Genomic DNA, 72,089 nt, shown 5'->3' with positions numbered 1-72,089 from the left:
CTCAGCCGCAGACTTTAAACACTGGCTGGTCTGCTTCGAATCATACCTGAGAGAATCCAGCGTCCCTCAGGCATCCAAACTAAGTGTCCTGCAGGCACAACTGAGCCCGAGAGTATACACTCTCATCGAGGACATGACTACCTACGAGACCGCCATCAACCTGCTGAAACAGAAGTACCGGACCCCGGTAAACTACATGTACGCTAGGCACCTCCTAAGATCACGGCCGCAACAGCCAGGAGAATCAGTAGCCGAATTCTCACAGGCGCTATATGCACTCGCCAGGAACTGTGACTTTAAATCGGTGTCGGCAGCCGAAAATACTGAAGATAATATCCGCGACGCATTCCTGAAAGGCCTACGGTCCGAGTACTCACGGCAAAGACTGCTGGAAGCTAAAGACCTCAGCATGGAAAAAGCTGAAGCCCTCGCTATCTCCCTGGAAGTGGCCCACCAAGATCAGGAAGCATTCACCAGGTACTGCTCGCGACCCTGGGACTCGGGCCCGACCCCTACCACAGCACCCTTCCCAGCGCCGCCCCCGGGACCTACCTCTGCGTCGGCGTCCCGGACCCGACCGGCCCCGCCACCCCCGGCACCGGCCCCGACATCGGGCATCCGCGATCGGGCCGCCGGCTGTTTTTTTTGTGGCCAGGAGAAGCACCCGAGGTCGCGCTGCCCAGCCAAGAACTCCATATGTAAAACCTGCCTGAAGAAAGGCCACTTCTCCAAGGCCTGCAGGAGCGGATCCTCAGAGGCCAGCAGTGCCGCATGCGAACTATGGGGGCGGCCATCTTCGTTTAGGGCAACTGAGGCCAGCATCCCCACACATGAGTCATGGGGGCGGCCATCTTTGTTTAGGGCAACTGAGGCCAGCATCCCCACACATGAGTCATGGGGGCGGCCATCTTTGATTAAGGCAACCGACCCCAATAGTGCCTCATGGGGCCCTACCTCGTGGGAGACGCCATTTTACTCACCACGCCCGACCGCCTCGCCCGCAGATGACAACGACTCGCTCAGCTACACACTAGCTTCCGTCACCCTGGACCAAGCCCGCCCGCACCATCTGTCCAAGTCAATGATGGACATCAAAGTGAACGGCCACGCCACGACCTGCCTGTTCGACAGCGGAAGCACGGAGAGCTTCATCCACCCAGACACGGTGAGCCACTACTCCCTCTCTGTCCTACCAACGCGCAGCCGAATCTCGATGGCATCGAGGTCCCACGCCACGGACATCAGCGGCTACTGTGTCGTGACCCTGTCGGTTAAGGGCACGGAGTATAAAAACTTTAAACTCCTCGTCCTCCCCCATCTCTGCGCTGCCGTCCTACTAGGGCTGGACTTCCAATCCCACCTCCAAAGCGTAACCCTAGCATACGGTGGACCCCTCCCCCCACTCACAGTCAACAACCAGCAAACGTTAAACCGCCCACCGCGTAACACCTGCAGCCTCTCCACCCTCAAGGTCCCGCCACCCTCTCTGTTTGCTAACCTTACCCCTGACTGCAAACCCGTCGCTACCAAAAGCAGGCGGTATAGCGCCGGGGACAGAGCCTTCATTAGCTCTGAGGTGCGGCGCCTCCTGAAAGAGGGCATTATCGAGGGGAGCAGCAGCCCCTGGCGTGCCCAGGTCGTAGTCGTAAAGACCGGCGATAAAAACCGCCTGGTCATCGACTACAGCCAGACCATAAACAGATATACCCAGCTGGACGCATATCCCCTCCCCCGCATATCTGACATGGTCAATCAGATTGCACAGTATAAAGTATTCTCGACCATCGACCTGAAGTCGGCCTACCACCAACTCCCTATCCACCCTGAGGACCGCCAGTATACCGCCTTCGAGGCGAATGGGCGCCTATACCACTTCCTTAGGGTCCCCTTCGGTGTCACTAATGGGGTCTCGGTCTTCCAAAGGGAGATGGACCAGATGGTTGACCAGAACGAACTGCAGGCTACATTCCCCTACCTAGATAACGTCACTATCTGCGGCCGCGACCAGCAGGAACATGACGCGAATCTGGAGAAATTCCTCCGTACGGCCCAACGGCTGAACCTCACCTACAATAAGGAGAAATGCGTGTTTAACACCACGCGCCTTGCCATCCTCGGCTGCGTAGTGGAGAACGGAATCATCGGCCCCGACCCAGAAAGAATGCGCCCCCTCATGGAGCTACCCCTCCCCCACTGCCCTAAAGCACTTAGGAGAACCCTGGGGCTTTTCGCCTACTATGCCCAATGGGTACCCAATTACGCGGACAAAGCCAGACCCCTCCTGAAAGCCACTTCCTTCCCCCTCACGGAGGAGGCGTGCGCGGCCTTCTCCCTCATTAAGGGAGACATAGCCAAGGCCACGATGCACGCAGTGGACGAGTCCATCCCCTTTCAGGTGGAGAGCGACGCATCCGACTTCGCCTTAGCCGCCACCCTAAACCAGGAGGGGAGGCCAGTGGCCTTCTTCTCAAGGACCCTACAGGGCCCCGAGATCCGACATTCGTCGGTCGAGAAAGAGGCCCAGGCGATCGTGGAGGCAGTACGGCGCTGGAGGCACTACCTGGCAGGCAAACGATTTACCCTCCTCACCGACCAGCGTTCGGTGGCTTTCATGTTTAATAACAAGCTGAAGGGCAAAATCAAGAATGACAAGATTTTGAGATGGAGAATCGAGCTCTCCACCTACGATTATGAGATCTTGTACCGGCCAGGCAAGCTGAACGAATCCCCTGATGCCCTTTCACGAATGACATGCGCCAGCGCGCATATCGATAGGCTTCAGACCCTCCACGACCAGCTCTGCCACCCCGGAGTCACCAGACTCTACCATTTCATTAAGGCCCGCAACCTGACCTACTCCATCGAGGAGGTCAGGACCATGACCAGGAACTGCCAGACCTGTGCGGAGTGCAAACCGCACTTCTATAGGCCGGACCGAGCAAGCCTGATCAAGGCCACCCGCCCCTTCGAGCGCCTGAGCATCGACTTTAAGGGGCCCCTCCCGTCCTCTGACCGTAATGTGTACTTCCTCAACATCGTTGATGAGTACTCCCGTTTCCCCTTTGCCTTCCCCTGCCCCGACATGACCAGTAGCACGGTCATTAAGTGCCTGAATGCCCTCTTCGCCTTGTTCGGGTTCCCGAACTATATACACAGCGACCGGGGCTCCTCCTTCATGAGCGAGGAACTCCGGCAATTCCTCCTAGAGAGAGGTATTGCAGCAAGCAGGACCACCAGCTACAACCCCAGAGGTAACGGTCAGGTGGAAAGAGAGAACGCGACGGTATGGAAGGCCGTCCTCTTAGCCTTAAAGTCTAAGGGCCTCCCAACCTCCCGCTGGCAAGAAGTCCTCCCGACAGCGCTGCACTCCATCCGGTCATTACTTTGCACGGCCACTAACACCACCCCCCATGAACGAATGTTCGTTTTCCCCAGGAAGTCGACTACGGGAACCACTCTACCAACCTGGCTGACCGCCCCGGGGCCGGTCTGGCTGCGGAAACACGTGAGGACCCATAAAACGGACCCCCTGGTCGAGAGGGTGAACCTCCTGCACGCCAACCCCCAGTACGCCTACGTGGCGTACCCAGACGGGCGGGAGGACACTGTCTCCCTACGAGACCTCGCACCCTCAGCCGATCCGGAAACACCGCCACCACCCCCCCCAACCTCAGTCCAGGTAGACGGCATGCCGGAACCCCACGAGCCCTCGCCGACCACGCAAACACCAGCATCAACACCGGATAAGGCACCAGCACCGGATAAGGCAACACCACCGCTGCGGCGATCGGAGAGGCTTACGAAGCCTCCGGACAGACTGACCTACCAGAATTGGTAGTACACTTCACCCCGCCGGACTTAATTCTAAACAAGGGGTGAATGTGGTAAACCACGTTCACTATCGTATCACTGTTAGTAGTTAGCACTGTTCACCACTGTTCGTTATAACTGTATCACTGACCACTATTGTATCACGGTACGAGGTCGCCTCTTGCCACACTGCTATACCTGGGATGACCACTGCCGACTCCACCTTGGCTCCACCCACCAGGCCAGGTATAAAGGTGAGCGACTGGCTGGTATTCCTCCTGCTTGGATCGGATCACCCACGAGAGTGGGCTGTTATTTAGTCAATAAAAACCTTTAGTCACCTTCGTAACTCTTCGCCTTTTATTGGAGGAATTGATAGGTATATCAGCAATCAAATCGGACGAGGACAAGCTGGATGTCCTGACCTCCAAAGTGAACCACCGAGTGTACTCGGTCATCCAAGACGCGACCTCGTACGCGGACGCTATCAAGCTCCTCAAGGACCAGTACATGCGCCCAGTGAACGAAGTGTACGCCAGGCACCTTCTGGGGAGTCGTAAACAACAACCTGGGGAATCGACCATGGAATACCTTCAGGCACTGTCTGTGCTTGGCCGGGACTGTGGTTGTAAGGATGTAAAGGCCGCCGTGTACACAGAGGAACTTATCCGGGACGCTTTTGTAGCGGGCCACAGATCCAATTACACCCGACAGCGACTGTTGGAGCAGAGTAACCTCGACCTCAACAAGGCCTCTGAACTCGCACTATCGTTGGATGCAGCCTACCAGGGCATGGATGCCTACTCCTCTGCACCGTGGACGCTGCGGGGAATGACAGCCTGGGACACGGTAGGACCGCCTCATAGCGCCGTGCCACCCCAGCCACACCCCAACAACGGCCCAACTACCGCAGCAGTGTCCCAAGGCCAGACAGCAGTGCCCCAAGGCCAGAAATGCTACTTCTGTGGCCAGGCAAAACACCCCAGAGCGCGCTGCCCGGCGAAAAACGCGATCTGCTCGGGCTGCGGGAAGAAGGGACACTACGCTAGTGTCTGCAGGGCCAAAGCCACCCCGAACCCCAGCAGCGCCGCGTGTGGGCCATGCGGGCCACCATCTTGGACCTCCCCGGCCATGTGCGAATCACCGGTACAGCAGCCATTTTGGACGCCTCCAGCCACATGGGGATCATGGACGCCGCCATCTTGGATGACAGCCGGGACGCAGCAGGCCCCCGACACCGCCTCATCTGATACCCGCAGCGACACACCGACCCCTACGCTGGCATCCGTTACACTGGACCAAGCAAGACCGCACCAACTGGCCAGTTCCACAATGGACATTAAGGTAAATGGTCACGATACAATCTGCCTTTTTGACTCTGGGAGCACGGAGAGCTTCATCCACCCTGACACGGTGCGGCGTTGCTCTCTCCCAGTCCTGCCTGCGCAACAGCGGATTTCTATGGCCTCCGAGTCCCAGTCGGCGGACATCGGCGGCTACTGCGTGGTGACACTCGTAGTAGACGGGACCGTGTACGATCATTTTAAACTTCTGGTCCTGCCTGACCTCTGCGCTGCCGTCCTGCTGGGGTTAGATTTTCAGTGCCACCTTAAAAGTGTTACGATGGCGTACGGTGGACCCCTACCCCCACTCACAGTCCGCAGCCAGCAGCTTCCAAATTGCCCGCCGCGCACCAGGTGCAACCTCTCCACACTCAGAGTCACCCCCCCACCACTGTTTGCTAACCTCACCCCCGACTGTAAGCCCATCGCCACAAAGAGCAGGCGATACAGTGCCGGGGACAGGGTTTTCATTAAAACCGAAGTGGAGCGGCTCCTGAAAGAAGGGATTATTGAGGGCAGCACCAGCCCCTGGCGAGCCCAGGTTGTGGTCGTTAAGACCGGCGAGAAGCAGCGCCTGGTCATCGACTACAGCCAGACAATAAATCGCTACACCCTGCTGGACGCCTACCCACTCCCCCGTATAGCTGATATGGTCAACCAGATCGCGCAGTACCGCGTCTTCTCGACCATTGACCTGAAATCAGCGTACCACCAGCTCCCCATCCGCCCTGAGGACCGCCAGTACACTGCCTTTGAGGGAAACGGCCGCCTCTATCACTTCCTTAGGGTTCCCTTTGGCGTCACCAACGGGGTCTCCGTCTTCCAAAGGGAGATGGACCGGATGGTAGATCAAAATGCGTTGCAGGCCACTTTCCCATATCTGGACAATGTGACCATCTGCGGCCGTGACTTGCAGGACCATGACGCAAACCTCGAAAAATTCCTCCGCACCGCCCAACTCCTAAACCTGACATATAACAAGGAGAAGTGCATATTCCGCACAAACCGCCTCGCCATCCTTGGCTGTGTTGTGGAACACGGAGTCATCGGCCCCGACCCCGACCGGATGCATCCCCTTATGGAACTTCCACTGCCCCACTGCCTCAAGGCCCTGAAGAGGTGCCTAGGGTTTTTCTCCTATTACGCCCAGTGGGTCCCCTACTATGCGGACAAGGCCCGTCCGCTGATCAAGTCCACCTCTTTTCCCTTGACGGCAGAGGCCCGCTTAGCCTTCCACCGTATCAAGGAGGACATTGCCAAAGCCACCATGCACGCAGTGGACGAATCCATCCCCTTCCAGGTGGAAAGCGATGCGTCCGACTTTGCCCTGGCCGCTACCCTCAATCAGGCGGGGAGACCCGTGGCCTTCTTTTCATGAACCCTCCAAGGCCCGGAGACCAGACACTCCACTGTTGAGAAGGAGGCCCAGGCGATTGTGGAGGCTGTGCGTCATTGGAGGCACTACCTGGCCGGAAAACGATTTACCCTGCTCACTGACCAGCGTTCAGTTGCTTTTATGTTTAACAACAAGCAGAGGGGCAAAATCAAAAATGACAAGATCTTGAGGTGGAGAATCGAACTTTCCACCTACAACTACGAGATCTTGTACCGGCCCGGGAAGCTAAATGAACCCCCGGATGCGCTATCGCGTGGCACCTGTGCCAGCGCGCAGATCGATAGACTACGGGCCCTCCACAATGACCTCTGCCACCCGGGGGTCACCAGGTTCTTCCACCTCATCAAGGCCCGCAACCTGCCTTACTCTATTGAGGAGGTCAGGACCATGACCAGGAACTGCCAAGTCTGCGCTGAGTGCAAACCGCACTTTTATAGACCAGACAGGGCCCACCTGATAAAAGCCACTCGCCCCTTTGAGCGCCTGAGCGTTGATTTTAAAGGGCCTCTCCCCTCCTCCGACCGCAATGTGTACTTCCTCAACATTATTGATGAGTACTCCCGTTTCCCGTTCGCCTTCCCCTGCCCGGACATGACCAGTGCCACGGTCATTAAATGTCTGAACAACCTCTTCACCCTATTCGGCTTCCCCAGCTATATCCATAGCGACCGGGGCTCATCGTTTATGAGCGACGAACTCCGTCAGTACCTGCTAACTAGGGGTATTGCCACAAGCAGGACCACCAGTTACAACCCCCGGGGGAACGGACAGGTGGAAAGAGAAAATGCGACAGTTTGGAAGGCCGTCCTGCTAGCCTTAAAGTCTAGGGGCCTTCCAACCTCCCGCTGGCAGGATGTGCTCCCCGATGCGCTCCACTCTATTCGGTCACTGCTCTGCACTGCCACTAACGCCACCCCTCATGAGAAAATGTTTGTCTTCCCAAGGAAGTCCACATCGGGGACATCGCTACCGCCATGGCTGACGTCCCCAGGGCCGGTCCTACTGAGAAGACACGTGAGGACCCATAAAACGGACCCCCTGGTCGAGAGGGTCGACCTCCTCCACGCCAACCCCCAGTATGCTTACATCGCATACCCGGATGGGTGGGAGGACACAGTCTCCATAAGAGACCTTGCACCCTCGGGGGCCGCAGTAACCCACTACCCACCACCACCCCCCCCCACGATCCGATATCCAGCCCCAGCAGACGGCAGGCCTGGGCCCCGCGACCCGCTCGACATCTACGAGGACGACACGCCTGTGCCACAGCCTACGCTGGACTCGACGCCGGAAGCTTCACTACCCCTGCCGTCGCCACGCCGATCACAGCGGCAGACAAGAGCTCCGGAGAGACTCCAATACACTAACTTTTAATACACTTCACCCCGCCGGACTCAATTTTAAACAAGGGGTGAATGTGGTAAACCACTGTTTGTATTCCTGTTTGTCCTGTTTGTATTCCACTATGTACATGCCTGGACATGCCTCGGCTGACTCCTCCCACAGGTCCTAGTATAAAGGTGACTGCTCCCCAGCCCTTGTATCCTGGACCGGTCGACCACTCGAGGCAGACCTCCATTCTGTTGTTAATAAAAGCCTTTGGTTACTCTTCTAACTCTCAGTCTTTTATGAGTAATTGATAGCGCATCACTCTCTCCCCCCCAGTCTCTCTCTCTCTCTCTCTTTCTCTCTATTCCCCCCAGTCGCTCTCTCCCCCCCAGTCTCTCTCTCTCTCTCTTCCAACAACAACATGCCCTCAAAAAACCCTCGGCACTGCCGGGCACGCCAGCTAGTAAAAGATGTAATAGCAGAGCACTTTGAAAACAGTGACCGAATCGGACAAAGTCAACATGGATTTACAAAAGGTAAATCATGCTTGACTAATCTACTGGAATTTTTTGAGGATGTAACTGGTAAAATAGGTAAGGAAGAACCAGTGGATGTGGTGTATTTGGACTTCAAAAGGCTTTCGATAAGGTCCCGCATAAGAGATTAGCATGTAAAGTTAAGGCACATGGGATTGGGGACAAGGTATTGACTTGGAAGGAGAACTGGTTGGCAGACAGAAAGCAAAGAGTTGGAATTAACGGCTCTTTTTCCGAGTGGCAGGCAGTGACTAGTGGGGTACTGCAGGGATCGGTCCTAGGACCCCAGCTGTTCACAATATATATTAATGATCTGGACAAGGGAACTAGATGTAATATCTCCAAGTTTGCAGATGACACAAAGCTGGGTGGGCGTGTGTGCTGTGAGGAGGATGCCAAGAAACTCCAGTATGATTTGGACAGGTGGGGTGATTGGCCTGAAGCATGGCAGATGCAATATAATGTGGATAAATGTGAGGTTATCAACTTTGGTGTCAAAAACAAGGCGGCAGATTATTATCTGAATGGCAATAGATTGGGAGAAGGGGAAGTGCAACGAGACCCGAGTGTCCTTGTGCACCAGTCGCTGAAGGTAAGCATTCAGGTGCAGCAGGCGGTTAAGAAGGCAAATGGCATGTTGGCCTTCGTAGCGAGAGGGTTTGAGTACAGGAACAAGGATGTCTTGCTGCAGTTGTACAGGGCCTTGGTGAGACCACATCTTGAGTATTGTGTGCAGTTTTGGTCGTCTTATCTGAGGAAGGATTTTCTTGACATGGAAGGAGTGCAGCGAAGATTCACCAGGCTGATACCTGGGATGGCAGGAATGACGTATGAAGAGAGATTGGGTCGATTGGGCTTGTACTCGCTGGAGTTTAGAAGAATGAGAGGGGATCTCATTGAAACGTATAAAATTCTAACAGGACTGGACAGACTAGATGCTGGAAGGATGTTCCCGATGGTCAGGGAGTCCAGAACCAGGGGTCACAGTCCAAGGATAAGGGGTAAGCCATTTAGGACAGAGATGAGGAGGAATTTTTTCACCGAGAGAGTGGTGAACCTGTGGAATTCTCCACCACAGAAGGCAGTAGCGGCCAATTCCATAAATATATTCAAGAAGGAGTTAGATATATTTCTTAAAGCTAAAGGGATCAAGGGATATGGGGAGAAAGCAGGGACAGGGTACTGAATTTGGATGATCAGCCATGATCTCATTGAATGGCGGAGCAGGGTCGAATGGCCTACTCTGCTCCTATCTTCTATGTTTCTATGTTTATAATTGGGCTGGGGGTCACACTCAGTATAGTGGGGAAGGAAAATCTTCTTAGGCAGTCCCGCATTGGACTCATTAGTCACCTGCTTCCACATTAAAAATGAGTCCAATGCGGGAACTACAGTCTCTGTCACAGGTGGGGCAGACGATGGTTGAAGGGGCGGTTGGGTGGGGTGCTTGGGTTGACGTGCACTCCTTGCGCTGCCTGCGCTTGGCTTCCACTTGCTCCCGGCAAAGAGACTCGAGGTGTTCGGCACCTTCCCGGATGCTTCTCCTCCACTTTGTGCGGTCTTGGGCCAGGGATTCCCAGGTGTCGGTGGGGATGTTACACTTTTTCAAGGAGGCTTTGAGGGTGTCCTTGAAGCGTTTCCTCTGCCCACCTCGGGCTCTCTTGCTGTGCCGGGTACAGCGCTTGTTTTGGGAGTCTAGTATGGGGCATGCGGACAATGTGATCCGTCCATCGGAGCTGATTGAGCATGGTCAGAGCTTCGATGCTGGGGATGAAGGAAATGCAGTGGGTGTTGTGGAGATGGATTGTCAAAAGGTGTTTGATAAGGTGCGGGACAGGAGGCTTGTTGATCAAATTAAGGCTCAAGGTATGAAAGGGAATGGGGCAGCGTGGATAGGAAGTTGGGTAAAGGGCAGAGAACAGAGAGTAGTGGTTAATGGATGTTCTTCAGACAGGAGATGTCTGAGGTAATAGATTTAGGAGGAAGAAAAACATAGGAAATGTACATGAAATGGAAAACTTTGAAAGGAGTAGAGGAGCAGAGAGAGTTAGGGTGTAAGATTCTAGCTAATGCCTCATCTTATTAACTTGCAGGTTCAAGTGTCCAGTGTCACCAACTTTAATACTCTATTAAGAAGCTGATGGCTTTATATTCTATCATCTTTGGGATAAATGTTGTGATCAGAGGTCAGCACCAAGTGCCCCATCAAAACTCCCGGGGCAGGTACAGCACAGGTTAGATACAGAGTAAAGCTCCCTCTACACTGTCCCATCAAACACTCCCAGGGCAGGTACAGCACGGGTTAGATACAGAGTAAAGCTCCCTCTACACTGTCCCATCAAACACCCCCAGGGCAGGTACAGCACGGGTTAGATACAGAGTAAAGCTCCCTCTACACTGTCCCATCAAACACTCCCAGGGCAGGTACAGCACAGGTTAGATACAGAGTAAAGCTCCCTCTACACTGTCCCATCAAACACCCCCAGGGCAGGTACAGCACGGGTTAGATACAGAGTAAAGCTCCCTCTACACTGTCCCATCAAACACTCCCAGGGCAGGTACAGCACAGGTTAGATACAGAGTAAAGCTCCCTCTACACTGTCCCATCAAACACTCCCAGGGCAGGTGCAGCACAGTTTAGAGTGCGAGTAAAGATCCCTCTGTGATTCTGCAATTATTTACATAGGAGATCCCCAGTACCCACATTCCTGACTATTCAGCAGAATTTTCACAGGGATAAACCTTGCACAAGACTTCACTGCATTGACACTAATCTCCTGTGTGATATACTCGCTGGAGTTTAGAAGAATGAGAGGTGATCTCCTTGAAACATACAAGATTCTGAAGGGGATTGACAGGGTAGATGCTGAGAGGTTATTTCCCCTAGCTGGACTGTCCAGAACTCGGGAGCAGAGTCTCAGGATAAGAGGTCGACCATTCAAGACTGAGATGAGGAGGAATTTCTTCACTCACAGGGTTGTGAATCTTTTGGAATTCTCTGCCCCAGAGGGCTGTGAATGCTGAGTCTTTGAGTATATTCAATGCAGAGAGAGATAGATTATTGGACTCGAGGGGAATCAAGGGATATGGAGATCAGGCGGGAAAGTGGAGTTGAGGTCGATGATCAGTCATGATCTTATTGAATGGCGGAGCAGGCTTGAGGGGCCGTATGGCCCACTCCTGCTCCTATTTCATATGTTCTTAACCCGTCACTGACACCAATCTCCTCCTGTCTGATATAAACCAACCCCAATTACTGACACCAATCTCCTCCTGTCTGATATAAACCAGCCCCACAGTCACTGACACCAATCTCCTCCTGTCTGATATAAACCAGCCCCACAGTCACTGACACCAATCTCCTCCTGTCTGATATAAACCAGCCCCACAGTCACTGACACCAATCTCCTCCTGTCTGATATAAACCAACTGTAGTGTATGTACCTTTAAGAGGAACTATGTTTTTGAAGCCCCTGTATACTGTAGTACCAGTAGTGGCCACTCGGGTATATAAGCCTGTGTCACGTCTTGTGTAGTTAGTTCACCTCCAGAATTTGTTCAGTAAACACTTGTTAATCAACTCCTGCATTCCGTGTCTCCATTAACACACGGATCTAACAGTGGCGACGAGTTAGAAATGAACTTAGCTGCAATTCGGCAGCACCTCAAGGGGATCAATTCCTCAGACAAAGGTCGAAGACAGAAGCAAGAAAAAAAAAATAACTCGAAGAAACTCGAAAACGAGGGCCAGGCTTGATCTCCAGTCTGTGGTTTCCCCAGCTAAATGGGCTGGTGGCAGGTAGTGCACTGATCCTTCCTGGGCTGCGGCGGGCTGTGGCGGGCTACAGCTCGATCGGGTGGCTCTGCAACGGGGCTGGGCAGCGAGTCGGGAAGCAGAAGCAAAGAGAAAGGGTGGAGCACTCAGGGCGCGGCCGGCGTTGGGACCAAGCAGAGGGAGGGGAAAGTCCCAGAGGGTCCGCTCCATGAAGGGAACGGTTCTTCAATTACGGAGAGAATATTGAAGCGATATATAAAAAAAAAAATAGAAATACCGCGAAAAGCTGCAGGTCGCAATGGGAACTGCGGAGAACAGCGTTGGCAGCAGCGGCGGCGGCGGGAAAGCGCGGGAGGCGCCATCTTAACTCGGCGGGGAAGAAAGAAAAGCACGGAAGCGCCATTTTAGATTTTCAAGATGCCGAAGACTGGCAATATTACTGCTTTCGATAGTGATATAGAAGATTGGACCACATATGTGGAAAGATTGGGGGTATATTGCAAGGCGAATGAGGTAGCGGATGATAAAAAGGCATCGGTACTTCTAAATCTGATGGGCGCAAGGACATACAGGCTGTTACGAAACTTGATCACTCCAGCCAAACCGATGGACAAGAATTTTAATGAGATTGTTGATACCTTACAGGAGCACTTAAACCCAACACTGCTGCTGATAGCTGAACGATTTAAATTCTTCAGGAGGAATCAGCACAAGAATGAAAGTAACGCTGATTACCTCACCCAATTACGAAAGCTGTCAAAGCGCTGCCAATTCGGGGCAGGACTGGCAGATTCTCTACGAGACAAATTCGTCTGCGGTCTCCTAAGCGAAGGAACACAGAAAAGACTACTTTCTGAGAAAGATTTGACACTGGACAAGGCTTTCAGTGTGGCTGTATCATACGAAGCAGCAGCAAGAGGAGCTGCAGAGATACAGCAAAAGCCACAGGACTTCGGCACCCATGAAATGACACGGGGTTTCGAGAGATGTTATCGCTGTGGCAGATCCACCCATGACCAGAAGGACTGCTGGTTCAAGGACAAAGCATGCAGGCAATGCGGAAAGATGGGACACATTGCACGTGTATGCAGATCTGGAAAGAAATCCGCTGACAGTAAAAAGGTCAATAAGGAAAAGTACAGAAAGGTACAAATGATGACGGACAGTAGCTCCGAAGACCAGAAGAGCGATAGCGACTCCGGAAACAAGAGACTAAGCTGTCTCAAATTACATAATGTAATTGCCAAAGAAGATTACCAGACCATTTGGGTTACGCTCACGATAGTGGGGTCCCTAGTCAAAATGGAGCTAGATACAGGATCAGCTCTGATCGTCATGAGTCGACGGGATTACGAGCAGCTATTTCCGCATATACCTTTGAAAGACACATCCATTGCCTTGAAGACATATACGGGGCAGAAAGTATACCCCAGAGGGTAAATAAGGGTGCCTGTTGTATACAACGGCAAGGAAATACAGGAGTTGTATTTATACGTTCTGCAAGATGGTGGTCCACCGTTGTTGGGACATGAATGGATCAGAAAGATAAGTTTAGACTGGCACTCCATTCAGGCACTGACGGTGACCAGTAAGATAAAAAACGATGATGACGTCATACCTGGACGATTAAAAGAAATCTTGGCTAACGCCAAAGAAGTGTTTCAACAGGAACTAGGAACCCTGAAAGGCGCCACCGCCTCAATAAAAGTGGAAGATGCGGCAATTCCCCAGTTTTTTAAGGCAAGGCTGGTGCCATACGCAATTCGTCCAGCCGTCGAGGCAGAGCTGGAGAATTTGGAAAAAGCAGGCGTGTTATCCAAGGTAGATTGGAGCGAGTGGGCAACACCCATCATCCCGGTCATGAAGAAAACGTTGAATAATGATAAATATGAAGAACAGAGAAAAGTTCGCATCTGTGGGGACTTCAAGGTGACTGTAAACCCGGTCCTTGACACGGTACAGTATCCTCTTCCGAGGATAGAAGATATTTCGCCTTACTATCCGGAGGGAAACGTTTCACCAAAATTGACTTAGCACAGGCATATCTACAGATGGAGGTTGAGGAGGCCTCTAAAAGGTATCTCATGATAAACACACACAAAGGCCTGTACCAGTACAATCAACTGGTTTTCGGAGTGGCATCAGCTCCGTCTATCTGGCAAAGAGCTATGGAGCAAGTCCTGCAAGGGATTCCAGGGACTCAATGCTACCTAGACGACATCCTTGTAACAGGAGAAAATGACAACGAGCACCTTGCCAACTTGGAGCAGGTGCTCACGAGGCTGAGAGAACGGGGCCTACGAGCAAATCGCCCCAAGTGCAAATTTTTCCAGAAACAAATATCATATTGTGACCATGTCATTAACGAAGAAGGGTTGCATAAGTCACCTGAAAAAATTGAAGCGGTCGTAAAGGCCCCAGCGCCTGAAAATGTCTCACAATTAAGGTCGTTCCTGGGATTAGTAAATTACTATCATACATTTTTACCAAACTTGTCGACGGTTCTGCACCCGCTTAACGCACTGCTACAAACGGGAGTAGTTTGGAAATGGAGCGAAGACTATAAACGTGCCTTCCATAAATGCAAAGGCTTGATCACGTCCAGGGAAGTGTTGGCTCATTACAACCCATCACTGCCAATCAGACTGGCGTGCGATGCATCCCCTTACGGCGTGGGAGCGGTATTATCGCATAGTTTCCCTGATGGCTCGGAGCGGCCGATAGCTTTTGCGTCACGCTCATTAAACTCAGCTGAGCGTAACTATGCCCAGATCAACAGGGAGGCACTCAGCCTGGTGTGGGGGGGTGGGGGTGAAGAAATTCAACCATTACCTACACGGACAAAAATTTACCTTGTTGACTGACCATCAACCCCTCGTCTCCATATTCAACCCTAAAAAGGGCGTTCCCATTATGACAGCGCAAAGGCTACAGAGGTGGTCCCTTTTCCTAGGAGCACATCAATATGACATAGAGTACAAAGGAACAAAACAGCATGGGAATGCTGACGGGTTATCGTGCCTACCGTTGCCAACGGTGGAAGAGGCGCCTACAGTGGACCCAGTGGAGATATTCCACTCGACCATAGTGGAATGTCTACCGGTGACAAATTCTACCATTGAAAAGGAAATGCAAAATGACCCGACTCTCTCACGAGTCTACGATTTAACGGTGAAGGGATGGCCAGCACATGGCGAACCATTGTTGCCAGCATTCTTGCAAAGAAGAGAACAGCTGTCAGTGTGCCGAGGAACCTTGATGTGTGGATCCAGAGTGGTGATTCCACCCAAACTCAAGGATAGAGTGCTAAAGGAGCTTCACGAGGGGCATGTGGGTGGAGTGAAAATGAAGAACTTAGCCAGAGCGTTTGTGTGGTGGCCAGGTATCGATGGAGGCATCGAAGAAATGACCAAGAGCTGTCTAGGATGCCAGAAAGTCCAAAACGCCCCACCACAAGCCCCTCTACATCCATGGGAGTGGCCCTCATCTCCATGGCAAAGGGTACATATCGACTTTGCTGGTCCATTTATGGACTCAATGTTCTTAATCGCGGTGGATGCACACTCCAAGTGGCCGGAGGTAATAAAGATGTCCTCCACCACCACGGAAAAAACCATCACAGTATTAAGGACCATATTCGCCAGGAATGGGCTGCCTGAACAGATCTGTTCTGATAATGGACCGCAATTTGTATCTGAAGAATTCAGGAAGTTCATAAAAAACAATGGGGTTAAGCACTACACGTCCGCCCCATACCATCCCGCCACCAATGGATTGGCTGAAAGGTTTGTCCAGACCTTCAAGAAGGCCATAAAGGCCATGGGTAATGAAGACATAAATCTACAACATAAGGTAGATAACTTCTTGTTTGTGTACAGGAATGCAACACATGTGGTTACAAACCAAACCCCCGCCATGATGTTTTTCAATAGAAGACTAAGATGCCGGCTGGATTTGGTCAAGCCAAACGTCAGAAGGGACGTAGAGAACCGGCAATTTCAAAGCATGAATGAAAGGCCAACTAGAACCTTCCAGATAGGTCAACCAGTTTTGGCCCGGGACTACCGTACCGAGAAATGGCAGCCTGGAACTTTTTGCACACGACTAGGACCGCTGATGTATACCGTGGACATTGGAGAAAGCATAATAAGGCGCCATGCTGACCAGATCAGAGTCATCCGAAAAAGGACAACCTACACCACAACTCTATACGCCTGGTGATGAAGCAGAGATACCCATAGTATCTACCTCCGATCCGGTGATACTGGAACCAGATGAACCCGACACTGGCATTGAAGCCGAATCGACCTTGCCAAAAGAACCTACTACACCACCAAAACCTACTACACCACCGACGCGTTATCCGGACCGAGTCAGGAAGCCTCGAGAGAGTCTGAATTTGTAATTGATTAACTTCAGCAAATGTGTATATTATTGTTCTTGTAAAAATGTTATTTAATGATTACTTAAAATGTTATGTACTATTTATCTAAAAGGGGAGGAATTGTAGTGTATGTACCTTTAAGAGGAACTATGTTTTTGAAGCCACTGTATACTGTAGTACCAGTAGTGACCACTCGGGTATATAAGCCTGTGTAGCGTCTTGTGTTGTTAGTTCACCTCCAGACTTTGTTCAGTAAACACTTGTTAAATCAACTCCTGCATTCTGTGTCTCCATTAACACATGGATCTAACACCAACCCCAATCACTGACACCAATCTCCTCCTGTCTGATATAAACCAGCCCCACAGTCACTGACACCAATCTCCTCCTGTCTGATGTAAACCAACCCCATAGTCACTGACACCAATCTCCTCCTGTCTGATATAAACCAACCCCACAGTCACTGACACAATCTCCTCCTGTCTGATATAAACCAACCCCATAGTCACTGACACCAATCTCCTCCTGATATAAACCAACCCCACAGTCACTGACACCAATCTCCGGTGTATGTCAGACTGAAGTTGCTTACAATCCTCATGAGCTTTTATGCTATTCCTAGTTGAGTTCAAGATCTCCAATGAAACACTCCACACCTTAATCCCCATGAGCACAGGATTTATTTTTAATATGTAGATTCCACAATAATACAACTCCTATACTAAATGAGTGCAAAATATTCATATGGGAGATTCTACAAAGGAATGCATTTGTAATATTCTTACAATATTATAGTTATATAGTGTGGTAAACCACTGTTATACCTGTCTGTACGTGTATGTGTATTCCACTAGGTACAGGTCTGGACATGCCTTGGCTGACTCCTCCCACTATTCCAGGTATATAAGTGACTACCTCCCAGTCCCTTAGTATTCTGGACGGGTCGACCACTCGAGACTAGACCTTCATTCTTTAGTTAATAAAAGCCTGGTTGTTACTCGCTTAACCTCAGTCTTTTGAGTAATTGATGGCGCATCATATAGCAAGACTCATAATCTAACAAACTGTATCCATGATTTCTGACTTTGATAATTGCCAAGCCTGAGAGGCACGAAAGGATGTTCGACTCTTTAAAATGCCAATTAGAATGACATTGTCATCAATCGACGTCACATTACCGAGAGGGCCCCCTTTTTAAAGGGGCACAATCAACTCCAAATTAAAATTAAATCAGATCCGAATACTGTTGCTGATGTTGACAACTGACTCCAGTCCCTCCGATGCCCACCGGTCACGGAAGGCCTCCAGCGTCCTGGCGGACACCGCGTGCTCCCTCTCCAGGGACAGCCCGAAGAATGTTCCACCTCGGCTGTAACAGTCAGCTTTCTTCTTCCCGGGGTGCTCTCTGACCTGAGCTGCAAACTGTTCCTGTATTTAAAGCGCAATCAGGTACAGCCCATGTGACCCTGGTTCCCTCGGCCAATCAAACCATTGAGCTGAAAGACATTTATCAAACAAAGCATTCCATTGGATGGCTGTTTAGGGTTCATCGAGTAACCGCTTCCTGTTCATTGGAGCTACGAGGAATCTGCGAGTCAGAACAATGTCAGAGTTTGCTTTTACTGGGACATTTCAAGAAACAAATGGCCTTCACGGTTCCGCTCAGTCCACACAGGCAGAGTTCTCAGCTCTGCTGGTTCTGTTCACATGAGGTCTGTTTCAGCTTAAAAGGGATAATTGGAGCCTGTTCTGTCTGAGGTGATTACAAGCTAATAGTTCACTAGACATGGGTCTTTAATAAAAGTCCACAAATATTAAACATACATGTACATAAAACAAGGCAAGACTTTACTTTTATGACTCTATTTCATATTAAATCTGATCTTCTAATAAAGCCCATCTTTCTTACCGTCCACTCCTGGAGGCCCCACTCCCTGAGCCTACAACCTTCAGCAGGGTCAGTGGTGGAGTTCTACAGCGGGAGTGATCCCAGAGTAACTGTCGGGATCGCATCTCCGTGGATGTTCCGGGTCGTGTATTTTTAGTTATCCTGGTGTCTAACACACACATCAATAAAACAGGGAATTCCTGGAAACACGCTACAGGTCCTTCTTTATCTGGAGATCAAATGTCTGTTGTATAATTGTACCAGCAGTTAACAGGCTCCTGTGAACTCCTCCATCTGCTATTTTAATGTAGGCTTTAACTAATTTATTTTAAACGGGTTTATATTAAATGGGTTAATGCCTGCCTTAAAATGGTAGACTCAGGACTGTCACACAATCAGGTTAAATTTTCGTGGAATAATTACCTGTGATTTTTAGACTAGAAACTTAAACCTGCCGTTTCACTTTCAGTCAGGAGCAGATTGCAGTTTTACACCAATCTCTGATTTGACAGCACGTTTCCAGCATTCACCATTGTTCTTCCTGACTCTAAACACAGTTGTAAAGGAGCCTTCTGTTCCGTGTCTAGGAGCTCTGAACCATGGAAGAGAGTGGCTGGGACACATTTCTTACAGGCCTCAAGATTACCCACATGGGGACTTTGCTGTCAGTGAAGAGAGACAAGAAAGGCCAAAGTGCCGTTTGCCCCTCTCAGTGTGGCCCTGAAGGACTATGTCCAGGCTGGAGTTCGGTTCCCCCGTACGATCCTCCCCCAGATTGTCCTTTCTGAGCTCCAGCCAGGTGATGCTAAACACACAGGCGGGAAAGAAGAAAATCTACAAAAATGTGTTTTAAACAAAGCTGATTATTTGACATACATAAAAGAAAGACTTGCATTTATATAGTGCCTTTCACGACCTCAGGACATCCAAAAGCGCTTTACAGGCAATGAAGTACTTTTGAAGTGGAGCCACTGTTGTAATCTGGCAGCCAATTTGCATACAACAAGCTCCCACAAACAGCAACATGATAATGACCAGGTAATCTTATTTTTTTTGTTATTTTGATTGAAGGATAAATATTGACCAGGACACTGGGGATAACTCCCCTGCTCTTCTTCGAAATAGCGCCATGGGATATTTTACGTCCACCTGAGAGGGCAGATGGGGCCTCGGTTTAACGTCGCCAGAATATTAAATTCCAGCCCAGTTATAGGGGTTATTAACATCAGCAGAAACAAACCCCACCTGTCAGAATGAACACGATTCAGTCCTGGATGTGATTAACAGCAACAATAACAGCAGAATCCAACCCCTGCAGGCACATGTGAACTCGCTGGTGTCTCAGCAGGTTGGATGAATCAATGAATTTCTTCCCACACACAGAGCAGGTGAACGGCCTCTCCCCAGTGTGAACATGCTGGTGCTTCAGTAGTTGGGTTGAATGAGCGAATCCCTTCCCACACATGGAGCAGGTGAATGGCCTCTCCCCAGTGTGAACTCGCTGGTGTGTCAGCAGATCCTTTTTGCTTTTAAAGCTCTTCTCACAGTCAGAACATTTAAAAGGTCTCTCATCAGTGTGAACAAGCTGGTGTTTAGTGAGCTGGGATGACTGAGTGAATCCCTTCCCACACACGGAGCAGGTGAACGGCCTCTCCCCAGTGTGAGTGCGCTGGTGTACAGTGAGGTCAGATGATCGCCTGAACCCAGTCCCGCAGTGAGAGCACCTGAACGGTCTCTCATCAGTGTGAACACGTTGATGGCATGTCAGTTCCCCGGAACTTTTATAGCACTTCCCGCAGTCCGGGCATTTAAAAGGTCTCTTGTCTGTGTGAACTCGCCGGTGCTTCAGCAGGGCAGAGGAATGAGTGCATCCCTTCCCACACTCGGGGCAGGTGAACAGTGTCTCCCCGGTGTGACTGCGTCGATGAATTTCCAGCTCAAACGGGTAACTGAATCCCTTCCCACAGTCTCCACATTTACACGGTTTCTCCCCGGTGTGACTGCGCTTGTGTCTCGACAGGCCAGATGATCGGCTGAATCCTCGTCCACATTGAGAACACTTGTACGGTTTCTCCCCGCTGTGAACAGTGCTTTTTGCTTCCATGTTCAAAGGCTGATGATATTCAGGTCCCAATGAATCAAGTGACTCTGTCAGATCTTGATGTGAGGTTTTGTTTGAGTCTCCCGTCTTCAAATCCTCCCTTTCTAATACCCTGTAAAATGAATTTAAAACAGGAAAAAGGGAGCGTGAGAGAGAACCCACAAAAACAACAAAGGCAAGTTGTGAAATTGAGCTCAATGAATCAGGTCATTTGTGGGGTCGGCATCAGAAAAAAGTGACCATGAAAGCTGCCGGATTGTCGTAAAAACCCATCTGGTTCACTGATGTCCTTCAGGGCAGGGAACCTGCCACCGGTCTGGGCCGACACACGACTCTGGCCTCTATGGGAGGAGAGAGAGATGTGGGAGGGCGAGGGCGCGAAGGAGAGAGACTTTATACAACTTTGACAAAACCTCCCAAACCTGCGACCTACAGTTTGTAGAAGGACAAGGGAAGCAGGTACATGGGAACACAATCACCACCAAGTTCCCCTCCCAGTCACTCATCATCCTGACTTGGACAAATATCACCGTTCGTTGCTGAGTCAAAATCTGGTAACTCCTGGCATTGTGGGAGTACCTTCACCACACGGACTGCACTGGATCAAGAAGAAGGCCCACCACCCCCTTCTCAACAGGACACTGGGGATTGGCAATATATGCTGGCCTTGTTAGCAATGCCCATATCCCAAGAATTAATTTTAAAAATCTGTAGATGTAAAACGGATTAAAAGCCTCTACAGAAATACTTGTTCCTAAAACAATACTCTTTTACATTGTCGGGACAGTGTCTGTTTAACAACCTAATCTCCCCCAGAATCCACCTTCCCTGACAGTCTCACATTGGAAATTGTTGGGTCCTCCTGGGCTCAGAAGTACTGGGTGTTAAACCCAGCAGCTTCTCCTCCATCTCCACTCCAGTTCAAACTGAAGCAACAAAAAGATCTACACAGGCGGCCAGGGACCGACTTCCGCATCCAGCGCCCGCCCTGATACAAGCCGGCTCTGGATTGGCGGCTCTGCTGTGTCGATCCAGTTGTGGTTTCTCCTGTCTGGGGGAGGCGCTGCACCCTGGGTTTCCTGGTGCCGGGGCCTGGCCGCACGTCCGCCGGGCCCGGCCGCTCTGATTCGGGGCCTGAGACGCGCACTCGGTGTTGCTGAGGCCGCGCACGCCCCCGCTCAGTGTCCTGGAGCCGCACCGCGCATGCTCCGCGCAGAAAGGCGCTCTCCGGGGACCAGCCCTTCCCGCGCCTGCGCACTGCGCCCCTGCTGATGGACATAGGCCGTATTCACCCTCGCGGGTCACTCTGGGTAACGGCTTCCGCCATGTTCAGTATTGTATTTCCCTAGAGTTCCAATTCTGAGTTTCAGACACTTCAGTGCCAAGTGGACCAGGTGTTTAAAGCTCATTCATTTCCCTTGCTCCATGTCGCTGTTAGTTAAAGGTACAGAGATTGATTTCCCTCCTTGTGCCTCTGTTTGTGATATTTAGAGAAAGAAAGACTTGCATTTATATAGCGCCTTTCACGACCAGCGGACGTCCCAAAGTGCTTTACAGCCAATTAAGTACTTTTAAAGTATAGTCACTGTTATAATGTAGGAAACGCAGCAGCCAATTTGCACAGCAAGCTCCCACAAACAGCAATGTGATAATGACCAGATAATCTGTTTCTGTGATGTTGATTGAGGGATAAATATTGGCCAGGACAACGGGGATAACTCCCCTGCTCTTCTTCGAAACAGTGCCGTGGGATCTTTTACGTCCATTCAAAAGAGCAGACGGGATCTCGGTTTAACATCTCATCTAAAAGGCAGCACCTCCAGCAGTGCAGCAGCTCACTACCGCACTGGAGAGTCAGCCTACATTTCTGAGCTCAAGTCCCTGGAGTGGAACTTGACCCCACAAGCCATTACTGACTCAGAGACGAGGGTGCTACCAACTGAGCCACAGCCTGACACAAGCACAATGGTTCACCTCTCTACACCTATAGTAGTTAAAGTAACATCCTTCCTGTTAGTAGTGAGCCACATTCTGTACTGGGGGAGACTGCTTTCTATTTTGGTGGCTTCAGCCTTTTACATAGAAACATAGAAGATAGGAGCAGGAGTAGGCCATTCGGCCCTTCGAGCCTGCTCCGCCATTCAATGAGATCATGGCTGATCATCCAAATTCAGTACCCTGTCCCTGCCTTCTCCCCATATCCAACTCTTTCTTGAATATATTTAATGAACTGGCCTCCACCGCCCTCTGTGGCAGAGAATTCAACAGCTTCACCACTCTCTGGGTGAAGAAATTCCTCCTCATTTCTGTCCTAAATGGCTTACCCCTTATCCTTAGACTATGACCCCTGGTTCTGGACTCCCCAGCCATCAGAAAACTCCTTTCTGCATCTAGTCTGTCCAGACCTGACAGAATTTTATAGGTTTCGATGAGATCCCCTCTCAATCTTCTAAACTCCAGTGAATATAAGCCCAATCGACAGAATCTCCCCTCGTACGTCATTCTTGCCATCCCAGGTATCAGCCTGGTGAATCTTCGCTGCACTCCCTCCATGGCAAGAACGTCCTTCCTCAGGTAAGGTGACCAAAACTGCACACAACACTCAAGGTGCGGTCTCACCAAGGCCCTGTACAACTGCAGCAAGACATCCTTGTTCTTGTACTCGAACCCTCTTGCTACGAAGGCCAACATACCATTTGCCTTCTTAACCGCCTGCTGCACCTGCATGCTTACCTTCAGCGACTGGTGCACAATAACACCCAGGTCTCTTTGCACTTCCCCTTCTCCCAATCTATTGCCATTCAAATAATAATCTGCCTTCCTGTTTTTGCCACCAAAGTGGAAAACCTCACATTTATCCACATTATAGTGCATTTGCCATGTTACTGCCCAATCACCCAACCTGTCCAAATCATACTGGAGTTTCACGACATCCTCCTCACAGCTTACCCTCCCACCCAGCTTTGTGTCATCTGCAAATTTGGAGATATTACATCCAATTCCCTCGTCCAGATCATTAATATACATTGTGAACAGCTGGGGTCCTAGGACCGATCCTTGCGGTACCCCACTAGTCACTGCCTGCCACTCGGAAAACGACCCGTTTATTCCAACTCTTTGCTTTCTGTCCGCCAACCAGTTCTGTATCCAAGTCAATACCTTGCCCCCAATCCCTTGTGCCTTAATTTTGCATGCCAATCTCTTATGTGGGACCTTATCGAAAGCCTTCTGAAAGTCCAAAATCCACTGGTTCTCCCTTATCTATTTATCAGTTACATCCTCAAAAAATTCCAGCAGATTAGTCAAGCATGATTTACCTTTTGTAAATCCATGTTGACTTTGTCCGATCCTGTCACTGCTTTCCAAGTGCTCTGCTATTACATCATTTATAATAGACTCTAGCATTTTCCCCACTACTGCTTTTTCTCTACCACCTTTTTTGAATAGTGGGGTAACATTAGCTACCCTCCAATCCATGGGTACTGTTCCAGAGTCTATCGAGTTCTGGAAGATGACCAGCAGTGCATCTACTATCTCTAGGGACACTTCCTTAAGTACCCTGGGATGTAGACCATCAGGCCCTGGGGATTTATCGGCCTGCAGTCCCATCAATTTTCCTAACACCATTTCCCTACAGATACTGATTTCTTTCAGTTCCTCCCTCTCATTAGATGCTATGTTCCCCGGCATCTCTGGGAGGTTATTTGTGTCCTCCTTTGTGAAGACAGAACCAAAGTATGTATTTAGTTGGTCTGCCATTTCCTTGTTTCCCATTATAAATTCCCCTGATTCTGACTGTAAGGGACCTGTGCTTGACTTCACCAATCTTTTTCTCTTCACATATCTATAAAAGCTTTTACAGTCAGTTTTTATGTTCCCTGAAGGCTTACTCTCATATTCTATTTTCCCTTTCTTAATCAATCCCTTTGTCCTCCTTTGTTGACTCCTAAACTGCTCCCAATCCTCAGGATTATTGCTTTTTCTAGCCAATTTATATGTCCTCTCCTTGGATCTTATGCTATCCCTAATTTCCCTTGTTAGCCACGGTTGAGTCACCTTTTTTGTTTTATTTTTATGCCAAACTGGGATGAACAAATTCTGTAGTTCATCCATTCGGTCTTTGAATGTTTGCCATTGCCTATCCACCGTCAACCCTTTGAGTGCCATTCCCCAATCAATCCTACCCAACTCGCTCCTCAGACCATCGTAGTTTCCTTTATTTAAATTCAGGACCCTAGTCTCTGAGTCAAATACTTCATTCTCCATATTATGATCGCTCTGACCCAAGGGGCCTCGTACAACAAGATTGCTAATTAATCCTTTCTCGCTACATAATACCCAGTCTAAGATGGCCTGATCTCTGGTTGGTTCCTCGACATATTGGTCCAGGAAGCCATCCCGTAAACACTCCAGGAATTCCTCCTCCACAGTATTGTTACTAATTTGGTTAGCCCAATCTATATGTAGATTAAAGTCACCCATGATGACTGCTGTGCCCTGTGGTAAACCACTGTTATCGTTCACAACCGTTCACTATTGTTACACTGTTGTTATCACTGTTTACACTGTTGTTATCACTACACAAGTTTACCTCTTGCCACGCACGCTGTTATACCTGGGCTGACCTCAGCTGACTCCGCCCATGGCGCCGCCTGCTTGCCCAGGTATAAAGGTGATTGCTTGGCCAGTATTCTTCCTTGCTGGAACCGATCACCCACGAGGGTGGGCTTTGTTGTTTAGCCAATAAAAACCTATAGTTACTATCTTAACTCGTCGCTTTTCATGGAATGAATTGATAGGTATATCAATTTTATTGGCTAAATTTTGAAATGGATGGACAGCCCCAGCCAAACGACCAGCCAGACGGCCAGCTACAACAGCCACAGCCAGACGGCCAGCCAGACGGCCAGCAACAACAGCCCCAGCCAAACAGCCAGCCAGCCACAGACGCCAGCAGTGCCTCATGTGAGTTGTGGGGGCGGCCATCTTCTCCGCCATTTTGTCCAACTTCGTGGGGATCCGCGTCATGGGCGCCGCCATTTTGTTCGCCGCACTCGGCCGCCATTTTGTCTCCAGACCCAACCAAACAGCCAGCTACAACAGCCTCAGCAACCGGCCTGGCTGCGAGCCCTCTGACCGCCGTACCTGGATCTAAACCCACAGGCAGCGAATTCAGCCCTCGACTTCGATCACTGGCTGAGCTGTTTTGAATCCTACCTGGGAGCCTCCGGCGTGCCTTCGGAATCTAAACTACGAGTTCTGACCGCCCAGGTGAGCCCTAAAGTATTTGCACTCATCCGGGACCTTGCTACATACGAGGAGGCCCTCGACCTGCTAAAAGAGCAGTACCGGAGCCCAGTAAATACAATGTATGCCAGACACCTCCTAAGATCCCGCTCGCAACAGCCAGGAGAGTCTGCAGATGAATTTTTACGGGCGCTACAAACACTCGGCAGGGACTGTGACTTTAAAGCTGTAACGGCTGCACAACATGCTGAAGGAAATATCCGCGATGCCTTCGTGAAAGGCCTTCAGTCCGACTACTCACGGCAAAGACTGCTAGAATCAAAGGACCTCGACTTGAAAACAGCTGCAGCCCTCGCTCACTCCCTGGAAGTGGCCCATCGGGGCCTCGAGGCGTACTCCAGGTACAGTGCTGCGCGACCCTGGGACTTGGGCCCGACCCCGGCCGCAATACCCCTCGCACCGCCACCCCTGGGGCCTACTACGGCGTCGGTGTCCCGGAATCGATTGGGACCGCCACCCCCGGGACCTGCTGCGGCAGCGGAGCCCCGCGATCGGGCCACCAGCTGTTTTTTCTGTGGCCAGGCGAGACATCAAAGGGCGCGCTGCCCTGCAAGGAACGCGAACTGCTCCGGCTGCAAAAAGAAAGGCCACTTCGCAAACGCCTGCAGGGGGAAAGCCACAGACGCCAGCAGTGCCTCATGTGAGTTGTGGGGGCGGCCATCTTTGATCAAGGCCACAGACGCCAGCATTGCCTCATGTGAGTCATGGGGCGGCCATCTTTGATCAAGGCCACAGACGCCAGCAGTGCCTCATGTGAGTTGTGGGGGCGGCCATCTTCTCCGCCATTTTGTCCAACTTCGTGGGGATCCGCGTCATGGGCGCCGCCATTTTGTTCGCCGCACTCGGCCGCCATTTTGTCTCCAGACCCAACCACCGCCTCACCTGCAGACTACAGCAGCTCACTCAACCATACACTGGCCTCCGTCACGCTTGACCAAGCCCTCCCGCATCATCTGTCCAAGTCCATGATGGACATCGGAGTAAACGGCCATGCCACGACCTGCCTGTTCGACAGCGGAAGCACGGAGAGTTTTATTCACCCAGACATGGTGAGCTACTACTCCCTCACTGTCCGGCCAACGCGCCATCGGATCTCGATGGCGTCGAAGTCACATTCAACTGATGTCAGCGGCTACTGTGTGGTGACCCTGTCGGTTAGGGGCACGGAATATAAAAACTTTAAACTTCTCGTCCTGCCCCAGCTCTGCGCTGCCGTCCTACTAGGGCTGGATTTCCAATGCCACCTCCAAAGTGTCACTCTGGCATACGGTGGACCCCTCCCCCCACTCACAGTCTACAACCAGCAGGTTTTAAACCGCCCGCCGCATACCACCTGCGGCCTCTCCACTCTCAAAGTCCCACCCCCCTCCTTGTTCGCTAACCTCACCCGCGACTGTAAACCCGTCGCTACCAAGAGCAGGCGGTACAGCGCCGGGGACAGAGCTTTTATTAGCTCTGAGGTGCAGCGACTCCTGAAAGAGGGCGTCATCGAGGGGAGCAACAGCCCCTGGCGTGCCCAGGTCGTCGTCGTTAAGACCAGCAATAAACACCGCCTGGTCATCGACTACAGTCAAACCATAAACCGGTACACCCAGCTGGACGCATACCCACTTCCCCGCATATCTGATATGGTAAACCAGATTGCACATTACCGGGTATTCTCCACCATCGACCTTAAGTCGGCCTATCACCAACTCCCTATCCGCCCTGAGGACCGCCAGTATACTGCCTTCGAGGCGAATGGCCGCCTCTACCACTTCCTTAGGGTTCCCTTCGGCGTCACCAACGGGGTTTCGGTCTTCCAAAGGGAGATGGACCGGATGGTTGACCAGAACGCGCTGCAGGCCACGTTTCCTTATCTAGATAACATCACCATCTGCGGCCACGACCAGCAGGACCAGGATGTTAATCTGGAGAATGCGCTCCCTCATGGAGCTCCCCCTTCCCCACTGTCAAAAGGCACTGAAGAGAACCCTGGGGCTCTTCGCTTACTATGCCCAATGGGTGCCCAATTATGCGGACAAAGCCAGACCCCTCATGAAGTCAACCTCCTTCCCCCTGACACCAGAAGCATACGCAGCCTTCTCCCTCATAAAAGGAGACATTGCGAAGGCCACAATGCACGCAGTGGATGAGTCCATCCCTTTCCAAGTGGAGAGCGATGCATCCGACTTCGCCCTAGCTGCAACCCTAAACCAGGCGGGGAGACCTGTAGCCTTCTTCTCAAGGACCCTCCAGGGCCCTGAGATCCGACACTCTTCTGTCGAGAAGGAGCCCCAGGCAATTGTGGAAGCGGTATGACGCTGGAGGCATTACCTGGCAGGCAAACGATTTACCCTCCTCACCGACCAGCGTTCGGTTGCGTTTATGTTTAACAACAAGCTGAGGGGCAAAATCAAGAACAACAAGATCTTGAGGTGGAGAATCGAGCTCTCCACCTAAGAGTACGATATCTTGTACTGGCCTGGTAAACTCAACGAGCCCCCTGATGCTCTATCACGAGGTACATGCACCAACGCGCAAGTTGATAGACTGCGGACCCTCCACAACGACCTCTGCCACCCCGGGGTCACTAGACTTTACCACTTCATTAAGGCCCGCAACCTGCCCTACTCCATCGAGGAGGTCAGGACCATGACCAGGAACTGCCAAGTCTGTGCCGAATGCAAACCGCATTTCTATAGGCCGGACAGAGCAAGCCTGATCAAGGCCACCCGCCCCTTCGAGCGCTTGAGCATCGATTTTAAGGGGCCCCTCCCATCCTCTGACCGTAATGTGTACTTCCTCAACATTATTGACGAGTACTCCCGTTTCCCCTTTGCCATCCCCTGCCCAGACATGACCAGCATCACGGTCATCAAATGCCTGAACGACCTCTTCGCCTTGCTCGGGTTCCCGAACTATATACATAGCGACCGGGGCTCATCCTTCATGAGCGAGGAACTTCGCCAGTTCCTGCTGGCGAGAGGTATTGCGGCGAGCAAGACCACCAGCTACAACCCCCAGGGGAACGGCCAGGTGGAAAGAGAGAACGCGACAGTTTGGAAGGCCGTCCTCTTAGCCCTAAAGTCTAAGGGCCTCCCAACCTCTCGCTGGCAGGAAGTCCTCCCAGCAGTGCTCCATTCCATCCGGTCACTGCTTTGTACTGCCATTAACGCCACCCCTCATGAGCAAATGTTGGCTTTCCCCAGGAAGTCGACTACGGGAACCTCGCTACCAACATGGCTGACTTCTCCGGGGCCCGTCCTGCTGCGGAAGCACGTAAGGACCCATAAAACGGACCCCCTGGTCGAGAGGGTGAACCTCCTGCACGCCAACCCCCAGTACGCCTACGTGGCATACCAAGACAGGCGGGAGGACACAGTCTCCTTGCGAGACCTCACACCCTCGGGCACCCCGGAGATACCACCGTTACCCCCCACCACTCCCCCAAATCCAGCTCCTGTAGGCGGCATGCCGGAACCCCAGGAGCCTCCATCGGCCACGCAGACACCAGCATTAACATCGGATACTGCACCACCGCCGCCGCTGCTGCGCCGATCAGAAAGGCTTACGAGGCCTCCTGATAGACTGACATACACGAACTAGTGGTACACTTCACCCCGCCGGACTCAATTTTAAACAAGGGGTGAATGTGGTAAACCACTGTTATCGTTCACAACCGTTCACTATTGTTACACTGTTGTTATCACTGTTTACACTGTTGTTATCACTACACAAGGTTACCTCTTGCCACGCATGCTGTTATACCTGGGCTGACCTCAGCTGACTCCGCCCATGGCTCCGCCTGCTTGCCCAGGTATAAAGGTGATTGCTTGGCCAGTATTCTTCCTTGCTGGAACCGATCACCCACGAAGGTGGGCTTTGTTATTTAGCCAATAAAAACCTATAGTTACTATCTTAACTCGTCGCTTTTCATGGAATGAATTGATAGGTATATCATGCCCTTATTGCACGCTTCTTTAATTTCCCTTTTAATGCCATCCCCAACCTCACTGTTTGGAGGTCTATATACCACTCCCACTAATGTTTATTTCCCCTTGGTATTTCTCAATTCTACCCATACAGATTCCACATCATCAGAGCTAATATCCTTCATTACAATTGTATTAATCCCTTCTTTAACCAGTAATGCTACCCCACCTCCCTTTCCTTTTTGCCTATCTTTCCTGAATATCGAATACCCCTGGATGTTGAGTTCCCAGTCTTGGCCATCCTTGAGCCACGTTTCCGTAACCCCAACCAAATCATATTCGTTTACCTCTATTTGCACAGCCAATTCATCCGCCTTATTACAAATGCTCCTCGCATTAAGACACAAAGCCTTCAGGCTTGTTTTTTTAACACTCTTAGACCTATTAGAATTATTATTTATTGTGGCCATGTTTGATTTAAACCGTTAATTTCTTTGACTGCCACTTTTGTTTTTCTCCTTCCTATCTTTTGCTTTTATCCCTGTTTTCCTTTCCTCTGTCTCCCTGCTCAGGTTTCCAACCCCCTGCCATTTTAGTTTAAACCCCCCCCCGTACAGTGCGAGCAAACCTCCCCGCAAGGATATTTGTCCCGCTCTGGTTCAGGTGCAACCCGTCCGACTTGTACTAGTCCCACATTCCCCAGAAGCAGGCCCAGTGATCCAGGAAACTAAAGCCCTCCCTCCTGCACCAACTCTTTAGCCACGCATTCATCTGCTCTATCCTCCTATTCCTATACTCACTAGCACGTGGCACTGGGAGTAATCCAGAGATTACAACCTTTGAGGTCCTACTCTTTAATCTGCTACCTAGCTCCCTAAATTCTTGCTGCAGGACCTCATCCCTCTTCCTACCCATGTCGTTGGTCCCAATGTGAACCACGACCTCTGCCTGTTCACCCTCCCCCTTCAGAATGCCCTGCAGCCGTTCAGTGACATCCTTGACCCTGGCACCAGGGAGGCAACTAACCATCCTGGAGTCACGTCTATGGCCACAGAAACGCCTATCTGTTCCCCTTACAATAGAATCCCCTACCACTATTGCTCTCCCACTCTTTTTCCTCCCTTCCTGAGCAGCAGAAGCACCCCTGGTGCCAGGAAGTTGGCTGCTGCTGCCTTCCTCTGGTAAGTCATCCCCCTCAACAGTATCCAAATTGGTATACCTGTTTGAAAGGGGGATGGCCACAGGGGTCCCCTGCACTACCTGCCTGTCTCTACTGCTCTGCCTGATGGTCACCCATTTCCCTTCTGCCTGTGCAGCCCTACCCTGCGGTGTGACCAACTCACTATACGTGTTATCCACGACCCTCTCAGCATCGTGAATGCTCCACAACCCATCCATCCGCAGCTCCAGCGCCTCAATATGGCCCATTAGTAGCTGCAGCTGGATGCATTTCTGGCACATGTGGTCATCAGGGACACTGGCAGCGTCCCTGAATTCCCACAGAGCAAGAGGAGCATAACACGGGGCTGGGCTCTCCTGGCATGACTTACCCCTTGAATTAATTTAAATTAATTCAATACCACCAGTTAACGATATACTCTAGGGCGCTTATTTACCAACTGTCCCCACTACACAACAGAGACCCTAGAAAATATAAACCACAGAATTTAAGCTTGTAATGAAAAGGAGAAAGAAAGAAATACTCACCAACCAATCACTTACCTGCTTCCTGGTGACGTCACACTTGGATTACTTTTTACCTCTCTCCCCTGCTGTTGAATTGGTCGGGCCTCGTTCGCTGAATCAGCCGCCGCTGCCCAACTGCCGCCGGTTTTTGAAACTCCTCAGCTGCTCGCTCGCAGGTCCGCTCTGGTCGGGCCTCGTTCGCTGAATCAGCCGCCGCTCCCCAACTGCCACCGGTTTTTGAAACTCCTCAGCTGCTCGCTCGCAGGTCCGCTCTGGTCGGGCCTCGTTCGCTGAATCAGCCGCCGCTCCCCAACTGCCGCCGGTTTTTGAAACTCCTCAGCTGCTCGCTCGCAGGTCCGCTCTGGTCGGGCCTTGTTCACTGAATCAGCCGCCGCTCCCCAACTGCCGCCGGTTTTTGAAACTCCTCAGCTGCTCGCTCACAGGTCCGCTCTGGTCGGGCTCATTCTCATCCTCCAGCTGTACAACCCAAGAGACCTCTGCACTCCTCCAACTCTGGCCTCTTGTGCAACCCCCACTTCCTTTACTCCACCATTGGTGGCCATTCCTTCAATTGCCTAGGCCTTAAGAATTTTGGCCAAGCTTTTAGTCACCAATTCTAATGTCTCCTTCTTTGGCTCAGTGTCAATTTTTGACTGATTCCACTGTTGCGAACCGCCTTGGAATATTTTGCTATGTTAAAGGCGCTATGTAAATGCAAGTTGTTGATGCTGTGCTACAATAGGCCTCAACTTTGCCAGACAGAATCAGCCAGGGATGGTGGCTGTGATGCTCCCCATGGTAGAAATGCTGGCAGCTCACTGTATAGGCTCACAAGCTCAGAATTACCATTTGACAAAGTACTGGAGGGAAAACAGTGACTGGGGCTCAACTCCACCATCACGCAGCACCTTCAGGAGAGAAAATTCAGAGCCTGCGATGAATCTGGATTTCAAACGGCGAGTGTGTGGGATGGGGGAGAGTGTGTGGGACGGGGGAGAGTGTGTGGGACGGGGGAGAGTGTGTGGGACGGGGGAGAGTGTGTGGGACGGGGGAAGATTGTGTGGGACGGGGGAAGATTGTGTGGGACGGGGGAAGATTGTGTGGGACGGGGGAGAGTGTGTGGGACGGGGGAGAGTGTGTGGGACGGGGGAGAGTGCGTGGGACGGGGGAGAGTGTGTGGGACGGGGGAGAGTGTGTGGGACGGGGGAGAGTGTGTGGGACGGGGGAGAGTGTGTGGGACGGGGGAGAGTGTGTGGGACGGGGGAGAGTGTGTGGGACGGGGGAGAGTGTGTGGGACGGGGGAAGATTGTGTGGGACGGGGGAGAGTGTGTGGGACGGGGGAGAGTGTGTGGGACGGGGGAGAGTGTGTGGGACGGGGGAGAGTGTGTGGGACGGGGGAGAGTGTGTGGGACGGGGGAGAGTGTGTGGGACGGGGGAGAGTGTGTGGGATGGGGGAAAGAGTGTGTGGGATGGGGGAAGAGTGTGTGGGATGGGGGATTTACAGCTTAGGAGGGGCAAGAGAGGAAAGAATGTTCCCGAGAAACTAGAACTGTCTGTTCAGAATTTCTATCCTGTACTTCCAGAGATTACATTTGTAAATTATGAGGACAGATTGCACAGACTAGGCTTGTTTTTCCATGAATATAGACGATTAACAGGTGATGTAATTGAGGTGTTTAAGATGATTAAAGGAGTTGATAGGGTAGATAGAGAGAAAAACCCTCGTAAAACTGAGGTCAATGGGAATCGGGTGAAAACGCTCCACTGGCTGGAGTCATACCTAGCACAAAGAAAGATGGTTGTGATGGTTGAAGGTCAATCATTACAGCCCCAGGACATCGCTGCAGGAGTTCCTCAGGGCAGTGCCCTGGGCCCAACCATTTTCAGCTGCTTCATCAATGACCTTCCCTCCAACATGAGGTCAGAAGTGGGGTTGTTCGCTGATGACTGCACAGTGTTCACTGCCATTCACAACTCCTCAGATAATGAAGCAGTCCATGCCCGCATGCAGCAAGACCTGGACGATGTTCAGGCTTGGGCTGATAAGTTGCAGGTAACATTCGCGCCACAGAAGTGCCAGGCAATGACCATCTCCAACAAGCGAGAGTCTAACCACCTCCCCTTGACATTCAATGGTATTATCATCGCCAAATCCCCCACCATCAACATCCTGGGGGTTACCATTGACCAGAAACTTAACTGGACCAGCCACATAAATACTGTGGCAACAAGAGCAGGTTAGAGGCTGGGTATTCTGCGGTGAGTGTCTCACCTCCTGACTCCTCAAAGCCTTTCCATCATCTACAAGGCACAAGTAAGTAGTGTGATGGAATATGCTCCACTTGCCTGGATGAGTGCAGCTCCAACAACACTCAAGAAGCTTGACACCATCCAGGACGAAGCAGCCCGCTTGACTGGCACCCCATCCACCACCTTAAACATTCACTCCCTCCACCACCACCAGCGTACCGTGACTGCAGTGTGTACCATCTACAAGATGCATGGCAGCAACTCACCAAGGCTTCTTCGGCAGCACCTCCCAAACCCTCGACCTCTTCCACCTAGCAGGACAAGGGCAGCAGGCGCATGGGAACACCACCACCTCCAAGTTCCCCTCCAAGTCACACACCATCCTGACTTAGTATATTGCCGATCCTTCATCGTCGCTGGGTCAAAATCCTGGAAATTCCTCCCTAACAGCACTGTGGGAGTACCTTCACCACACGGACTGCAGCGGTTCAAGAAGGCGGCTCACCACCACCTTTTCAAGGGCTACTAGGGATGGGCAATAAATGCTGGCCTTGCCAGCGATGCCCACATCCCATATACGAATAAAAAATAGTGAGCAATTTTGGCAGATGAGAGCAGGACCCGATAATGCTTGATGTGGTCCAGCCAGATCTGGCGGTGAATGGCTAAACCAGTTGTCCGCCATATCCGTTCAAGTCTGCGTCCCTTGGACTTAAGGGAGCGAAGATGAGGGCCGTACCAGGGGGACCGGCCAGGGTGAGAGAGAGTAATTGTTTTAATAGGGACTAGGGCATCAAAGGTGGTGGTGAGGGTGTGGCTGAGCAGATCAATAGCTGCAGAAATGTCATGGTGAATGGAGGGCCAGAGGCTGGACAGTTGGGATTTCATAAGGACAATTGTAAGAGAGTTGGGAGAGAGTTTTTTTCAGGGGCGGACACAGAAGGGTTGGGGGATGTGGGTGGAAGGGGGATGTGGGTGGAGAGCGAGATGAGAAAGTGGTCAGAGATGGTCTTATCTGCAATTGACACGATGGGAGTAGCGAGGCCATGAGAGATGGCAAGGTCGAGGGGGTGGCTGTGAATATGGGTTGGGGAGTTTACGTGGAAGGAGAGATTAAGGGAGGACAGGAGGCTCAGGAACTCAGAGGAGAGAGAACATGATGAATTAAGAAATCACACAACACCAGGTTATAGTCCAACAGCTTTATTTGAAATCACAAGCTTTCGGAGCGCTGCTCCTTCACCTGACGAAGGAGCGGCGCTCCGAAAGCTTGTGATTTCAAATAAAGCTGTTGGACTATAACCTGGTGTTGTGTGATTTCTTACATTTGTCCACCCCAGTCCAACACCGGCATCTCCACACCATGAAGAATTAAGATGGAGGTTGAAATCACAGAGGATGAGAAGTCGTTCGGTGCAGAGGCTGAGGGAGGAGAACAGTGAAGAAATCTCAGTAATAACATTTTTATGGTACTTGGGTGGGCGGTAGAGAACAAGAATTATAAATGGAGGAGAAACTGCTGGAGGAACAGAACAGAAGGAGGCCATTCGGCCCATCGAGTCTGCACTGGCTCTTTCGAAGAGCAACCCAGACAGTCCCACTCCCGGCTCTTTCCCAGATCCATGCATTTTTTCTCCAACTATTTATCCAGTTCCCTTTTGAGGTTACTATTGAATCTGTATCCACCCCCTATCAGGCAGTGCATTCCCAATCCTAACCACTCCTTGTGTAAAGATGTTTTTCCTCATGCCTCCACTGGTTCTTTTGCCAATCACCTTAAATCTGTGCCCTCTGGTCACCGACCCTTCAGCCATTAGAAACAGTTTCTCTTTATTTATGGGAATGGTGACATAGTGGTCATGTTACTGGTAATCCAAAGGCCTGGACCAATGATCCGGAGCCATGAGCTCAAATCCCACCACGGCAGCCGGGGAACCCGACTTCAGTCAATTCAATAAATCTGGAACAAAAACAGTTCAGGTGACCATGAAACTACCAGATTGTCAGTAAAACCCATCTGGTTCACTAATGTCCTTTAGGGAAGGCAATCTGCTGTCCTTACCCGGTCTGGCCGATATGTGACTCCAGACAATGTGGTTAACTCTTACCTGCCCTCTGAAATGGCCCAGCGAGCCACTCAGTTGTAACGAACCGCTCTGATTCACCACACGGACTGCAGCGGTTCAAGAAGGCGGCGCACCACCACCTTCTCAGGGATATAGACAGGTTAACTGTGAAGGATTCGAAAATTTCATACATCTCCCCCCCCCCACCCCCCCGAAGATTTATTTGGTTTATAAAAGAAACCCTGGTCAGACTGAGTTTTAAAATCCAGGGCACAACAAAATGGCTGCGGTCAGACCTCGTGACCGAAAGCCTGTCAGTTTCAATTCGGACCCTGGCAAGCTAACAGCTTGTGCATTTCAATGTCTGCAGCAAGGAGATCACGAAACCAGACAAGACCTTTGCATATGCATTGGGGACAAACCCAATTACAATCAGACCTACGCATAAAGGCCATCAAGGTGTTTGCTCAAACAATCAAAATAATCAGCGGGGCCATCGAGACTGGGCTGGCCCCCATCAAAGAACCTGTTCGACAAAGGAGAGCGGTTGCAGAACCGGCAGGAACCGATTACCGGCCATCCAAGTCGATGGGCCAAGATCGACACCTTCTGTTTAATTCCAGCCCGCTCAAATCAGACAAAAGAATGAGCTGATTGAGCACAGAGATAAGGACTACCGAGGGGGGTATAACTAGCCTCTCGAGAAGTCATTCTCTCTCTCTCGCCTCGCCTCCTGCCTCACCATCAACCAAGGAAGAAGACCATCGAAGGAGAGCCCGTCCAGAGAGGTAGGATACCCTGTCAGAGACCTTTTAATTACTGGGGTATCTCTACCTGGACGGTGAAGTCTGTGCAACAGCGGGACCACATGACATCGGCAGGCAACAGGGCAAAGGAGCAAGGCTTTCTTTCAACATCTCGGACCGGTGAGCATTATACTTCTGACCCATCGCAAGATAATCTAGCTAGGTGTAGAGGGTGGGAATTAAGGGGAATGCTGAATTGTCATTTCAGCCATTTTCCCTCGATGTGCCGTTTTCTCCTCCCTTGTTAAGTGTAAGTGTACTGCATTCCTATCATCTTTTTGTATAGTATTGTTATCTTATTTTCTCTGATAATAAATTTTGGTTTTCTTTGTACCAAACCACTGGTCTGCTCGTTTGTCTATATCGCTATCTGCCAATAAGCCCGGGGATCAGAACTAAGGGGTGAGCGATTCGAACCGCTCAGAGATAAAGCAGTCGGAGACATAACCGACTGGCCAAAGCAAGTAGCAAAACTCCCTTACAACTGAGTGGGCGATAAGGTGGCAGATGGAGTATAATGTAGGGAAATGTGAGGTTATTCGCTTTGGTAGGAAGAATAGAAAAACAGAATATCTTTTAAATGGTGAGAAACTATTAAATGTTGGTGTTCAGAGATTTAGGTGTCCTCGTCCAGGAAACATAGAAAGTTAGCCTGCAGGTTGTTGCAATGGGATGTTGGCCTTTATTGCAAGGGGGTTGGAGTGTAAGAGTGAGGAAGTCTTGCTACAATTGTACAGGGCCTTGGTGAGACCACACCTGGAGTACTGTGCACAGTTCTGGTCTCCTTATCTAAGGAAGAATATACTTGCCTTGGAGGCGGTGCAACGAAGGTTCACTGGATTGATTCCTGGGATGAGAGGGCTGTCCTATGATGAGAGATTGTGTAGAATGGGCCTATACTTTCTGGAGTTTAGGAGAATGAGAGGTGATCTCATTGAAATATATAGGATTCTGAGGGGGATTGACAGGGTAGATGTTGAGAGGTTGTTTCCCTGGCTGGAGTGTCTAGAACTAGGAGCCATAGTCTCAGGATAAGGGGTCGGCCATTTAAGACCGAGATGAGGAGGAATTTCTTCACTCAGAGGGCTGTGAATCTTTGGAATTCTCTGCCCCAGAGGGCTGTGGAAGCTCAGTCATTGAGTATATTCAAGGCTGAGAGATTGATTTTTGGAATCAAAGGATATGGGAATCGGGCGGGAAAGTGAAGCTGAGGTCGATGACCAGCCATGATCTTATTGAATGGCGGAGCAGGCTCGAGGGGCCACATGGCCTACTCCTGCTCCTAATTCTTATTCTTTTCTCGAGGGCAACTAGGGATGGGCAATAAATACTGGCTTTGCCAGTGACGCCCACATCCCGAGAATGAATTTTAAAAACATTCTAGACTGCAACAATACTGGCCAGTTGCCCAATCTGATCAAAGTGCAGATGGCTGGTGCTGACAAGATACAGATCAGCAGGAGTCGGATCTGAGGCAAGAGGAAGTGGTGCGGATGGATGGAGGACTGAGGGACCTCGGCAAGAGCCTGTGCATCATCATGGGTGCCTCCAGGGGTCTGGGGAAGAGGCTGTCCCTGGTGCTGGCTCCCAGGCTGCTGGCTGGCTCCCACCTGGTGCTGATGGCCAGGTCCGGGGACAACCTGCGGGAGGTGCAGCGCCAGGTGCTGGAAGCAGCGACTCTGCTGGGCGGCGGGTTGAGGGTGAGCCATGTGGAAGCCAAGCTCAGCGAGGCAGAGGCGGTGCAGCGGGTGCAGAGCTCGGTCACTGGTGGCCAGGACCAGGACGGACCTCCGGAGCGGCTGCTCCTCATCAACAACACGGGTGAAGGCCGGAGGCTTGTTGATCAAATTAAGGCTCACGGTATTAAAGGGAGTGGGGCAGCGTGGATAGGAAGTTGGGTAAAGGGCAGAAAATAGAGAGTAGTGGTTAATGGATGTTCTTCAGACTGGAGGGATGTAAACAGTGGTGTCCCCCAGGGTCAGTGTTGGGACCATTGCTCTTCTCAATATAGAGAAATATTCTGGGCTTGGGTTTATGGGGCAAGATCAAAATCTCTAGATGATGCCAAAAAAGGGACCTTGGCCAACTGTGAAAGGCCCGTCAGTGACTTCAGTGAATACACAGGTTATAAATGGGGCAGGGAGATGGCAGATGCAGTTTAATGCAGAGAAATGGGAGGTGATACATTTTTCTTCCTCCTAAAATCTAAAAATTGTACATGAAATGGTAAAACTTTGAAAGGAGTAGAGAAGACTTAGGGTGTAAGATTCTAGTGAACCCCTTGTCCTATTAATCTGTAGATTCAAGTGTCCAGAGTCACCAACTTTAATACTCCATTAAGAAGTTTATGAGTTTATACCGTATCGGCTTTGGGTTAAATAATGTGGTCATCGAGGCAAACACCACGTATCCCATCAAACATTCCCAGGGCAGGAACAGCACAGGTTAGATACAGAGTAAAGCTCCCTCTACACTGTCCCATCAAACACTCCCAGGGCAGGTACAGCACGGGTTAGATACAGAGTAAAGCTCCCTCTACACTGTCCCATCAAACACTCCCAGGGCAGGTACAGCACAGGCTAGGATTACATTACACAGGATATACGGCACAGAAACAGGCGATTCGGCCCAACCAGTCCATACCGGCGTTTATGCTCCACTCGAGGCTCCTCCCATGTTTTCTCATCTAAATCTATCACCATAACCCTCTATTCTCTTCTCCCACATATGCCTGTCCAGCCTCCCCTTAAATGCATCTCTACGATTCGCTTCAACCACTCCCTGTGGTAGCGAGTTCCACATTCTCACCACTCTCTGGGTAAAGAAGTTTCTTCTGAATTCCCTAGTTGTATTCTTGGTGACTATCTTATTTTGATGGCCTCGAGTTATGCTCTTCCTCACAAGTAGAAAACTTGGGGGTGTGGCAAACAGTGATGATGATATCAATCAACTGTAACAGGACATAGAAAGGCTAGCAGAATGGGCAGACAAGTGGCAGATGGAAATTAATACAGAGCAGTGTGAGGTGATGCATTTTGGCAGAAGGAACAGGGAGAGGCAATATACACTTAATGGCACAGTTTTAAAGAGTGTGCAGGGACAGAGGGACCTGGGAGTTAATGTGCATCGGTCCCTGAAGGTGGCAGGACATATTGAGAGAGTGGTTAGCAAAGCATATGGTACCTTGGGCTTCATAAATAGAGGAACTGAGGACAAAAGTAGAGAAGTTATGCTGAACCTTTATAAAGCGCTGGTTAGGCCACAACTGGAGTATTGCGTCCAGTTCTGGTCACCACACTTTAGGAAGGATGTGAAGGCCCTCGAGAGGGTGCGGAGGAGATTGACCAGAATGGTTCCGGGGATGGGGGATCTTAGCTACAAGGACAGATTGGAGAAGCTGGATTTGCTTGCATTAGAGCAAAGGAGGTTGAGGGGTGATTTGATGGAGGTGTACAAGATTATGACGGGTTTGGATAGGCTAGGCAGGGAAAAGCTGTTCCCACTAGTTGATGGTACAAGGACTAGGGGACACAGATTTAAGGTTTTGGGCAAGAGATACAGGGAGGACGCGAGGAAAAATATTTTTACGCAGCGAGTGGTGATGACCTGGAACTCGCTGCCGACGGAAGTGGTGGAAGCGGAGACACTCAATGTTTTCAAGGGGAGACTGGATAGGCACTTGAGGGAAATAAACTTGCAGGGCTACAGGGATAGAGCGGGGGAATGGGACTGACTGGATTGCTCTACAGAGAGCCGGCATGGACTCGATGGGCCGAATGGCCTCCTTCTGTGCCGTATGACTCTGTGTCTACTCTATCAAAACTTTTCATAATTTTAAAGACCTCTATTTGGTCACCCCTCAGCCTTCTCTTTTCAAAGAGAAAAAAGAGTCCGAGCCCTTTCATCCACCCTCGCATTTCTGGTACCATCCTTGTAAATCTTCCCTGCACCCTCTCCAGTGCTTCTATATCCTTTTTATAATATGGCGACCAGAACTGTACGCAGTACTCCAAGTGTGGTCTAACCAAGGTTCGATACAAGTTTAGCAGAACTTCCCGACTTTTCAATTCAATCCCTCCAGAAATAAACCCTAGTGCTTGGTTTGCTTGTTTTATGGCCTTGTGTTGCTACTTTTAGTGATTTGTGTATTTGTACTCCGAGATCCCTTTGCTCTTCTATCCCAGTTAGATTCTTATTTTCCAAGTAATAAGTGACTGCCCCTTTTTTCCTACCAAAATATAATAGCTCACATTTATCTGTGTTGAATTTCATTTGCCAATTAAATGCCCATTCTTCAAGTGTATTAAAGTCTTCTTGTAATTTGTTGCAGTCCTCCTCAGTATTGACTGTCTCCCCCCTGCCCCACCCCCTTTGGCGTCATCTGCAAATTTAGAAATTGTGTTTTTGATTCCAAAGTCTAAATTGTTAATGTAAATTGTGACCAGCAGTGGTCCCAGCACTGATCCTTGTGGAACACCACCACCCACCTTCTGCCACTGTGAATAGCGACCCTTTACTCCCACTCTCTGCTTTCTGTCCTGAAGCCAGCCAGCAATCCATTCTGCTATTTGTCCCCTGACTCCACATTGCCCTGACCATATTCATTAGTCTATTGGGTGGCACTTTATCGAAGGCCTTTTGAAAATCCAGATAAACTACACCTACTCCATAGGGATAGGACGGGAAAGCAGGGTCGAAGTCATAGAATCATAGAATGGTTATAGCACAGAAGGCGGCCACTCAGCCCATCGAGCCCGTGCCGGCTCTCTGCGAGTCCCACTCCCCGCCCTTTCCCCGTAGCCCTGCAAATTTCTTTACTTCAGGTACTTATCCAATTCCCTTTTGAAAGCGGTGATTGAATCTGCCTCCACCACCCTTTCAGGCAGTGCATTCCAGATCCTAACCACTCGCTGCGTAAAAAAGTTTTTCCTCATGTCGCCTTTGGTTCTTCTGCCAATCACCTTAAATCTGTGCCCTCTGGTTTTCGACCCTTCCGCCAATGGGAACAGTTTCTCTCTATCTACTCTGTCCAGACCCCTCATGATTTTGAACACCTCCATCAAATCTCCTCTCAACCTTCTCTGCTCTAAGGAGAACCACCCCAGCTTCTCCAGTCTATCCACGTAACTGAAGTCCCTCATTCCTGGAATCATTCTCGTGAATCTTTTCTGCACCCTCTCTAAGGCCTTCACATCCTTCCTAAAGTGTGGTGCCCAGAATTGGACACAATGCTCCAGTTGGGGCTGAACCAGTGTTTTATAAAGGTTCATCATAATTTCCACACTTTTGTACTCTATGCCTCTATTTATGAAGCCCAGGATCCTGTAACCCTTTCTCAACCTGCCCTGCCACCTTCAATGATTTGTGCACACATACCCCCAGGTCTCGCTGTTCATGCACCCACTTTAGAATTGTACCCTTTAGTTTATATTACCTCTCCTCGTTCTTCCTACCAAAATGTATCACTTCACACTTTTCTGCGTTAAATTTCATCTGCCACGTGTCCGCCCATTCCACCAGCCTGTCTATGTCTTCTTGAAGTCTATCACTATCCTCCTCACTGTTCACAATACTTCCATGTTTTGTGTCATCTGCAAATTTTGAAACTGTGCCCTGTACACCCAAGTCTAAGTCATTAATATATATCAAGAAAAGCAGTGATCCTAGTACCGACACCTGGGGAACACCACTGTATACCTTCCTCCTGTCTGAAAAACAACTGTTCACCACTATTCTCTGTTTCCTATCACTTAGCCAATTTCGTATCCATGTTGCCACTGTCCCTTTTATTCCATGGGCTTCAACTTTGCTGACAAGCCTATTATGTGGCACTTTGTCAAACGCCTTTTGGAAATCCATGTACACCATGTCAAACCACATTACCCTCATCAACCCTCTCTGTTACCTCATCAAAAAACTCAATCAAGTTGGTTAAACATGACTTGGCCTTAACAAATCCATGCTGGCTTTCCTTAATTAATCCACACCTATCCAAGTGACTGTTAATTTTGTCCCCGATTACTGTTTCTAAAAACTTCTCCACTACCAAGGTCAAACTGACTAGCCTGTAGTTGCTGGGTTTATCTTTACACCCTTTTTTGAACAATGGTGTAACATTTGCAATTCTCCAGTCCTCTGGCACCACCCCCGTATCTAAGGAGGATTGAAAGATTATGGCCAGTACCTCCGCGATTTCCTCCCTCAATTTCCTCAGCATCCTAGGTGCATCCCATCCGCTCCTGGTGATTTATCTACTTTAAGTACAGCTAGCCTTTCTAATACCTCCTCTTTATCAATTTTTATCCTTTCAAGTGTCTCCACTACCTCCTCCTTCACTGTGTCTATGGCAGCATCCTCTTCCTTGGTGAAGACAGATGTAAAGTACTCTTTTAGTACCTCAGCCATACCCTTTGCCTCCATGTGTAAGTCTCCTTTGTGGTCCCTAATTGGCCCCACCCCTCCTCTTACTACCCTTTGACTATATAAATGCCTATAGAAGACTTTTGGATTACCTTTTATAGTGGCTGCCATTCTATTCTCATACCCTCGCTTTGTCCCTTATTTTCTTTTTCACTTCTCCTCTGACCTTTTTATATTTAGCCTGATTCTCAGTTGTATTTACAACCTGCCATCTGTCATACGCGATCTTTTTCTGTTTCATCATATTCTCTAACTCTTTCGTCATCCAGGGAGCCCTGACTTTAGTTGCCCTGACTTTCCCCCTAGTGGGAATGTACCTCAACTGTACCCGAACTATTTCCTCTTTAAAGGCAGCCCATTGTTCCATTACAGTTTTGTTGCCAATCTTTGATTCCAGTTTACCCGGGCCAGATCCGTTCTCATCCCACTGAAATTGGCCTTCGCCCAGTTAAACATTTTTACTCTAGATTGCTCCCTGTCCTTTTCCATAGCTAATCTAAACCTTATGATACTGTGATCACTGTTCCCTAAATGTTCATCTACTGACACTTGCTCCACTTGACCCACCTCATTCCCCAGAACCAGACCCAGCAATGCCTCCTCCCTCGTCGGGCCGGAAACATACTGATCAAGAACGTTCTCCTGAACACACTTCAGAAATTCTTCCCCTTCTCTGCCCTTAACACTATTACAATCCCAGCCTATATTAGGATAGTTGAAGTCCCCCATTATCACTACTCTATAGTTCTTGCCCCTCTCTGTAATTTCTCTGCAAATTTGCTCCTCCATATCTTCCCCACTATTTGGTGGTCTATAGAATACACCTAGTCGTGTAATGGCACCTCTATTATCTCTGAACTCTAGCCATATAGATTCTGTCCTCGACCCCTCCAGGACATCCTCCCTCTCCAGCACTGTAACATTCTCCTTGACCAATACTGCCACACCACCTCCGATCTTTCCTATCTTTCCTGAACACTCTATAACCAGGAATATTTTATACCCAATCCTGCCCTTTTTTGAGCCAGGTCTCAGTTAGTGCCACATCATATTCCCATGTGGCTATTTGTGCCTGCAGCTCCCTGACCTTGTTTACTGCACTTCGTGCATTCACATACATACACTGTAAACCCATCTTAGACCATCCTGTATTCTCTCTTAGTTTGACCTCACCTAATACCTCACTATATCTTACTTTAGTGATCTCTGCCTCTCCCAATCCTGTGAGCACTTTATTTCCCCTTTCTAATGTTTCATCCTGGTGCCCATCCCCCTGCCAAATTAGTTTAAACCCTCCCCAACAGCACGAGCAAACCTCCCCGTGAGGATATTGGTTCTGGCCCTGTTGAGGTGCAAACCTTTGGGCCTGTACAGGGCCCACATCCCCCAGAACCAGTCCCAATGCCTCAGGAATCTAAAGCCCTCCCTTCTGCACCTTCTCTCCGGCGACACGTTCATCTGCTCGATCCTATTTCTATACTCACTAGCACGTGGCACCGGGAGTAATCCGGAGATTACTACCTTTGAGGTCCTGCTTTTTAATCTCTTTCCTAGCACCCTAAATTCTGCCTGCAGGACCTCATCCCTCTTTCTACCTGTGTCGTTGGTACCGATATGGACCATGACCTCTGGCTGTTCACCCTCACCCCTCAGAATATTCAGGGCCCGGGGCCAGGGGAGGCTGTGGGGCTTTAAAAGAAAAAGACTTGCATTTCTATAGCACCTTTCACAACCACCGGATGTCTCAAAGCACTTTACAGTCAATGAAGTACTTTAGAAATGGAGTCACTGTTGTAATGTGGAAAACGCGGCAGCCAATTTGCGCACAGCAAGCTCCCACAAACAGCAATGTGCTAATGACCTGATAATCTGTTTTTGTTATGTTGGTTGAGGGATAAATATTGGCCGGGACACCGGGGATAACTCCCCTACTCTTCTTCAAAATAGTGCCATGCGATCTTTTACATCCACCTGAGAGAGCAGACAGGGCCTCGGTTTAACGTCTCCGCTGAAAGACGGCACCTCCAACAGTGCAGCACTCCCTCAGCACTGCATTGGAGTGACAGCCTAGCTTTATGTGCTCAAGTCCCTGGAGTGGGACTAGAACCCACAGCTTTCTGACTCAGAGGGGACTTATTCCCCTTATTGGACACAAGGCTCTTTGTTTCACAACGCAATGTCTCAGATTTTAAAGATGTTTCATTCACCAGAAAATGACGAAGTACAACATTAAATAAACCTGGAATGAAAAGTTTGTATCAGTGATGGTGACTATGAAACTATCGGATTGTGTAAAAACCCATCTGGTTCACTAATGTCCTTTAGGGAAGGAAATCTGCCGTCCTTACCCGGTCTGGCCTATTGGTGACTCCAGACCCACAGCAATGTGGTTGACTCTTAACTGCCCTCTGAAATGGCCCAGCGAGTCACTCAGTTGTATTCAGAAGGCGGCTCACCGCCACCTTCGAGGGCAATTAGAGATGGGCAATAAATACTGGCCTTGCTGGCGATGCCCACATCCTGTGAATGAATAAAAACACATAGTGGTCAGCTTCAGAACATAAGAATTAGGAGCAGGAGTGGGCCATTCGGCCCCTCGAGCCTGCTCCACCATTCAATAAGATCATGGCTGATCTTCCAAATCAACTCCACTTTCCCACCTGATCCACATATCCCTTGACTCCCCTAGAGTCCAAAAATCTCTCTCAGCCTTGAATATACTCAACGACTGAGCATCCACAGCCCTTTGGGGCAGAGAATTCCAAAGATTCACGACCCTCTGAGTGAAGAGATTCCTCATCTCAGTCTTCAATGATCGACCCCTTATCCTGAGACTATGCCCCCTATTTCGGGACTCTCCAGCCAGGGGAAACAACCTCTTAGCATCTACCCTGTCAATTCCCCTCAGAATCTTATGTTTCAATGAGATCACCTCTCATTCCTCCAGGTCCCAGCAAACACTCACAGGGCAGGTACAGCACGGGTTAGATACAGAGTAAAGCTCCCTCTACACTGTCCCATCAAACACTCCCAGGACAGGTACAGCACAGGTTAGATACAGAGTAAAGCTCCCTCTACACTGTCCCATCAAACTCTCCCAGGGCAGGTACAGCACAGGTTAGATACAGAGTAAAGCTCTCTCCACACTGTCCCATCAAACACTCCCAGGACAGGTACAGCACAGGTTAGATACAGAGTAAAGCTCCCTCTACACTGTCCCATCAAACACTCCCAGGGCAGGTACAGCACGGGTTAGATACAGAGTAAAGCTTCCTCTACACTGTCCCATCACACACTCAAAGGACAGGTACAGTACGGGTTAGATACAGTCACTGACACCAATCTCCTCCTGTCTGATATAAACCAACCCTACAGGCCCAGAAAGATTAAACTCAGCCCGTTACTATAACTGGACTTGTCTCCATTCCCGTGCCGAGGGGATTGCTGTACCAGACGGGAGTGGCAACATTTGGGACTCTCGATTCTCCACCAATTCCCATTCCCCTTCTTTCTGGTGGATAACGGAGGTGCCACTGTGTGTAATGTGCAAGTCAGTAAGAATTGTCAGTGAGGATTAATCAGCACTTTCTAATGTTAATCAGTGGAACTTTTTAGACAATAAATTGTAGATTTTGTACCAATGGTCAATTTGGGGTTAAAATAAAATTCATAATTTTATTGTCAAATTATTGCTTATGAAAGTCCTAAATTAAGGGGAAAGAGCAGACAACGATTCTTAAAGGGACACTGCAGTCCCAACAAGTCAATCAGCTATATATCCAGAATATTAACCTCCAGCCTAGTAACAGCGGATATTAACATCAACAGAAATAAACCTCAACTGTCAGGATGATTTCAGTCCTGGATGTGGTGAACAGCAGCAATAACATCAGAATCCAACCCCTGCAGTCACTTGTGAACTCGCTGGTGTCTCAGCAGGTTGGATGAACGGGAGAATCCCTTCCCACATACGGAGCAGATGAACGGCCTCTCCCCAGTGTGAACTCGCTGGTGTGACAGCAGGGTGGATGAATCAGTGAATCCCTTCCCACACACGGAGCAGGTGAACGGCCTCTCCCCGGTGTGAACTCGCTGGTGTCTCAGCAGGGTGGATGAGTGAGTGAATCCCTTCCCACACACGGAGCAAGTGAACGGCCTCTCCCCAGTGTGAGTGCGCTGGTGTACAATGAGATGGGATGACTGCCTGAATCTCTTCCCACAGTGAGAGCAACTGAATGGTTTCTCGTCAGTGTGAACTCGCTGGTGTTGAATCAGTTCCTCAGAGCTTTTAAAGCAGTTTGCACAGTCAGAGCATTTAAAAGGCCTTTCGTCAGTGTGAACTCGCTGGTGAGTCAGCAAGTTGGATGACTGAGTGAATCCCTTCCCACACACGGAGCAGGTGAACGGTCTCTCTCCAGTGTGAACTCGCTGGTGTACAATGAGATTGAATGACTGAGTGAATCCCTTCCCACACACGGAGCAGGTGAACGGCCTCTCCCCAGTGTGACTGCGTCGATGATTTTCCAGCTCAGACGGGTAATTGAATCCCTTCCCACAGTCCCCACATTTCCACGGTTTCTCCATGGTGCGGGTGTCCTTGTGTCTCTCCAGGTTGGAAGATCAGTTGAAGCCTCGTCCACACACAGAACACGTGTACGGTTTCTCCCCGCTGTGAATGGTGTGATGTTTTTTCAGGCTATGTAACTGGTTAAAGCTCTTTCCACAGTCAGTGCACTGGAACACACTCACTCGGGTGTGTGTGTTTCGGTGCTATTCCAGTCACACTGATGTGTGAAATCTTTTCCCACAGACAGAACAGACAAACATTTGTCCTTCCACATTCAAAGGCCGATGATATTCAAGTCCTGATGAATTGAGTGACTCTGTCAGATCTTGACGTGATGTTTGGTTGGAGTTTCCTGTCTGCAAATCCTCCCCTTCTGATACCCTGTAAAAGGAGTTTACAAAAGTCATCATTCTAAGTACAGGATAGAAATTCAGAACAGACAATTCTAGTTTCCATGCAATGTTCTTTCACACGTGGGGATTCTAACCCTGGGACTGTAGACGGTGATCAATAAACACAAAACCCAGACTGTTAATCATTTTCAGCTACTGGACTTAGCGTGTGTCCCATTGCATCTCTCTCACTTTTAATGTGTGAATAGAGCATCACGCCTGCAAACCTGGTTTTCAATTTAAATTCACTCACCAAATGTATTTAACAAAAGATGAACAAGTAAACACATCACACCCCGCTAATCCAGCTCTACATTCAAAGGAGGAAGCCTGTTATCTAACTCCTCGAGTGATAAAGAAAGATCCCAAATGTAAGAGTACCTCAAATCCTTTGAAAAGACCTTTCAAATCCTGACTGCTTCCTTCCTTATTCTAGAATTCCCCAGCCTTGTGGGAGTCGATATTGGTCAAAAACTGCTCATTGGACATTTGTAACCGATTTTTCAGCTGTTTCAAGCTGACCAGGTCCTTCACTCAGAGAATCTCCAAGGAGACTCTTTGATTTAAACACAGCTCTCCCCTCTTTTATATCCAGGATTAGATTACCGGGAATTTAAATACCTGGCCACTCAAATTGAAAAGGGGCCGTGATATACAGACTGAACCAATCACACAGCTCAGTCACGATAGCAAAATACTGCGGATGTTGGAAATCCGAAATAACAACAGAAAATGCTGGAAAAACACAGCAGGCCAGGCAGCATCCGTGGAGAGAGAAATTGAGTCAATGTTTTGGGTCAAACCCTTTGTCAGGAGTCTGTCAGTTTGAACTATTCCTCTCTCCAGCCTGTAACCGATGAAACTTGCAACACTGAGGCTGAAATTCCACTTCCGGGTGCCGGGTTCCAACCCTGGGACTGTACATGGGGATTCTAACCCTGGGACTGTACATGGGGATTCTAACCCTGGGACTGTACATGGGGATTCTAACCCTGGGACTGTACATGGGGATTCTAACCCTGGGACTGTACATGGGGATTCTAACCCTGGGACTGTGCATGGGGATTCTAACCCTGGGACTGTACATGGGGATTCTAACCCTGGGACTGTACATGGGGATTCTAACCCTGGGACTATACATGGGGATTCTAACCCTGGGACTGTACACGGTGATTCTAACCCTGGGACTGCACATGGGGATTCTAACCCTGGGACTGTACATGGGGATTCTAACCCTGGGACTGTACATGGGGATTCTAACCCTGGGACTGTACACGGTGATTCTAACCCTGGGACTGCACATGGGGATTCTAACCCTGGGACTGTACATGGGGATTCTAACCCTGGGACTGCACATGGGGATTCTAACCCTGGGACTGTACATGGGGAATCTAACCCTGGGACTGTACATGGGGAATCTAACCCTGGGACTGTACATGGGGGTTCTAACCCTGGGAATGTACATGGGGATTCTAACCCTGAGACTGTACATGGGGATTCTAACCCTGGGATTGTACATGGGGATTCTAACCCTGGGACTGTACATGGGGAATCTAACCCTGGGACTGTACATGGGGAATCTAACCCTGGGACTGTACATGGGGGTTCTAACCCTGGGAATGTACATGGGGATTCTAACCCTGGGACTGTACATGGGGATTCTAACACTGGGACTGTACATGGGGATTCTAACCCTGGGACTGTACATGGGGATTCTAACACTGGGACTGTGCATGGGGATTCTAACCCTGGGACTGTACATGGGGATTCTAACACTGGGATTGTACATGGGGATTCTAACCCTGGGACTGTACATGGGGAATCTAACCCTGGGACTGTACATGGGAAATCTAACCCTGGGACTGTACATGGGGATTCTAACCCTGGGAATGTACATGGGGATTCTAACCCTGGGACTGTACATGGGGGTTCTAACCCTGGGACTGTACATGGGGATTCTAAACCTGGGACTGTACATGGAGATTCTAACCCTGGGACTGTACATGGGGATTCTAACCCTGGGCCTGCACATGGGGATTCTAACCCTGGGACTGTACATGGGGATTCTAACCCTGGGACTGTACATGGGGATTCTAACCCTGGGACTGTACATGGAGATTCTAACCCTGGGACTGTACATGGGGATTCTAACCCTGGGACTGTACATGGGGATTCTAACCCTGGGACTGTACATGGGGATTCTAACCCTGGGACTGTACATGGGGATTCTAACCCTGGGACTATACATGGGGATTCTAACCCTGGGACTGTACATGGGGATTCTAACCCTGGGACTGTACATGGGGATTCTAACCCTGGGACTGTACACGGTGATTCTAACCCTGGGACTGTACTTGGGGATTCTAACCCTGGGACTGTACATGGGGAATCTAACCCTGGGACTGTACATGGGGATTCTAACCTTGGGACTGTCCATGGGGATTCTAACCATGGGGCTGTACATGGGGATTCTAACCCTGGGACTGTACAGAGGGATTCTAACCCTGGGACTGTACATGGGGATTCTAACCCTGGGACTGTACATGGGGATTCTAACCCTGGGACTGTACATGGGGATTCTAACCCTGGGACTGTACATGGGGATTCTAACCCTGGGACTGTACATGGGGATTCTAACACTGGGACTGTACATAGAGTCATACAGTTATACAGCACAGAAAGAGGCCCTTCGGCCCATCGTGTCTGCGCCGACCATCAATCCCTGTCCAGTCTAATCCCATTTTCCAGCATTTGGTCCATAGCCTTGTATGCAATGGCATTTCAAGTGCTCATCCAAATGCTTCTTGAATGTTATGAGGGTTCCTGCCTCTACCACCCTTTCAGGCAGTGAGTTCCAGATTCCAACCACCCTCTGGGTGAAAAAGTTCCTCCTCAAATCCCCTCCAAACCTCCTGCCCCTTACCTTGAAGCTATGCCCCCTTGTTATTGACCCCCCTACTGAGGGGAAAAGTTCCTCTTTATCTACCCTATCTATGCCCCTCATCATTTTGTACACCTCAATCAGGTCCCCCCTCAGCCTTCTTTGCTCCAAGGAAAACAACCCCAGCCTGTTTAGTCTTTCTTCATAGCTGAGGCGCTCCATCCCAGGTAACATCCTGGTGAATCTTCTCTGCACCCTCTCCAAAGCAATCACATCCTTCCTATAGTGAGGCGACCAGAACTGCACACAGTACTCCAGCTGTGGCCTCACCAGCGTTTTGTACAGCTCCATCATAACCTCCCTGCTCTTATATTCTATGCCTCGGCTAATGAAGGCAAGTATCCCATATGCCTTTTTAACCACCTTATCTACCTGTTCCGCTGCCTTCAGGGATCTTTGTACATGTACACCAAGGTCCCTCTGACCCTCTGTACTTCCTAGGGTCCTACCACTCATTGTGTATTCCCTTGCCTTATTTGTCCGTCCAAAATGCATCACCTCGCACTTTTCAGGGTTAAATTCAATTTGCCACTTTTCCACCCATCTGACCAACCCGTTTATATCGTCCTGTAGCCTGAGGCTTTCCTCCTCGCAATTTACCACCCCACCAATTTTCGTGTCATCTGCAAACTTACTGATCATACCTTTTACATTCTCATCCAAATCATTTATGTAGATCACAAACAGCAAGGGTCCCAGCACCGATCCCTGAGGTACCCCACTGGACACAGGCTTCCAGTCACAAAAGCAACCTTCGACCATCACCCTCTGCCTCCTGCCACTCAGCCAGTTTAGGATCCAACGCGCCAAGGCACCCTGGACTCTTACCTTCTTGACCAATCTCCTATGCGGGACTTTGTCAAAAGCTTTACTGAAATCCATGTAAACCACATCCACAGCATTTCCCTCATCCACACACCTAGTCACCCCCTCGAAAAATTCAATCAGATTGGTCAGACATGATTTACCCTTGACAAAGCCATGCTGACTATCCCCGATTAATCCTTGCCTCTCCAAGTGGAGACTAATTTTGTCCCTCAGAATTTTTTCCAATAATTTCCCTACCACAGATGTTAGGCTCACTGGCCTGTAATTCCCTGGTTTATCCCTGCTACCCTTCTTGAATAATGGTACTACGTTAGCTGTTCTCCAGTCCTCTGGTACATCCCCTGTGGCCAGAGAGGTTCTGAAAATTTGTGTCAGAGCCCCTGCAATCTCCTCCTTTGCCTCACACAACAGCCTGGGATACATCTCATCCGGGCCTGGGGATTTATCCACTTTTTGGCCTGCTAAAACCGCTAGTACCTCCTCCCTCTCGATGCTAATATGTTCAAGTATGTCACAGTCCCCTTGCCCGATTTCTATGTCTACATCGTCTTTCTCCATAGTGAACACAGATGCAAAAAATTCATTTAAAACCCCGCCTACATCATCTGGCTCTACACACAGATTGCCACTTTGGTCCCTAATGGGCCCTACCCTTTCCCTGGTTATCCTTTTGCCCTTTATATACTTATAAAACATCTTAGGATTTTCCTTTATTTTGCTCGCCAGTGTTATTTCATGGCCCCTCCTCGCCCTCCTAATTTCTTTTTTAAGTATGCCCCTGCACTTTTTATACTCCTCTAGGGCTTCCTCCGTCTTTAGTCTTTTGTAACTGCCAAAAGCCCCCCTTTTTTTCCTAATGCATTTTTGTATATCCCTTGTCATCCAAGGTTCCCTTTGCTTGTTGGTCCCACCCTTGACCTTTACAGGAACATGTTGGCGTTGTACTCTCTCTATTTCCGTTCTGAAAGTCTCCCACTGCTTTGATGTGGATTTTCCTATAAGTAGCTGCTCCCAGTCCACTTTGGCCAGATCCTGCCTTATCATATTAAAATCGGCCTTTCCCCTTATTTCCGGGCCGTCTTTGTCTTTTTCCATGACCACCTTAAATCTCACCGAATTATGGTCACTGTCGCCAAAATGCTCTCCTACTGACACTTCCACCACTTGCCCGGCTACATTCCCTAGAATTAGGTCCAGTACTGCCCCCTCTCTTGTAGGACTTTCTACATGTTGGCTCAAAAAGCTCTCCTGGATGCACTTTAAGAATTCTGCACCCTCTAAGCCTTTCACGCTCTGACTATCCCAATTAATATTGGGGAAGTTGAAATCCCCCACTATTATTACCCTATTATTTTCGCACTTCTCTGAGATTTGCCTACATATCTGTTCCTCTATCTCCCCCTGACTGTTCGGGGGCCTATAGTACACTCCCAGCAAAGTGCTTGCCCCCTTTTTGTTTTTAAGTTCTACCCATATGGCCTCATTAGAGGAACCCGCTAATATATCATCCCTCCTTACAGCAGTAATTGATTCCTTAATTAATATTGCAAAAACCCCTCCCCTTTTACACCCCCCTCTGTCTCACCTGAAGATACTATACCCCGGAATATTGAGCTGCCAGTCCTGACCCTCCCTCAACCATGTCTCCGTGATAGCAACAATATCGTACACCCATGTGTTCAGCAACAACTTCAGTTCATCCACCTTATTTGCAAGACTCCTTGCATTAAAATAAATGCCTTCCAGCCTTGCCATATTCCCTTTTGCCTTCATATATTTGCTCTGCCTTCCCAGCTGACTTGTTTTTTCCTCCGTATTTGGCTGTAAATCACCCCCTACTATAGTTCCACTCTGTATCCCATCCCCCTGCCAAGTTAGTTTAAACCCCCCCCAAAAGTGCTAGCAAACCTTCCCGCATGGGGATGCTAACCCTGGGACTCTACATGGGGATTCTAACCCTGGGACTGTACATGGGGATTCTAACCCTGGGACGGTACACGGGGATTCTAACCCTGGGACGGTACACGGGGATTCTAACCCTGGGACTGTACATGGGGATTCTAACCCTGGGACTGTACATGGGGATTCTAACCCTGGGACTGTACATGGGGATTCTAACCCTGGGACTGTACATGGGGATTCTAAACCTGGGACTGTACATGGGGATTCTAACCCTGGGACTGTACATGGGGATTCTAACCCTGGGACTGTACATGGGGATTCTAACCCTGGGACTGTACATGGGGATTCCAACCCTGGGACTGTACATGGGGATTCTGACCCTGGGACTGTACATGGGGATTCTAACCCTGGGACTGTACATGGGGATTCTGGCCCTGGGACTGTACATGGGGATTCTAACCCTGGGACTGTACATGGGGATTCTAACCCTGGGACTGTACATGGGGATTCTAACCCTGGGATTGTACATGGGGATTCTAATCCTGGGACTGTGCATGGGGGCCCGGCTCTGAGGCTCTTCTGTTGCAATTGTTTGGGATATAAACCGTAAGCTTGCCAATTACGATCGGCTTTAGGAGAGATGGTGATAAATCAGATGTGTTGAGAATGAGGATAAAATAAAATTGCACTGGGACCCGGTTGAGAACAGACACTTAAGCCCCGCCTACTCTATATTCCGGTACAAACATGGCCGCGCATGCGCTCTGTTACGCAATAACTCAAGACGGCGGCGCACTGAACCGTCCTGCACAAAGATGGCGGCCGTTAACCTGAGCCTGTGACCGGGAGAAGGCCCCGAAGCTGCAAACGCGGGACGTTTAGGGTATAATTCGGGGCGTGCGGCCTACACCAGTTATTTATGAAGCCTCCACGCCAGATCCCCTGCGGCCCTGCGCCCGGCTTCCTCTTACCCGCTGCTGAATCGCGATGCGAGCACCTGTCCGCCTGCAGCTTCAGTCCGTCTCCAGTCCCGCACTGCGCATGCTCCAAACACATTGGGTACCGCGCCTGCGCGCTAGGTTCCTGTAGTGTGGGTGACTCTTTTTTAAGACCCAAATCAACATTTTTACCTTTTACTTAAACAAATCAACTGTAAATTAATAAAACTTTAAATAAAACTTAACAAAGTAAATTAAAATTGTATTGTTAGACTGGGTGCTTCTTTTTTATGACCCAAATCAACTTTTTAACCTTTTACTTAAACAAATCAACTGTAAGTTAATAAAACTTTAAATAAAACTTAACAAATTAATTTAAAATTGTATTGTTAGGCTGGGTGCGGCACATTCCCCACCGCCCGGAATGCTGGGTAAAAGCCCCGTAATTGAAAGAGCATATTACTGAACAAAACATGATTTATTGTGTTTGCATTGAGGACTGAACCATGTTTATTCTAGCAGTTATGATTTGTTTCTGACGTTCTTAATAACCCCTGTACCTGGTAGATTCCCATCCCCTATAATAGATTCTAGAACGGTCCCAGCGGATTGGAATGTCGCAAATGTAACCCCGCTATTCAAGAGAGCAGGGAGAGAGAAAGCAGGGAACTATAGGCCAGTTAGCCTGGCATCAGTCGTCGGGAAAATGCTGGAATCCATTATTAAGGAAGTGGTAACATATCTCCATTTATAATTTGCTATCTTCCTCTGTCTAACTTTCAATCTATCTGTCTCCATCACTCCTGCTATCTATCTGCCTCTATCTAACATTTGTTTGTACACAATGAGATTCCCACCTCCTGACCCACTACCCTTTGGGTTACCACAGAACCTGGTCTCCAGTTTCACCCTGCAGTAGATCAGGTGTCAGTGCGCACTTAGATTTTCATAACCTGCTGATGACACTGAGCGTTTTCCGCGTTCTCGTCACGAACTGCAAACAGCGAATGGTTTCTATTCAAAGTCACTCAGTGTCCTTCTGTAGCCTTGATTTTTTTGTCTGTCTGTCTGTCCGTCCGTCCGTCCCGCCATTGAAAGACCATATTAGTGAATAGAACATGATTTACGGTGATTGCATTGAGGACTGGACCATGTTTATTCTAGCAGTTACGGTTTATTTCTGCTGAACTTAATAACCCCTGTACCTGATAGATTCCTATCCCCTATAATAGATTCTAGAATGGTCCCAGCGGATTGGAAGGTCGCAAATGTAACCCCGCTATTCAAGAGAGGAGGGAGAGAGAAAGCAGGGAACTACAGGCCAGTTAGCCTAGCATCAGTCATCGGGAAAATGCTGGAATCCATTATTAAGGAAGTGATAACAGGGCACTTAGAAAATCATAACATGATTAGGCAGAGTCGACATGGTTTTATGAAAAAGAAATGTTTGACAAATTTATTCGAGTTTATTTGAGGATGTAACTAGCAGATCTATTTCTCTATCTCACAATCTTTCTATCATTATCTACATATTTATGTATCCCCAGACATCTATCTATTTCTCCATTTATATTTTGCTATCTACCTCTGTCAAATTTCCTTCTATCTGTCTCCATCACTCCTTCTATCTATCTGCCTCTATCTAACATTACGTAAGTCTATATATCACTGAACCTTTCTTTGTCTCGTGGCCGGAGCTATTCCTATTGTTATGATGCACATCATTTCTGGGAACCAACTACAAACCTGCCCTGTTGGACACTGTGGAGGGGGATGGAGTGGGGAGTGCCAAGGAAAATAGAGAAGCATAGTATTAATGAAAATATACCTGCATTATCTGATTATTATTGTATCTCAAGATTGGGCCATGGAATGAAAGCCCCAGTTTACCCTTAGAGTTTATTTCTAGAATTAAGTTAAGATCAGTAGCGTCAAAGGGTTCATTCTGGGCCTGTTGTGAGATGGCTTCTTTAATTTGGAGAGACAGGAAGGTTGTGGCAACTGCTCTCAATACAACTGGGCTAGAGGGGGCGGGGGAGGATGCGGTTAGATTGCCACTCCTAATGACTGTCCAATCAAACCTGAGTGAATGATGAGGGGAGACATGACCTGGCAACCATGTGATGATCCCCTCCCCCCACACACAAGAGGGCTATCCGTCCCACACTCGGTGTTCCAGGCTCCTAAAGGAAGAATAACAAATGGGACTAGTTCTGGAAGATTCTCCTGTCCTCTTGAGACCTCAGGAAGAGAGTGAACTGTACGGACATGGGGAAAAACTGGAAGAATTGAAATGGAGGACTTCAAAGAACCTGCCATCAGTCCGTCAGCCTCACAGCAGCTGTCCAACGTTGTAGAGTTTGTTGACTATATAATGTACCACTTGCTTAAATTATGGCTTAGATATTACAAATTCAATATTAATTCTGATGATCAAGATGACAATTGATGGAAATTCAAAATAAATGTTGGAGAGTCATGTAGTGTATGCACCTTTAAGAGAGAACTACTTTTACAGCTCCTGTATACTGTAGTACTGACAGTGACCACACCTGTATATAAGCCTCGACCATGCCTCTGTACCCCCAGTCTTGAGATTACCCTACTCCAGTAAACACCTGTTGATTGTTAAGTTACAGCATCCGTGCAGTTACTGGAAAACATCATACTCTCAGAATCACGGATCTAACAGTGGCGACGAGTGTCGATTCGAATCTACCTGCAACTCTGCATTTCCCTTCGAGGATTCGCTCCAGGAGGGCGGTGGAAGAAAGCCGAGGCCAGAAGCACGGGCGTCGACCACGAGCAACCGCCCAGTCGTCCGGCAGAGAGTGAACATCACAGGGGAGGCTGTTGAGAGCCGGGCTTGGTTCCCCAGCCACGACGATCAGCAACAGACTGACAACAGGTACAGCGCAGACCCTTCCCGGACAGCGGCGGCTGGAGCCGATCGACGGCAGAGAAAAAGCCGAGCAGCGTCGATGGGGAAAGAGAGAGGGTGAAGCGCACAGGCCGCAGCCGGGGGTTGAAAACTGAGTGGTGTCGAGGAAAAACAAAATGGAGAGAGAGAGGGTAAAGCAGCAGCCGGGTTCAGGACCGAGCGGCGGAAACGGGAAAGGCGCACAGAAAAAAATGCGCAGAGCACAGCCAGGGCTCAAGGGCTGAACAGTGTCCGTGGGGAGAAGAAGGGAGAGCGTGGGAGACGCCATTGAGCCATGGAGAAGTAGGAAGAGCGAGGGCTACACACTGTCCAAGCTATTCGACCATGGGAGGCAGTGCAGACAAGATCAGGGCTACACACTGTACTTAGAGGCCATCCTTTCTCTTGCAGGCCAAGGTTGCGCACAACCGGTGCAACCGAACTGACACCGGCGGAGGCCGTCCTGACCTCAAAGAGCTCTCCGACCTCGACCAGCGTGTGGAGCGCATTATGGGAGGCCGGCTGATTGGCCCCGTCGCCAGTGGAGATGCCGACCCTGTTCTGGGCACCAATGGTAAGGGCATCACCTTTTGGACCTCTCTCGTTCCACTTGCGCATCAGATCAGCATCCTTTGCCACTGTCCAACCAATGTGGTGAATGGCACCACTCATGCCTCCCTCGCTGCCGCCCTGTCCTCACTCTAAAGCTACTCTTGTGCCTTCCTGCTTTCAGATGGTGAATCACCAGGTGAGGAGGCGGGCCCTCAAGCTGCCACTGTCAGCCCTTCGGAAGACGAGGAGGAGGAAGAGGAAGCCAGCCCATCAGTGCCACCCTCAGCCGTGCCAGCCCATGGCGATGTAGGGGACACGTCTTCCCTGGAGGGGAGCCGGGGGGAAGGGTCGGAGGAGAGTGAAGCTCCAGGGCCCAGTGGCCTGCAGCAACGCGGGAGGGGTGGGGAAGCTCGGCGGACTTCTCCCCAGAGGGTGAGTGCGGCCCCCAGTCCTGCGACGGTCAGCGCAGAGGAGGTGCGCCTCCTAGAGGAAGTGGCCATCCAGGCTGAGCGCAGGCACACTGAGCTCATGGCTGCAGTGGCAAGGATGCCTGACTCCACAGAGTCACTGGCAAGGAGTGTGCAGGAATTCGGGGCAGCACAGGCCAGGAGTCTGCAACAATTCAGTGCAGCACAGGCCAGGAGTCTGGAACAATTCAATGCAGCACAGGCCAGGAGTCTGCAGGACATCGCGGCAGCACAGGCCAGGAGTCTGCAGGACTTTGTGGCAGCACAGTCGGCTTCTAGCCAAGTGCTCAGTCGTGCCGTCCATTCACTGGCTGGCGTCATGCGGACACAGACCAGGGCCACATGGGCACTAACTGCTGCCACCCTCGCTGGATCAGCCAGGCATCGCCAGGGCACTTGCCGCGCAGCAGCAGCCCAGCAGTCTGTCCTTCAGCTGTTTGCTGCGCATGCTGCAGTGCTGGCCCGTGCGAGTGCCAATATGTCAGGCGATCTGCCAGGTTGCCACCATTCCTGCAGCCAACACTGCCACTCCGCCATTGCAGCTGCCACGAGCTGCTGGACAGACTGCTGCCGCCCAGCCAGAGTTGGAGCAGGCAGCAGCCGGCCACTCCAAGGCCAGAGCTGGTGCAGGCCGACCCCCAAGGGCATTTGCCGTCTCGCCATCTGCCCCTCAGCAGCCTTCCCCCAGCCTTGCTGCAGCCACTGGGCTCCCATTGAGGAGGAGCAGCAGGGTGGGCAGGGGCCAGGCAAGGATGCGCAAGGCATCGCCCTCGCAGGGCAAAAAGTAGAGGTATGCACAAATGCCTGGTGCTTGTTGTAAGGCCGACACTGGTGCAGTTGTTTTTGTGTAAGGCCTAGACTGGTGTCTTTATTTCTTTTTGTAAGGCTGAGACTGGTGTCTTTATTTCTTTATGTAAGGCCGAGACTGGTGTCTTTATTTCTTTATGTAAGACCGAGACTGGTGTCTTTATTTCTTTTTGTATGGCCGAGACTGGTAGTTTTGTGTTTTTGGAGGGGGCTTCTCCACATGAGCATGTAATGTGGGAAGGGCAGAGGTTTTCAATAAATTATTGTTGTTAAATTGCAGTGTGCATGGTTTTTTGGTTAGGTCCTGGTTGTCCTGCTCGGCTGAGGGCTTGTGGAGTGGCTACATTCATCTGCTGACATTGGCACAAGCCAATCCCTGAGAGGGGGCCTAGAACCGACGTTCAATAAGCCGGCGACGGGCGGCCCTTGCACTTTGTGCCTCCCTCCTGTGCTGGCCCTCCTCCTCCTCCTCCTCCTCAGGTGGTCCTCCAATCTGTGGTGGCAGTGGCTGAGTCCTGCGGATAGCCAGGCTGTGCAGCATGCAGCAAACGACCACGAAATGGGAGACTCGCTCCGGTGAATACTGTAGGGCTCCACCAGAACGATCCAGACAGCGGAACCATTGCTTCAGGACGCCGATTGTTTGTTCGATGATGTTCCTGGTCGCTTGATGGCTCTCGTTGTATCTCTCTTCAGCAGGGGTGCTGGGCGCACGGAGCGGGGTCATCAGCCAGGTACACAAAGGATAGCCTTTGTCCCCAATAAGCCATCTGCGTGGGTGAGGCTGGGCCTGGAACATGTCTGCCACAGAAGTCTGTCGCAGGATGAAGGCATCGTGGGTGCTGCCTGGAAAGCGGGCATTGACAGCTGGGATGAGCTGCCTGTGGTCACACACCAGCTGTACGTTCAGCGAATGGTAGCCCTTCCGGTTGCGGTAATCCTCGGCATTCTCCAGAGGTGCCCGCAAAGCCACATGCATGCAGTCAATGGCGCACTGCACCATGGGGAAGCCCGCGAATGCTGCAAAGTCCATTGCACGCTGTTGCTGCTTGTCAAGGGCCATGGAGAAGAAGATGAACTGACGTCTCCTTTGGAAAAGGGCATTGGTCACCTGGTGGATGCAGCAATGCACGGCGAACTGGGAGATGTTGGCAATGTCCCCAGTAGCGGCTTGGATGGAGCCGGTGGCATAGAAGTTGAGAGCCACCGTCACCTTCACTGCCACCGACAGAGACGTCCTGCTCCTCAGCTGTGGCTGCAGATCACCGCCAAGCAGCTGGCAGATCTGTGACCACGTCTCTTCTGAATCGCAGCCTCCGAACACACTGCTCCTCAGACATGTTGAGATAGGAGAACTGCTGGCGGTATACCCTGGGTGGGTAAGGCCTCCTTTGCCGACGCCTGTTGCCCCCTCTCCGCCTAGCCAGGGCTGCCACTCTCTCACGGCGTCTGTGAGCCCTTTGGATGTAATTGAGAAAGCCAGCGTTGACACCCATTGCAGCCCCCATAATATGCTGGCAAACAATGAGATGTCTATGAAGGCAAAGACTAGTGGAAATCTGTGGCCTGAAGCCAGAAGTACCTGTCCAAGTGTTGGGCCAAAGCAGAAAGCTATCTACCTTGGTCTCTCTCCAAAGGTCCATTTCGCAAGAGGGAGTGCTGCGAAATGGCAGCCTTTTATATTGCAGGAGTAGTGCCCTTTAATTTGCACCCCCCGCGTCCCGCATCGGCTGAACACCGTTCCACTTAACAGTCGCTAGGGGCGCCAGGCACACAATGGGGCGTTGCCACTGAAGTTCCGGTTGGGGGCGCACAAAGAGCGTTGCACGAGGAAATGACGTCATGATCTGCGCGCGCAGCTGAGCGCGCGCAAAGACTTTGCGCTGGCGCTAAATCTCGAGTGAAGTTGGGGCGAGGCGCAGTTCTCGCTGCGCCCGGGTGCTACCCGCCTAGCGCCCGACATCTACTCCTCCTAAGGTGCTAACGGCTGGCGCAACCAACTGAATTTCTAGGCCCAAGGCTGCGAACAGTGTGGTTCAGCCTCAGGCAGATGTTAGGGAGGAGGATGGAGTTGGTGGCTAGGGAACAAAATTTGGGGCGGGGACCGAAAACAATGACTTCATTATGAGGGAGGTACTTGAAGTGCCCTTCCCAGGTGTGCATGAGGTATTCAGCTCTTGAATGGGTGGGGGCTTCAGAGAAAGTTAATAATTACGTTGCTTCCTACAGGCCGGCAACATGCTAGGACAGGTCATATCATGTGCCTTCCAAATACTGGGCTAGCGTGGGTAGGGGATAAAGTAATTTATAGTCAGAAACAGAATGACACGAGACTATATAAATGTTTCTTCCTGATGGAAATATTATACAGTTTCAAATGGGACATCTCATCACCTTGTCTGATTCTGTAACTGTTTACATGATGATCGATCTACAAGAAAGTCAAAGTTTAGTATTTTGAGTGAATAAAGGCCATATCATTACAGCTTACCAATGACGTCTTTCTCTTTAATATCAAGCATTATTAGAGATAACAATTGGAGCGGGGTTTATGCTGGGCGTCCTCTTCTCAGTCCTGTATAGGATGGATGGGTGGGTGGTAGCTAGACACACAGATAGAGAGATAGCTAGAGCTAGATATATAGAGATATACAGATAAAGAGATGCAGATATAGTTACAGAGAAATAGATATATGAATGGATACATAGATAGGGAGAGAGTTGCACAGATAGATATCGATAAAGAAATAAATAGATCGATAGAAACATAGATAATGAGATAAATAGGTAGATCTACAGATAGATAGACATATATATTGTGCAAATATATACATATATAGAGAGAGAGAGTGAGATAGATAGATAGATAGATAGATAGACAGATAGGTGGAGTGGTGCAGAGAGAGATGGATCAATATTATTACGCCAAATAGCAAGTGTAAGAAACACTGTAAAAGGTGAATGAGTTTTTTTGCATACAGCTGGATGGATTGCCATGGTGAATCAATGTTTGTTTGCAGTTCGTATTGAGAATATCGAAAAGGCTCAATTTCATCATGAAGGTATGGAAATCTCAGTGTGTACTGACAGCTGATCTACTTCAGGGTGGCACTGGGGTAAATTCTGTAATTATATAATGTAAGGAAGGGGGCAAGAGATGTAAATCTCAGTGTACTGACTCCAGATATACTGCAGGATGGGACTGTGGACCACGGGCTACAACAAAGTAATGGGGGAGGGGGACAGGAGATGTATATCTCAGTGTGTACTGACACCTGATCTACTTCAGGGTGGCACTGGGGTAAATTCTGTAATTATATAATGTAAGAAGGGGGCAGGAGATGTAAATCTCAGTGTACTGACTCCAGATATATTGCAGGATGGGACTGTGGGCCACGGGCTATAACAAAGTAATGGGGAGGGGGACAGGAGATGTATATCTCAGTGTGCACTGACACCTGATCTACTTCAGGGTGGCACTGGGGTAAATTCTGTAATTATATAATGTAAGGAAGGGGGCAAGAGATGGAAATCTCAGTGTACTGACTCCTGATATACCGCAGGATGGGACTGTGGACCAGGGTCTATAATAATGTAATGGGGGAGGGGGAGAGGAGATAGAAATCTCAGTGTAGCATGGTGGCATAGTGGTTGGCACTGTTGCCTCACAGCGCCAGGGACCCGGGTTCCAATCCGGCCTCGGGTGACTGTCTGTGTGGAGTTTGTACATTCTCCCCGTGTTTGCGTGGGTTTCCTCCAGGTGCTCCAGTTTCCTCCCACAGTCCAAAGTCAAAAGATGTGTGGGTTAGGTTGATTGGCCATGACAACAAAAATTGGCCCTTAGTGTTAGGGGGGGATTAAATACGTGGGGTTACGGGGTTACGGGGATAGGGCTTGTGTGGGATGGCTGTCGGTGTAGGGACCGGGTGCTAGGGTTTGGATGATCAGCCATGATCTCGTTGGATGGCGGAGCAGGCTTGAAGGGCCGAATGGCCTACTCCTGCTCCTATCTTCTATGTTTCTATGTGTACTGACTCCAGATATACTGCAGGATGGGACTGTGGAACAGGGGCTATAATAATGTAATGGGGGAGGGGGGCAGGAGATGGAAATCTCAGTGTACTGACTCCAGATATACTGCAGGATGGGACTGTGGACCAGGGGCTATAATAATGTAATGGGGGAGGGGGGCAGGAGATGGAAATCTCAGTGTACTGACTCCTGATATACTGCAGGATGGGACTGTGGACCAGGGGATTTAATAATATAAAGGGGGAGGGGGACAGGAGATAGAAATCTCAGTGTACTGACTCCAGATATACTGCAGGATGGGAGTGTGGACCAGGGACTATAATAATGTAATGGGGGGAGGGGGGCATGAGATGGAAATCTCAGTGTACTGACTCCAGATATACTGCAGGATGGGACTGTGGACCAGGGGCTATAATAATGGAAGGGGGGCAGGAGATGGAAATCTCAGTGTACTGATTCCAGATATACTGCAGGATGGGACTGTGGACAAGGGGCTATAATAATGTAATGGAGGGGGACAGTGTTATGATCATTAATAACTAGACATTCTTATTGTGAACAGCTAGCTTCTAGCTAGTCATTTAATCAGTAGACGTTCTCTAGGTACAGCATCCGTAGAGATTCAGCATGTGCACTTCTGTGTGCAGGCAGCCATCTTGACTACTGCCTTCTGGGTAGCCTAGTGCATCGTGGGTTGTGTAGTCTTAAACACATACAACTAAATATACAGCTCTATACAGCTCTACGGCTCCATCTAGTGTACCACTCTAGAATGACATGTTATTGATCATTACATCCCCCTTTCTTTGAGGTTAAACAAAATCAATATCAATCAACTTACAAGAAACACGATAAAGAAGATATCAGTAACACTTTTGTTAGTGCTCTATAAACATAAACATTTTCACAGCAGTCAACACATTTTCAACGCTTTACTTTTTACTCAAAGATTAAGTCTATCGGGCTTTTTTACTTCACGTGTGGATCTTCTCAGCACGGGTAAGTCTGATGTGTTTTCATGAGATTGTTCTGGCGTTTCTGACATGTCTCACATTTTGGACAGGAACCTTTTGGCCAACCATGATGAATGTTCTATATTACTGTTTGTAACACTGTATCTTTTACTGTTTCTTCTGCCATTTGCTTTGATTTTGTGTCTGACACAGGCAGCGCAGCAGTGACCATACTCACATGAACATCCACGTCTTCTTCAGTAGAGCTCACTTGACTCATTGTGGGTGCTCGGGATAGTGCATCTGCTAACACTATGTATTTGCCTGGTGTGCAGATCAGTTCAAAGTCATATCTTTGCAGCTTCATCATGAGTCTTTGAATCCTTGGACTCATCTCATTCAGATTTTTTTTATGATGGCAACCAGTGGGCTGTGGTCTGTCTCAACTGTGAAGGTGGGAAGTCCATATATGTAGCCATGACATTTTTCTAATCCAACTACCAAGCCTAGACATTTCTTTGCAATCTGGGCGTATCGACACTCAGTATCAGTCATAGACCTGGAGGCATAGGCAACAGGCTTCCAATCTTCACTCTCTGCTTGTAGCAAGACCGTGCCGAGGCCATCTTTCGATGCATCCATTGACACTTTGAATCTCTTTGTTGGGTCAATGAAAGTGAGTACAGGTGTGGTTGTCAGCACTGTTTTGAGATTCATCCACTCTTGTTCATGTCTTTCTGTCCATGCAAACTCATTTGTTTTATGTAGCAGGTCTCGCAGACAGGTTGTCTTGGCTGACAAGTTAGGAATGAACTTTCCAATGAAGTTTATCGTCCCCATGATGCGTAGCACTCCTTTTTTGTCAGTGGGTCGGGGCATTTAGAGTATGGCATTTACTTTTTCCATATCTGGCTCTATTCCTTTACCAGATAGAATATCAACTAGGAAAGTGACTTCCTGGATGCCAAACTGACACTTGGCTTTGTTGAGCATCAGTCCATTCTGGCGTATGCTCTGTAGCACTTTAGTCAGTCGCTCATTGTGTTCTTTCAGTGCGGAGCCCCAGATGATGATTTCATCAACATAGACCCAGACTCCTTCCAGACCTTCAATTATGTGTTCCATCACTCTATGAAAGATTTCAGATGCAGATATTATCCTGAAAGGCATTCTGAGGAAACAATACCTGCCAAAGGGTGTGTTGAAGGCATAGTATTTGGTGCTCTCTTCATCCAGTTTTAGTTGCCAAAATCCTTGTGAGGCATTGAGCTTTGTAAAGTATCTGGCACCTGACATTTCACTGGTGATTTCTTCTCGCTTGGGAATCTGGTAGTGTTCACGTTTTATGTTTACATTTAAGTCACTTGGATCCATGCATATTCTTAGATCATTGTTCTTTTTCTTTACATATACCATGGAGTTAAGCCAGTCTGTTGGCTCTTCGACTTTCCTGATGACTCCTAGTTTGGTCATTCTGTCCAGTTTCTTCTTGAGCCGGTCACGCAGGGGTGCTGGAACTCTTCGTGGAGCATGTACCACTGGCTGAGCATCCTCCTGTAGCTGGATCTTGTAAGTGAATGGTAGAACTCCAAATCCTTTGAACACATCCTGGAAATTACTCACTGCAGAATAAACTGAGTCATCTGGTCTACTTATGGCACAGTTTATACGGTAGACTGTCTTGACCAGTTCTAAGTCTTCACAAGAATTGTCGCCTAGTGGTGAATCAAGTCCTTCAGCCACAACAGAAAACATGAGATGATGCACTTTGTCTTTGACTGTCACTTTAAATCTGCATACAACTAAGCTATCTATTTTCTGTCCATTATACTTCTTCAGTAGTACTGACTTTTTCTGTATTTTGGGCTTTTCTTTCATGTTTTTAATGTCACTCATACTGATTAAGTTTGCTTTTGCCCCAGTGTCCAGTTTCAATGTAACTAATGCTCCATTTATCTGCAGTGGGATCATCCATTTGTCCTCTTTTGCTGCATTGACGTTATGTTCAGCATTGTCCATATCTGAGGGCTGCACATTTTCTGTATCCTTTTCTATATTGTCACATGACACCATTCCTACAAAAAATGTCTCACTTAAATCAGTGTCATCAATCACATTGACTTGGACTTGTTGCCCTTTCTTTGTTTTTACTTTTGAAAAGCATTGTTTGGCAAAGTGATTCTTTCCATGACATTTTGTGCACATTTTTCCAAACGCTGGGCATTGCCTTATCTGGTGTTTGTAACCACAGCGTTTACAATTAAAAATTCCTTCCTCCGATTGCTTTTCATTTCTGTTCTGCCCATGTTTCTTCCCTTTGTAGGACACAGCACCGACAGCAGCACTTACTACAATCGCATCATTATTGATTTCACTGAAAGTCTTCCCGTGCTGTCGAGCTAGCTCACTGGCTTGGCATATTTTCACAGCATTTTCCAATGTCAGTTAGGTTTCTCTCAACAGATGTTCCCTGACCTTTTTATCCTGAATACCAAACACAATCTGGTCACGAATCATGGATGACTTCAGCTCAGAGAAATTACATGTCTGTGCTTTCAGTTTCAGATCAGTCAAAAAGCTATCAAAAGTCTCATTTTGCCGCTGTGTCCTTGAACGGAACATGTATCTTTCATAGGTCTCATTCTTTTTGGGGGAACAATGTGTATCAAATTTCTTTAGCACATCGTCTAAATTTTCTCTGTTCTCCTCTGGATTAAATACAATACCTCTATCACCTGTGGGCCTGCAACCGTAAGCAGCAATGTTACTTTCCTTGCGTCTGGCTTCGTACTGAACCCGATGGCAGCAATGTGGAGTTCGAATTGTTGTTTGAAAGCCCGCCAATTGTAGTCGACATTTCCCATGAGGTTCAAACCTCCTGGTGGCTTCAAAGACTCCATGTCGCGTTTCACAATGTTTAGCAGATTTTCCCAACTTCCGGTACCATGTTATGTTCATTAATAACTACACATTCTTATTATGAACAGCTAGCTTCTAGCTAGTCATTTATTCAGTGCACGTTCTCTAGGTGCAGCATCTGAAGAGATTCAGCATGTGTACTTCTGTGTGCAGGCAGCTATCTTGACTACTGACTTCTGGGTAGCCTAGTGCATCGTGGGTAGTGTAGTCTTAAACACATGCAACTTAATATACAGCTCTATACAGTTCTACGGCTCCATCTAGTGTACCACTCTAGAATGACATGTTATTGATCATTACAGACAGGAGATGGAAATCTCAGTGTACTGACTCCAGATATACTGCAGGATGGGACGGTGGACGACGGGCTATAATAATGCAATGGGGGAGGGGCACAGGAGATGGAAATCTCAGTGTACTGACTCCAGATATACTGCAGGATGGGACTGTGGACCAGGGGCTATAATAATGTAATGGGGAGGGGGGCAGGAGATGGAAATCTCAGTGTACTGACTCCAGATATACTGCAGGATGGGACTGTGGACCAGGGGCTATAATAATGTAATGAGGGAGGGGGACAGGAGATGGAAATCTCAGTGTACTGACTCCAGATATACTGCAGGATGGGACTGCGGATCAGGGGCAATAATAATGTAATGGGGGAGGGGGACAGGGGGTGGAAATCTCAGTGTACTGACTCCAGATATACTGCAGGATGGGACTGTGGACCAGAGGCTATAATAATGTAATGAGGGAGGGGGACAGGAGATGGAAATCTAAGTGTACTGACTCCGGATATACTGCAGGATGGGACTGTGGACGACGGGCTATAATAATGTAATGGGGGAGGGGGGCAGGAGATGGAAATCTCAGTGTACTGACTCCAGATATACTGCAGGATGGGACTGTGGACCAGGGGCTATAATAATGTAATGGGGGAGGGGGACAGTGTTATGATCATTAATAACTAGATATTCTTATTGTGAGCAGCTAGCTTCTAGCTAGTCATTTAATCAGTACACGTTCTCTAGGTACAGCACCTGTAGAGATTCAGCGTTTCTACTTCTGTGTGCAGGCAGCCATCTTGACTACTTCCTTCTGGGTAGCCTAGTGCATCGTGGGTAGTGTAGTCTTAAACACATACAACTAAATATACAGCTCTATACAGCTCTACGGCTCCATCTAGTGTACCACTCTAGAATGACATGTTATTGATCATTACATCCCCCTTTCTTTGAGGTTAAGCAATATCAATATCAATCAACTTACAAGAAACACGATAAAGAAGATATCAGTAACACTTTTGTTGGTGCTCTATAAACATAAACATTTTCACAACAGTCAACACATTTTCAAAGCTTTACTTTATACTCAAAGATTAAGCCTTTCGGGCTTTTTTACTTCACGTGTGGATCTTCTCAGCACGGGTAAGTCTGATGTGTTTTCATGAGATTGTTCTGGCGTTTCTGACATGTCTCACATTTTGGACAGGAACCTTTTGGCCAACCATGATGAATGTTCTTTATTACTGTTTGTAACACTGTATCTTTTACTGTTACTTCTGCTAGTTGCTTTGATTTTGTGTCTGACACGGGCAGCGCAGCAGTGACCATACTCACATGAACATCCACGTCTTCTTCAGTAGAGCTCACTTGACTCATTGTGGGTGCTCGGGATAGTGCATCTGCTAACACTATGTATTTGCCTGGTGTGCAGATTAGTTCAAAGTCATATTTTTGCAGCTTCATCATGAGTCGTTGAATGCTTGGAGTCATCTCGTTCAGGTTTTTTGTAATGATGGCAACCAGTGGGCTGTGGTCTGTCTCAACTGTGAAGGTGGGAAGTCCATATATGTAGCCATGACATTTTTCTAATCCAACTACCAAGCCTAGACATTCCTTTTCAATCTGGGCGTATTGACACTCAGTATCAGTCATAGACCTGGAGGCATAGGCAACAGGCTTCCAATCTTCACCCTCTGCTTGTAGCAAGACCATGCCGAGGCCATCTTTTGATGCATCCGTTGACATTTTGATTCTCTTTGTTGGGTCAAAGAAAGTGAGTACAGGTGTGGTTGTCAGCACTGTTTTGAGATTCATCCACTCTTGTTCATGTCTTTCTGTCAATGCAAACTGATTTGTTTTATGTAGCAGGTCTCGCAGACAGGTTGTCTTGGCTGACAAGTTAGGAATGAACTTTCCAATGAAGTTTATCATCCCCATGATGCATAGCACTCCTTTTTTGTCAGTGGGTCGGGGCATTTTGAGTATGGCGTTTACTTTTTCCATATCTGGATCTATTCCTTTACCAGATAGAATATCTTCTAGGAAAGTGACTTCCTGGATGCCAAACTGACACTTGGCTTTGTTGAGCATCAATCCATTCCGGCGTATGCTCTGTAGCACTTTAGTCAGTCGCTCATTGTGTTCTTTCAGTGTGGAGCCCCAGATGATGATGACATCAACATAGACCTGGACTCCTTCCAGACCTTTAATTATGTGTTCCATCGCTCTATGAAAGATTTCAGTTGCAGATATTATCCCGAAAGGCATTCTGAGGAAACAGTACCTGCCAAATGGTGTGTTGAAGGTACAGTATTTGGTGCTCTCTTCATCCAGTTTTAGTTGCCAAAATCCTTGTGAGGCATCGAGCTTTGTAAAGTATCTGGCACCTGACATTTCACTGGTGATTTCTTCTCGCTTGGGAATCTGGTAGTGTTCACGTTTTATGTTTGCATTTAAGTCATTTGGATCCATGCATATTCTGAGATCATTGTTCTTTTTCTTTACACATAACATGGAGTTAACCCAGTCTGTTGGCTCTTCGACTTTCCTGATGACTCCTAGTGTGGTCATTCTGTCCAGTTCTTTCTTGAGCCGATCACACATGGGCGCTGGAACTCTTCGTGGTGCATGTACCACTGGCTGAGCATCCTCCTTTAGCTGGATCTTGTAAGTGAATGGTAGAACTCCAAATCACAGAATCACAGAATCACAGAAACCCCACAGTGCAGATAGAGGCCATTTCGGCCCATCGAGCCTGCACCGACACATATCCCACCCGATCCCCGTAACCCCTACACCAACACATATCCCACCCTATCCCCGTAACCCCACGTATTTAATCCCCCTAACACTAAGGGTCAATTTATCATAGCCAATCAACCTAACCCGCACATCTTTGGACTGTGGGAGGAAACCGGAGCACCCGGAGGAAACCCACGCAAACACGGGGAGAATGTGCAAACTCCACACAGACAGTCACCCGAGGCCAGATTCGAACCCGGGTCCCTGGCGCTGTGAGGCAACAGTGCTAACCACTATGCCACCATCAAAATCCTTTGAACACATCCTGGAAATAATTCACTACAGAATCCATTGAGTCATCTGGTCTGCTTATGGCACAGTTTATATGGTAGACACTCTTGACCAGTTCTAAGTCTTCACAAGCTTTGTCACCTAGTAGTGAATCAAGTCCTTCAGCCAGAACAGAATACATGAGATGATGCACTTTGTCTTTGACTGTCACTTTAAGTCTGCATACACCGAAGCTATCTATTTTCTGTCCATTATACTTCTTCAGTAGTACTGACTTTTTCTGTATTTTGGGCTTTTCTTTCATGTTTTTAATGTCACTCATACTGATTAAGTTTGCTTTTGCCCCAGTGTCCAGTTTCAATGTAACTAATGCTCCATCTATCTGCAGTGGGATCATCCGTTTGTCCTCTTTTACTGCATTGACGTTATGTTCAGCATTGTCCATATCTGAGGGCTGCACATTTTCTGTATCCTTTTCTATATTGTCACATGACACCATTCCTACAAAAAATGTCTCACTTAAATCAGTGTCGTAAATCACATTGACTTGGACTTGTTGCCCTTTCTTTGTTTTTACTTTTGAAAAGCATTGTTTGGCAAAGTGATTCTTTCCATGACATTTTGTGCACACTTTTCCAAACGCTGGGCATTGTCTTAACTGGTGTTTGTAACCACAGCATTTACAATTAAAAATTCCTTCCTCTGATTGCTTTTTATTTCTGTTCTGCCCATGTTTCTTCCCTTTGCAGGACACAGCACTGAGAGCAGCACTTACTACAATCGCATCATTATTGATTTCACTGAAAGTCTTCGCGTGCTGTCGAGCTAGCTCACTGGCTTGGCATATTTTCACAGCATTTTCCAATGTCAGTTCGGTTTCTCTCAACAGATGTTCCCTGACCTTTTTATCCTGAATGCCAAACACAATCTGGTCACGAATCATGGATGATTTCAGCTCAGAGAAATTACATGTCTGTGCTTTCAGTTTCAGATCAGTCAAAAAGCTATCAAAAGTCTCATTTTGCCGCTGTGTCCTTGAACGGAACATGTATCTTTCATAGGTCTCATTCTTTTTGGGGGAACAATGTGTATCAGATTTCTTTAGCACATCGTCTAAATTTTCTCTTTTCTCCTCTGGATTAAATACAAATGTATTAAATACCTCTATCGCCTGTGGGCCTGCAACCATAAGCAGCAATGTTACTTTCCTTGCATCTGGCTTTGTACCGAACCCGATGGCAGCAATGTGGAGTTCGAATTGTTGTTTGAAAGCCCGCCAATTGTTGTCGACATTTCCCGTGAGGTTCAAACCTCCTGGTGGCTTCAAAGACTCCATGTCGCGTTTCACAATGTGTAGCAGATTTTCACAACTCCTGGTACCATTTTATGTTCATTAATAACTAGACATTCTTATTATGAAAAGCTAGCTTCTAGCTAGTCATTTATTCAGTACACGTTCTCGAGGTACAGCATCTGTAGAGATTCAGCATGTGTACTTCCGTGTGCAGGCAGCCATCTTGACTACTGACTTCTGGGTAGCCTA

The 72,089-nt window shown here is 49.1% G+C and overlaps 1 protein-coding gene across 1 annotated transcript; it reads right to left on the bottom strand.

Moving 5' to 3' along the window:
- Positions 1–17,240: 17,240 nt before the first annotated feature.
- Positions 17,241–54,728, bottom strand: LOC147118636 (uncharacterized). Its single transcript, XM_085984516.1, has 4 exons — positions 54,613–54,728; positions 46,925–47,959; positions 44,590–44,596; positions 17,241–20,280 (listed from the first exon to the last, which is right to left on the bottom strand). Exons 2-4 carry the CDS (start codon positions 47,593–47,595, stop codon positions 19,726–19,728), a joined length of 1,233 nt encoding a protein of 410 aa, XP_085840642.1. The 5' UTR covers positions 47,596–47,959; positions 54,613–54,728; the 3' UTR covers positions 17,241–19,725.
- Positions 54,729–72,089: the final 17,361 nt, after the last annotated feature.

The sequence above is a fragment of the Somniosus microcephalus genome, chromosome 4 (genome assembly GCF_052327205.1).
Source record: "Somniosus microcephalus isolate GS21.2 chromosome 4, FLI_Smic_1.0, whole genome shotgun sequence".
In the NCBI taxonomy this organism is placed as follows: Eukaryota; Metazoa; Chordata; class Chondrichthyes; order Squaliformes; family Somniosidae; genus Somniosus; species Somniosus microcephalus.
Note: the sequence above shows the minus strand (reverse complement) of the source record. Positions and strands in the feature narration are given on the sequence as shown.

What these genes read in the sequence shown, in the direction of transcription:
- LOC147118636 (XM_085984516.1), bottom strand. Translation starts at nt 47,595, where the DNA reads ATGGAGAAACCGTGGAAATGTGGGGACTGTGGGAAGGGATTCAATTAC.